At 38.7% G+C, this 72,089-nt stretch overlaps 1 protein-coding gene across 1 annotated transcript; it reads right to left on the bottom strand.

Moving 5' to 3' along the window:
• Window positions 1–31,000: 31,000 nt before the first annotated feature.
• ZXDB (zinc finger X-linked duplicated B) lies at window positions 31,001–41,677 on the bottom strand. Its single transcript, XM_004286688.4, has one exon. It carries the CDS (start codon window positions 41,624–41,626, stop codon window positions 39,173–39,175), a length of 2,454 nt encoding a protein of 817 aa, XP_004286736.2. The 5' UTR covers window positions 41,627–41,677; the 3' UTR covers window positions 31,001–39,172.
• Window positions 41,678–72,089: the final 30,412 nt, after the last annotated feature.

Genomic DNA, 72,089 nt, shown 5'->3' with positions numbered 1-72,089 from the left:
GCAACAGGAGGAGGAATTCCTAGAGAATCAGACTTTGAAAGCTAGCGGGATTTGATTGTAGGACTTCAACAGGACTTGGGGGAAAAGAGACTCCATTCCCGGAGGGCACACATAAAGTAGGGTGCACATTGGGACACAGGGAAAGGAGCAGTGACCCCATAGGAGACTGAACCAGACCTACTTGCTAGTGTTGGAGGATCTCCTGCAGACGTGGGGGGTGGCTGTTTCTCACTGTGAGGGCAAGGACACTGGCAGCAAAAGTTCTGGGAAGTACTCCTGGGCATGAGCCCTCCCAAGTCTGCCATTAGCCCCAACAAAGAGCCCAGGTAGGCTCCAGTGTTGGGTAATCTCAGGCCAAACAACCAACAAGAAGGGAACCCAGCCCCACCCATTAGCAGACAAGCAGATTAAAGTTTTACTGAGCTCTGCGCACCAGAGCAAAAGCCAGCTCTTCCCACCACCAGTCGCTCCCATCAGGAAACTGGCACAAGCCCATTAGATAGCCTCATCCACCAGAGGGCAGATGGAAGAAGTAAAAAGAACTACAATCCTGCACCTTGTGGAACAAAAACCACATTCACAGAAAGATAGGCAAGATGAAAAGGCAGAGGGCTATGTACCAGATGAAGGAACAAGATAAAACCACAGAAAAACAACTAAAAGAAGTGGAGATAGGCAACCTTCCAGAAAAAGAATCTAGAAGAGTGATAGTGAAGATGATCCAGGACCTCGAAAAAGTGGAGTCAAAGATCGAGAAGATGCAAGAAATGTTTAACAAAGAACTAGAAGAATTAAAGAACACACAAACAGAGATGAACAATACAATAACTGAAATGAAAAATACACTAGAATGAATCAATAGCAGAATAACTGAGGCAGAAGAACGGATAAGTGACCTGGAAGATAAAACAGTGGAAATAATTACTGCAGAGCAGAATAAAGAAAAAAGAATGAAAAGAAATGAAGACATGGATGCTAAACAATACGTTACTAAATAACCAAAAGATCACTGAAAAACTCAAAGAGGAAATAAAAAAATACCTAGAGACAAATGACAATGAAAACACAATGATCCAAAACCTATGGGATGCAGCAAAATCAGTTCTAAGAAGGAAGTTTGTAGCAATACAATCCTACCTCAAGAAACAACAAACATCTCAAATAAACAATCAAACCTCACACCTAAAAGAACTAGAGAAAGAACAAACAAAACCCAAACTTAGTAGAAGGAAAGAAATCATAAAGAGCAAAGAAGAAATAAATGAAATAGAAACTAAGAAAACAGTAGCAAAGATTGATAAAACTAAAAGGTGGTTCTTTGAGAAGATAAACAAAATTGATAAACCATTAGCCAGACTCATCAAGAAAAAGAGGGAGAGGACTCAAATCAATAAAATTAGAAATGAAAAAGGAGAAGTTACAGCAGACACTGCAGAAATACAAAGCATCCTAAGAGACGACTACAAGCAACTCTCTGCCAATAAAATAGATAACTTGGAAGAAATGGATTAATTCTTAGAAAGGCAAAAATTTCGAGGACCAGGAAGAAATAGAAAATATGAACAGATGAATCACAAGTAATGAAATTGAAACTGTGATTAAAACTCTTCCAACAAACAAAAGTCCAGGACCAGATGGCTTCACAGGTGAATTCTATTAGGCATTTAGAGAAGAGCTAACACCAATCCTTCTGAAACTCTTCCAAAACACTGCCAAGGAAGGAACACTCCCAAACTCGTTCTATGAGGCCATCATCACCCTGATACCAAAACAAGACAAAGCTACTACAAAAAAAGAAAATTGCAGACCAATATCACTCATGAATATAGACGGAAAAATCCTCAACAAAATACTACCAAACAGAATCCAACAGCACATTTAAAGGATCATACACCATGATCAAGTGGGATTTATCCCAGGTATGCAAGGATTCTTCAATATATGCAAATCAATCAATGTGATACACCATATTAACAAATTGAAGAAGAAAAAACATATGATCATCTCAGTAGATGCAGAAGAAGCTTTTGACAATGTTCAGCACCCATTTATGATAAACAGTCTCCAGAAAGTAGGCATAGAGGGAACCTACCTCAACATAATAAAGGCCATATAAGACAAACCCACAGGACACATCATTCTCAATGGTGAAAAACTGAAAGTATTTCCTCTAAGATCAGGAACAAGGTAAGGACGTCAACTCTCACCAGTATTATTCAACATAGTTTTGGAAGTCCTAGTCATGGCAATCAGAGAAGAAAAAGAAATAAAAGGAATCCAATTTGGAAAAGAAGAAGTAAAACTGTCACTGTTTGCAGGTGACATTATACTATATATAGAGAATCCTAAACATGCCACCAGAAAACTACTAGAGCTAATCAATGAATTTTGTAAAGTTGCAGGGTACAAAATTAATGCAGAGAAATCTCTAACATTCCTATATATTAATGACGAAAAATCTGAAAGAGAAATTAAGGAAACACTCCCATTTACCACTGCAGCAAAAAGAATAAAATACTTAGGATTAAACCTACCAAGGTAGACAAAGGACCAATATGCAGAAAACTATAAGATATTGCTGAAAGAAATTAAAGATGAAACAAACAGATGGAGAGATATACCATGTTCTTGGATTGGAAGAATCAATATTGTGCAAATGACTCTACTACCCAAAGCAATCTACAGAATCAATACAACATCTATCAAATTATCAATGGCATTTTTTACCAGAACTAGAACAAAATATATTAAAATTTGTATACAGAAACAAAAGACCCAAAATAGCCAAAGCAGTCGTGAGGGAAAAATATAGAGCTGGAGAAATCAGGCTCCCGGACGTCAGACTATACTACAAAGCTCCAGTAATCAAGACAATATGGTACTAACACAAAAACATAAATATAGATAAATGGAACAGGATAGAAAGCCCAGAGATAAGCCCACACACCTGTGGTCAACTAATCTATGACAAAGGAGGCAAGGATATACAATGGAGAAAAGACAGCCTCTTCAATAAGTGGCACTGGGAAAACTGGACTGCTACAAGTAAAAGAACGAAATTAGAACACTCCCTAACACCATACACAAAAATAAACTCATAATGGATTAGAGACCTAAATGTAAGACTAGACACTATAAATCTCTTAGAGGAAAACATAGGAAGAACACTCTTTGACATAAATCACAACAAGATCTTTTTTGATCCACCTCCTAGAGTAATGGAAATAAAGACAAAAGTAAACAAATGGGACCTAATGAAACTTAAAAGTTTTTGCACAGCAAAGAAAACTACAAACAAGATGAAAAGTCAATCCTCAGAATGGGAGAAAATATTTGCAAACAAATCAACAGACAAAGGATTAATCTCCAAAATATATAAACAGCTCATGCAGTTCAATATTAAAAAAACAAAAACCCCAATCCAAAACTGGAAAGAAGACCTAAATAGACATTTCTCCAAAGAAGACATACAGATGGCCAAGAAGCACATGAAAAGCTGCTCAACATCACTAATTATTAGAGAAATGCAAATCAAAATTACAATGTGGTATCACCTCACACCAGTTAGAATGGGCATCATCAGAAAATCTACAAACAACAAATGCTGGAGAGGGTGTGGAGAAAAGGGAACTCTTTGCACTGTTGGTGGGAATGTAAATTGATACAGCCACTATGGAGAACAGTATGGAGGTTCCTTAAAACACTAAAAATAGAATTACCATATGACCCAGCAATCCCACTACTGGGCATATATCCTGAGAAAACCATAATTCAAAAAGACACATGCACCCCAATGTTCATTGCAGCACTAATTACAATCGCCAGGACATGGAAGCAACCTAAATGCCCATCAACAGATTAATGGATAAAGAAGATGTGGTTCATATATACAATGGAATATTACTCAGCCATTAAAAGGAACGAAATTGGGTCATTTTTAGAGACGTGGATGGATCTAGAGACTGTCATACAGCGTGAAGTAAGTCAGAAAGGGAAAAACAAATATCATATGTTAATGCATATATGTGGAGCTTAGAAAAATTGTACATATGAACCAGTGCAGAGCAGAAATTGAGACACTGATGCAGAGAACAAACATATGGACACCAAGGGGGGAAAGTGGCGGGGGTGGTGGTGGTGGTGGTGGTGTGATGAATTGGGAGATTGGGATTGACATATATACACTAATATGTATAAAATTGATAACTAGCAAGAACCTGTTGTATAAAAATATAAACAAAATAAAATTCAAAAAAATATATGCACCCAGTATAAGATTACATAAATATATAAAACAAATACAAACAGATATAAAGGGAGAAATTAACAATAATAGTAGTATACTTTAACAACCCACTGACATCAATGGACAGATCAGGAAGTCAGGAAAAATAATAAGGCAAAAGAGGTCCTACATGACACAATAGAATGGTTGAAGTTAATTGATATCTGCAGAACGCTACATATATATATATATATATATATATATATATATATATATACCTTCTTTTCAAGTGCATATGGAATACTCTGTAGGATAAACCATATACTAGGTCAAAAAACAAGCCTCAACAAATTGAAGGGGACGGAAGTTATTTTAAGCATCTTCTCATTCCACAATGGTGTGAAACTAGAAATCACCCAGACAGAAAAATGTGAAAACAATAATCGTACAGAGGGACTTCCCTGGTGACACAGTGGTTAAGAATCTGCCTGACAATGCAGGGGAAGTGGGTTTGATCCCTGGTCTGGGAAGATCCCACATGCCACAAAACAACTAAGCTCATGCACCACAATTACTGAGCCTCCACTCTAGAGCCCATGAGCCACAACTACTGAGCCTGTGTACAACAACTACTGAAGCCCACATGCCTAGAGCCTGTGCTCCAGAACAAGAGAAGCCACTGCAATGAGAAGCTCGTGCACCACAATGAAGAGTAGCCCCCGCTCAACCCTACTAGAGAAAGCCAACAAAGAAATGAAGGAACGAAGACCCAACACAGCCAAAATTTAAAAAAAATTAAAAATAATTGTATAGAGACCAAGCTACATGCTACAAAAAAAAAAAACAAAAAACAAAAACCATTGCGTCAATGATGAAATCAAAGAAAATATCAGAAAATACCTCAAGACAAAGAAAAATGAAAATACAACCTTGCAAAACTTATGGGATGTGGCAAAAGTAGTTCTATGATGGAATTTCATAATGATATATGTATTCCTCATGAGAAAAAACAAACAAATAAAAAACTCAAATAAACATCCTAAACTATCACCTAAAAGAATTAGAAAAAAGAACAAACAAAACTCAAAGTCAGCAGAAGGAAGGAAATAATAAAGATCAGAGAGTAAATAAGCTAGAGATAAAAATATCAAATAAAATAAAGAGCTGCTGTTTTGAGGGCTTCCCTGGTGGCACAGTGGTTGAGAGTCCACCTGCCGATACAGGGGACATGGGTTTATGCCCCAGTCCAGGAAGATCCAACATGCCGCTGAGTGGCTGGACCCATGAGCCATGGCCACTGTGCCTGTGCATCTGGAGCCTGTGCTCCGCAACGGGAGAGGCCACAACACGAGAGGCCTGCATAAAGCAAAAAAACAAAAAACAAAAACAAAAACAAAAACCCAAAGAGCTGCTGTTTTGTAAAGATATAAAAAATGGAAAAACTTATAGCCAGGCTCACCAAGAAGAATAAAGAGAGGACCCAAATAAACAAAATAAGAATAAAAGAGGAGAAATAACAATTGATACCACAGAAATACAAAAAAAAAATAAGAGAATACTATGAACATTTATATGCCAACTAATTGGATAATGTGGAAGAAATGGATAAGATTCTAGAAACAAAAAGCCTGCTAAAACTGAGCCAAGAAGAAAGAGATAATTTGAACAGACCAATCATGAGAAGATAAATAGAACCTGTAATTTAAAGAAAAAAAAAAAACTCCCTGCAAACAAAATTCTACCTAAAGGTAAAGGTAGAACTACCATATGATCCAGCAATTCCACTCCTGGGCCTATATCCAGAAAAAACCCAAACACTAATTCTTAAAGATACATGAACCCCAATGTTCATAGCAGCACTATTTACCATAAACAAGACATAGAAACAGCCCAAGTGCCCATCAACTGGGCACAACTACTGAGCCCATGTGCCACAACTACTGAAGCCTGTGCACCTAGAACCTGCACCCCACAAGAGAAGCCACCACAAGGAGGAGCTGCACACCACAACAAAGAGTAGCCCCAACTTGCCACAACTAGAGAAAGCCTATGCACAGCAAAAAAGACCCAATGCAGACAAAAATAAATAAATAAAATTAAGTCTTTAAAAAAATATCGAATCAATATGTTGCAAGCCTTAAACTAATATAACATTGTAATTTAACTATACTTCAATTAAAAAGCCATTTTGATGGCAATAATGCTTTTTTTTTTTCTTTCAGTACGCAGGCCTTTCACTGTTGTGGCCTCTCTCGTCGCGGAGCACAGGCTCTGGACATGCAGGCTCAGTGACCATGGCTCACGGGCCTAGCCGCTCCATGACATGTGGGATCTTCCTGGATCGGGGCACGAGCCCATGTCCCCTGTATCGGCAGGCGGACTCTCAACCACTGCGCCACCAGGGAAGCCCCAGCAATAATGCATTTTTAAATAGAAATAACATCAAGTCAACAGTAACAGAGAAAGGTAGAAAAGCTACTTTTTTAAGTGGTCAGTCTGTAAAAATTACCTGAGTCATATGTTGCATAAATGCATACTGTTAATATTTGGGTATATGTTAGTATGTATACACAATATTATCTCAAATGTAATATAATTATCAATTTAAATAGGAAAAAACATCCTGGGCACTAGTGAATGGCAGCATGTTTTTTTGGTGTTGTGGTTTTTCTTTCAGTTTCATGAGATAATTTTTCAGTATTGAAGTTACTGATATGTATACAAATTACTTCATGGAATTAGAGTCATGTTATTTTTTGCTTGAACCTAAATATAGCATGAGAAATTGGGAAGGAATTAATATCTGTACTAAATTAAGAAAAAACTTTTTGTACTCTGTGATGAGTTTAAAAGGGACAAAGGTCAATTCAAAAACTGAAATTTCTTATGGGATAGAATAAATTTTTGAAGTGGGGTATGGAATATATATTCCTGGAAATAATGCAGTATTCTGAATTTTTCTTAAGAAGAGAGAAAATTTCCTTATGATTTGGATTTTCTAAAAGATAATGCAGGCCCCATGTATTGGCTGATAAGTGTAGAAGAAAAACAAATTTAATCTTGTGTTGGTTCTGTCCATGCACTACAGTGGGCTTTTGAGATGTTGGACACTACTAATGATTGATCACTATAAGTTAATTTGCACATTCAAGAATTTTGTATAAATAAAATTATATTGAATATATTCTTTTTTCCTGGCTTCTTTCGTTGTAATGATTTTGAGATTCATCCATGTTACTGCATGTTTATTTCTTAACATGATGGAAAAAATTATAATGAAATAAACTCAAGTCAGAGGAAATAATAAAAATGAGTAAAATTTAAAGCATAAAAAATATAATTTAAAAATTATCTTATTAAATGAGTTTATTATGAAATGTAAACATAATTCAATAATAGGGAATCCATTAGTGTAATCCAACATGTAGTAGAGGTAAGAATTTAAAAAAAAATTCTTAAAACTCAAGATCTCTACATATAAGCCTATAAGACAGACAGATCACTCCTTGCTTGAGGATGGGGATGGAGGAAGGAAGAGATTACAAAGAGGTACAAGAAAACACTTGACTGTGGTAGAAATGTTTGTTATACTAAATTTAGTGATGGTTTCATAGGTATATACATATGTCAAAACAGATCAAATTGTGCACATTAATATGTAAAGCTCAGTGTCCTTCAATTATCCTCTAATAATGTCAAAACAAATAAATGCAAATATATATGTGTGTATGTGTGTGTGTGTGTCTGTGTGTGTGTGTGTGTGTGTGTATGACTCTCCACTAGTCCTTAAGGTGATGTTTTGTCAGTCAGTAACATTATAAAGCTCATTCCCTGGTAACTTTTTCAATAAGTGATCATAGGAACAAAATTTTGATATCTTTAAATTTTGTAATTGTTAATACCATTATACTTGAAGATAAATTTAGGTAGATATAAAACCCGTGGATTACATTTTTTTCTAAGTATCCATGATTTTACCTCACTGTTTTCTGACATAAAGTATTGCTATCATAAAGATAACACTATCCTGAGTTTTTTTTCCTTTATTAGTGACTTGGTCTTTTGGATTATATGCCCAAAGTAATTTTTTTCTTTTCTTTTTTAAAAAGATAGGTGACATGTAATATTATGTTAGTTTCAGGTGGACTACATAGTGATTTGACATATGCATATATTATGGAATGATTACCATAAGTCTAATAACCATCTGCCCCCTTGTAATGTTATTACAATCTTAGTGATCATATTTCTTATGCTGTATACTAACACCCAGTGGCTTACTTTTTTTTTTTTATATATAATTGGAGGTTTGTACCTCTTAATCCCCTTCACCTATTTTGCTCCCTCACCCCATGCACTTCTAGCAACCATAGCTTTCTCTCTGTATCATAGTCTGTTTTTGTTTTTGTTTTTTTAGATTCCATATGTAAGGGAGATAATACAGTATATGTCTTCCTCTGACTTAATTCCCTTAGCATAATACCCTCTAGATCCATCCATGTTCCTCAAATGGTAAGATTTCATTTTGGACACTGAGACTGCTTCCATATTTGGCTATTGTAAATAATGCTGCAATGAACATTGGAGTGCCTATGTCTTTTTGAATTCTTGTTTTGTTTTCTTTGTGTAAATATCCAGAATTGAAACCGCTGGATAATATTGCAGTTCTATCTTAATTTTTTGAGAAACCTCCATACTGCACCAATTTACATTCCCACTAATACTGTAAAAGTGTTCCCTTTTCTCCGCATCCCTGCCAACACTTGCTATTTCTTATCTTTTTAATAAAAGCCATGGTGATAAGTGAGATCTCATAATGGTTTTTATTTGCATTTCCCTGTGATTAGTGATAATGAGCATCTTTTCATATGTCTGTTGGCCATCTGCATGTCTTCTTTGGAAAAATGATTATTCATGTCTTCTGCCCATTTTTTAAAACATCTTTATTGAAGTATAATTGCTTTACATTGTTGTGTTAGTTGCTGCTGCATAACAAAGTGAATCAGCTATACATATATCCCCATATCCCCTCCCTCTTTTTGTTCCCTTCCACTCTCCCTATCCCACCCCTCTACATGGTCACAAAGCAGCAAGCTGATCTCCCTGTGCTATGCCCATTTTTAAATCAGGTTGTTTGGTTTTAGATGTTGAGTTGCATGAGTTGTTTGTGTATTTTGGATATTAACTCCTTGTCAGATATATTGTTTGCAAATATCTTCTCATATTCAGTAGGCTGCATTTTCTTTTTTTGGATAGTGTCACTGGCTGGGCAAAAGATTTTAGTTTGATATAGTCCCATTTGCTTGTTTTTGCTTTTGTTTCCCTTGTCTGAGGAGACTGATCTAAAAATATTTGCTGAGAATAATGTAAAAGAGTGTATTCTCTATGTTTTCTTCTAGGAGTTTTGTGGTTTTAGGTCTTATATTTAGGTCCTCAATTCCTTAATTTTTAATATATGTTGTGTGAGAAAGTAGTCTGCTATGATTCCTTTGCAAGTAGCTGTCCAGTTTTCCCCCACAGAATTTATTGAAGTGGCTTTTTCCCCATTGAATATTCTTGACTCCTATGTCATAGATTAATTAACCATTAATTAATTATTTCTGGGCACTCTATTCTGTTCCACTGACCTGTGTGTCTGCTTCTGTGCAAGTACATACTATTTTGAGTACTCTAGCTTTGTAGTATAGTTTGAAATCAGAGAGCCTGATACCTCCAGCTTTGTTCTTTCTTTAGATTGCTTTGGATAGTTGCATTATTTTGTGACACCATACAAATTTTAGAATTATTTGTCCTAGCTCTGTGAAAAATGTCTTTGATAATTTGATAAGGATTGCACCAAATCTGTAGATTGCTTTGGGTAGTATTGTCATTTTTAACAATATTATTTATCCCAATCCATGAACACAATTTACCTTTCCTCTTACTTTTGTTGTCTTTAATTTCTTTCATCAACATATTATAGTTTTCAGAGTACAATTCTTTTATATCTTCAATTAAAGTTATTCCTAGGTATTTTATTCTTTTTGATGCAGTTGGAGATGGGATTGTTTTCTTAATTTCTCTTTCTGATAATTAGTTATAGTGTATAGCTACACGACAGATATTGTATATCAATTTTGTATCCTACAACTTTATCAAATTCATTTATTAGTTTTCAGATTTTGTTGGTAGTGTCTTTTAGAATTTTCTGTGTACAGTATCGTGTCATCTGAAAATAGTGACAATTTTACTTCTTCCTTTCCAACTTGGATTTCTTTTATTTATGTATCTTACCTGATTGCTGTGTCTAGGACTTCCAATACAATGTTGAAAAAAGTGGGGGCTAGGACTTCCAAATATGTTGAAGAAAAGTGGAGAGTGTGGACATTCTTGTCTTGTTCCTGATCTGAGAGGAAATGCTCTCAGCTTTTTACCATTGAGTATGATGTTAGCTGTTGATTTGTCATATATTGCCTGCATTATGTTGAGTTACATGTTTTCTATACCCACTCTGTTGAGAATTTTTATCATAAATGATGTTGAATTTTGTCCAAAGCAGTTTCTACATCTATTAAGATAATCATATGGTTTTTATTCTTAATTTTTTAATTTGGTATATCACATTGATTGATTTGTGGACATGAACCATTCTTCCACCACTGAAATAAATCCCACTTGATCATGCTGTATGAGCTTTTTACTGTATTGTTATTTTAGTGTGCTAATGTTTTGTGAGGGTTTTGCATCTATGTGCATCAGAGGTATTGGTCTTCAGTTTTTTATTGTGTCTGTTTATGGGTTTGGTATCAGGGTAATGCTAGCCTCATAGAATGAGTTTAAAAGTGTTCTTTCCGTCTTCAAATTTTTGTAATAATTTGGGAAGGATAGGTGTTAAAAAATGTTTGGTAGAATTCACCTGTGAAATCATCTGTTCCTGGACTTTTTGTTGGGAGTTTTGTCATAACTGATTTAATTTTATTAGTAGTAATAAATGTGTTCATATTTTCTATTTCTTTCTGATTCCGTTTTTGGAGATTGAACTTTTCTAGTAATGTATCTATTTCCTCTAGGTTGTCTATTTTAATAGCACAAATTGTTCATAATAATCTCACATGATCCATTATATTTCTGTAGTTTGGTTGCAACGTCTCCTCTTCAATTTCTGATTTTATTTAATTAGACCCCTCTTTATTTTCTTGATGAGTCTGTCTAAAACTTTGTCAACTTTATCCATATTTTCAAAGAATCAACTGTTATTTCCATTGAACTTTTCTATTGTCTTTCTTTAGTCTCTAGTTATTTCCACTCTGATTTTTATAATTTCTTTCTTTCTACTAATTTTGTGTTTTGTCTGTCCTTTCTCTAAATACAAAACTAAGATAAACATACAATCAGAAACAAATTGATTCAGAAAGCAAACCCTAATTCTACAGCTGCGCCCAAAGTCCACTGCTTCAATTTTGGGATTATTCATTGTCTATTCAGGTATTCCACAGATGCAGGGTACATCAAGTTGATTGTGGAGATTTAACTCTCTGTTCCTGAGGGTGCACAGAGAAATTTCTCTTTCTCTTCTTTTTCGCACAACTCCTGGGGTTCAGCTTTCGGTTTGGTCCCACATCTGCATGTAGGTCGCCCGCTGGTGTCTGTTGTTCACCCCGACCTGAGGGGGTTAAAGGAGCAGCTGATTAGGGGGATCTGTCTCCCTCAGGCCAGGTGGAGGGAGGGTTATGGAATGTGGGGCTAGCCTGAGGTGGCAGAGGCCGGCGTGATGTTGCAACAGCCTGAGGTGTGCTGTGTGTTCCTCTGGGGAACTTGTCCCTGGATCACGGGACCCTGGTAGTGGTGGGCTGCACAGGCTCCCAGGAGGGGTGGTGTGGGTAGTGACCTGTGCTTGCACACAGGCTTCTTGGTAGCTGTAGCAGCAGCCTTTACATTTCATGCCTGTCTCTGATATCCGTGCTGATAGCTGTGGCTTGCACCCATCTCTGGAGCTGGTTTAGGCAGTGTTCTAAATCCCCTCTCCTCGTGCACCCTGAAACAATGGTCTCTTGCTTCTTAGGCAGTTCCAGACATTTTCCCGGACTCCCACCTGGCTAGTTGTGGTGCACTAGCCCCCTTCAGACTGTGTTCATGCAGCCAACCCCAGTCCTCTCTCTGGGATCTGACCTCCGAAGCCTAAGCCTCAGCTCTCAGCCCCCAACTCCACAGCGTGTGAGTAGACAAGCGTCTCAGGCTGGTGAATGCTGGTTGGCAGGGATCCTCTGTGCGGGACTCTCTCGGCTTTGCCCTCTGCACCCCTGTTGCTGCTCTCTCCTCCATGGCTCTGAAGCTTCCCCCCACCCACCCCCTGTTTCCACAAGTGAAGGGGCTTCTTAGTGTGTGGAAACTTTTCTTCCTTCACAGCTACCTCCCAGAGGTGCAGATCCCGTCCCTATTCTTTTGTCTCTGTTTTTTCTTTTTTCTTTTGCCCTACCCAAGTACGTGGGGAATTTCTTGCCTTTTGGGAAGTCTGAGGTCTTCTGCCAGTGTTTAGTTGGTGTTCTGTAGGAGTTGTTCTACATGTAGATGTATTTTTTTGATGTATTTGTGGGGAGGAAGGTGATCTCCACATCTTACTCCTCTGCCATCTTGAAGGTCTGCTGTAGATATATTCTTGATGTACTTGTGGGGACAGGTGAACTCCAGGTCCTCTTATTCCACCATCTTAACCCTATTCATTCATCTGTTGATGGACATTTAGGTTGCTTCCATTTCTTCCCAATTGCTTTGAACATTGGCGTGCATGTATATTTTCACATTATTGTGGGCTTTTTTTTCACATATATACCCAGGATGGAATTCCTGGGTCATATGTTAGGTTTATTTTTAGTTTTTCAAGAAAACTCCATAATGTTTCCACAATGGCTGCACCAATTTAATTCACACCAACAGTGTGAGTGAGGGTTCCCTTTTCTCCGCATCCTAGCCAACAGCTGTTGTTTGTGTTATTGTTGATGTTAGCCATTCTGACTGGTGTGAGGTGATATCTCATTGTGTTTTTTATTTGCATTTCCTTCATAATTACTGATGTTGAGCATCTTTTCATGTGATTGTTAACCATCTGCATTTCCTCTTTGGAGAAATGTCTATTCAGTTCTTCTGCCCATTTTTCAATCAGGTTTTTCCTTTGTTTATTTTTTTTGACACTGAGCTGTATGAGTTCTTTATATATATTTGATATTAACCCCTTATCAGTCATATCATTTGTAAATATTTTCTCCCATTCATTAAGTTGTCTTTTCATTTTATTGATTGTTTCCTTTGCTGTGCAAAAGCTTTTAAGTTTAATTAGGTCCCATTTGCTAATTTTTCTTTTATTGACTTGATTATAGCAGATAACTCCAAAGAAATATTGCCATGATTTATGTCAAAGAATGTTCTGCCTAGTTTTCCTGTAGGAGTATTATGTTATCTGAGCTTACATTTATGTCTTTAATGCTTTTTGAGTTTATTTTTGTTTATGGTGTTAGAGAACAATATAATTTCATTCTTTTACACTTAACTGTCCAGTTTTCCCAGCACCACTTCTTGAAACACTGTCTTTTCTCCATTGTATACACTTGCCTTATTTATCATAGATGAATTTACCATAAAAGTGTGGTTTGGGCTTCCCTGGTGGCACAGTGGTTGAGAGTCTGCCGCTGATGGACTCGTGCCCCGGTCTGGGAGGATCCCATATGCTGCGTAGCAGCTGGGCCCGTGAGTCACGGCCACTGAGCCTACGCGTCCGGAGCCTGTGCTCCTCAATGCGAGAGACCACAACAGTGAGAGGTCCATGTACGGCGAAAAAAAAAAAAAAAAAGTGTGGTTTATTTCTGGGATGTCTATTCTCTTCTATTAATCTATGTGTCCATTTTAGTGCGAGTGCTATATGTTTTGATTACTATGTGTTTTAGTATAGTCTCAGGTCAGGGAGTGTGACTCCTCCAGCTCTTCTTTTTTCTCAAGGTTGCTTTGGCCATTCTGTTTTTTGTTGTTTTGATGCCATACAAATTTAAAATTTATTTTTTCTTATTCTGTGAAAAATATCATTGGTATTTTGAAAAGGATTGCACTGAATCTGTAGATTCCCTTATTTAGTATGGTAGTATGGTCATTTTAACAATATTAATTCTTCCAATCAAGAGCACAGTATATCATTCCATATGTTTGTATCATCTTCAATTTCTTTCAACAGTATCTTATATTTTTCTGAGTACAGATTTTTTAACTCCTTCAGAAAGTTTATTCGTAGGTATCTTATTCTCCTTGATGTGATGGTAAAATGATATTATTTCCTTAATTTCCCTTTCTGATCTTCTGTTGTTAGGGTATAGAAATGCAACAGGTTATTGTGTATTAATTTTGTATCCTGCAACTTTACTGAATTCAATGATGAGCTCTAGTAGTTTTCTTGTAACATCTTTAAGATTTTCTATGTAGAGTGTCATGTCATCTGCGAACAGTGACAATTTTACTTATTCTTTTCCAATTTGGATTCTTATTATTTCTTTTTCTTTTCTAATTGTTATGGCTAGCACTTCCAAAACTATGTTGAATAAAAGTGGCAAGAGTGGGCATCCTTGTTTTGCTCCTGATATTAGGAAAAATTGTTTCAGCTTTTCACTGCTGAATTAACTGTGGACATGTCATATATGACTTTTATTATGTTGAGTTTTGGTCCTTGCATGCCCACTCTGGAGAGTTTTTATCATAAATTGATGTTGAACTTTATGAAAGGCTTTTCCTGCATCTATTAATATGATTGTATGATTTTTATTCTTCAATTTTTTAATGTGGTGTATCACACTGATTGATTTGTGGATATTGAAGAATCCTTGCATCCCTGGGATAAATCCCAGTTCATCTTGGTGTATGATCCTTTTAATATATTATTGGATTCTGTTTACTAGTTATTTTGTTGAGGATTTTTGCATCTATGTTCATCAGTGATATTGGCCTGTAATTTTCTTTTTTTGTGATATGCTCATCTGGTTTTGATATCAGGGTGATCCTGCCCCATAGAATGAGTTTGGACATGTTCCTTCCTCTGAAATATTTTGGAGTAGTTTTTGAAACATAGATATTACCTCTTCTCTAAGGGCTTGGTAGAATTCACCTGTGAAGCCATGTGGTCCTGAACTTTTGATTGTTGGGAGTTTTTAAATTGCTGATTCAATCTAAGTACTGGTAATTGGTCTGTTCATATTTTCTATTTCTTCCTTGTTCAGTCTTGAGAGATTGTACCTTTCTAAGAATTTGTCCATTCCTTCTAGGTTGACCCTTTCATTGGCATATATTTGTTCATAGTACTCTGTTATGAGCCTTTGTATTTCTGTCTTATCAGTTGTAACTTTTTCTTTTCCATTTCTTGTTTTATTGATGTGTGGCCTCTCCCTTTTTTTCTTGGTGAGTTTAGGTATAGGTTTATCAATTACGTTTATCTTTTCAAAGAACCATGTTGTAGTTTCATTGATATTTTCTATTGTTTTCTTTGTCTCTATTTCATTTATTTCTGCAAGATATTTATTATTTCTTTCCTTGTACTCACTTTGGGTTTTGTTTGTTCTTCTTTCTCTAGTTGCTTTATGTATAAGGTTAAGTTGTTTATTTGAGATTTTTCTTGTTTTCTGAGTTAAGTTTGTATTGCTATAAACTTCCCTCTTTGAACTGCTTTTCCTGTGTTCCATAGGTTTTGGATAATCATATTTTCAATGTCATCTGTCTCTAGGTAATTTTTGATTTCCTCTTTTATTTCTTTGGTAATCCATTTGTTGTTTAGTAGCCTATTATTTAGCCTCCACATGTTGTGTTTTTTGCAATTTTTTTCATGTAGTCTATTTCTAGTCTTATAGTGTTGTGGCCAGAAAAGACATTTGATATGATTTCAAATTTCATGAATTTACCAAGGCTTGTTTTGTGGCCCATTGTGTGATCCATCCTGGTAACCATTCCATGTGCACTGGAAAACAATGTGTTTTCTGCTGCCCCTTTGAGACGCTCGAGCATGTCACAAGCTCTGCATTCACTGTCCTCAGAGAGAACTGGCTTCAGCTGCTGCTACAAGACTTATGAGCTCCATCCCAGGAGCACACAAGGACCGCCACACCTGCACAGCCTGTATCAAGGGAATACGGTCAATCCCATGCTGAGAAAAGAGGCAGCAAGCATCCCAACTAAAAGCAGGCCCCTGATTCTGGACAAGATGGAAGAGTACAAGGACTTGAGCTCCCCTCTGCACTTGAAAACAGCAATATCACAACTAACAGCTGAACAAATATTGACAGAAAAGACTGGAACCTACTGAAAAAGAATTATATTCAAAGATAAAGAAGACATCACAACGAGATTATAGGAGGAATATTTTCAAGACATAATCAAGCCCTATACCGTCCATGTGGGCAACCCACACACTGGAAAATGATTATATCAGAGAGGTTATCTCACAAGGGTGAGAGTTCTGAGTTCCACGCCAGGCTTCCCAGCCTGAGGGTCTGGCCTTTAGAAGAGGAACCCCATAGAGAGTTTGGCTTTGAAGGTCAGCAAGGCTTGAGTATAAATTTTACAAACAGCTCATGTGGCTCAAAATTTAAAAAATAAACCCAATCAAAAACTGGACAAAAGATCTAATAGACATTTCTCCAAAGAAGACATACAGATGACCAAAGAGCTCATGAAAATATGCTCAACATCACTAATTATTAGAGAAATGCAAATCAAACTACAATGAGGTATCACCTCACACTAGTCAGAATGGCCAACATCCAAAAGTCTACAAAAAATAATTGCTGGAGATGGTGTGGAGAAAAGTGAACCCTCCTACACTCTTGTTGGGAATGTAAATTGGTACAACCACTATGGAGAACAGTATGGAGCTTCCTTAAAAAAACTAAAAATAGAATTAATATATGATCCAGCAATCCCACTCCTGGGAATATATCTGAAGAAAACCATAATTCAAACAGCTTATATGCATTGCTCATTGCAGCACTATTTACAACAGCCAGGTCATGGAAGCAACTTGAATGTCCATCGACAGATGAATTGATAAAGAAGATGTGGTACATATATACAATGAAATATTACTCAGCCTTTAAAAAAATGAAATAATGCCTTTTGCAGCAACATGGATGAACTTAGAGATTGTCATACTAAGTGAAGTCAGAGAAAGACAAATATATGATATCACTCATATGTGGAATCTAATTTTCAAAAATGGTATAAGTGTACTAGTTTACAAAACAGAAACAGATGCACAGATTTTGAAACAAACTTATGGTTACCATGGGGAAAAGTGGGGGGGGAGGGATACATTAGGAGCTTAGGATTAACATACACTACTATATATAAAATAAACAAGGATCTACTCTATAGCACAGAGAATTTGATTCAATATTCTGTGATAACCTATATTAGAAAAGAATCAATATATGTATATGTGTAACTGAATCACTGCGGTGTACACCAGAAACTAACACAAGATTGTAAATAAACTATACTCCAATAAAATTTTAAAAATAAAATAAAATAAAAAGGAAACAATGTGTTTCCTGCTGCTTTTGGATGGAATGCTCTAGATGTATCAATTTAGTACATCTGGTCTAATGTTACATTTAAGGCCAGTGTTTTCTTATTGAATTTTTGTGTGGATTATATATCCATTGATGTAAGTGGGCTGTTAAAGTCCCCTGGTATTATTGTGTTACTGTTGATTTCTTCTGTTATGTCCATTCATATTTGCCTTATATGCTTAGGTGTGCCTACATTGGGTACATATATATTTATAACTGTTATATCTTTTTCTTGGATTAATCCCCTGGTCATTACGTAGTGCCCTTCTTTATCATTTGTAAGAGTCTTTATTTTAAAGTCTATTTTGTCTGATATAAATATTGCTACTTCAGCTTTCTTTTGATTTCTATTTGCATGGAGCACTTTTTTCCCATTCCTTCACTTTCATGAGTGGGTGTGGAGAAAAAGGAACTCTCCTACACCTCTGATCTATTTAGATCTTCTGCCCATTTTGTGTTGTTTTGGTTGGAGTATTTAGTCCATTTGCATTTAAAGTAATTATCAATATGTATGTTCTTTTTGCCATTTTGTTAATTTGTTTTTTGTTGTTTTTGTAGGACTTTTTTGCTCTCTTCTTCTTTTGTTCTCTTCTCTTTGGATTTGATGACTATCATTAGTGTTATGTTTGGATTGATTTTTCTTTTTTCTGCATATATTTTTGGTTTGTGGTTCCATGAGGTTTATACATAGCTGTCTATATATATATATATGTGTGTGTGTGTGTGTGTGTGTGTGTGTATATATATATATATATATATATATGTCACTTAATAGCTAATGCATTCTAAAAATCCTGCATTTGTGAATAGCCATCATTAAAAAGTCTATAAATAGACTTTTTATAGGGAGAAAAGTGTGGAGAAAAGGGAACCCTCCTACACTGTTCGTGGGAATGTAAGTTGGTACAGCCACTATGGAAAACAGTATGGAAGTTCCTCAGTAAATGAAAAATAGAATTACCACATGATCCAGCAATCCCACTCCTGGGCATATACCCAGGCAAAACTATAATTCCAAAAGATACATACACCCCTATGTTCATAGCAGCACTATTCACAATAGCCAAAACATGGAAACAAGTTAAATGTTCATTGACAGATGAATGGATAAAGAAGACATGGTACATATATACAATGGAATACTACTCAGCCATAAAAAAGAACAAAATAATGCCGTTTGCAGCAACATGGATGCAACAAGAGATTATCATACTAAGTGAAGTAAGTCAGACAAAGACATACACCATATGATATCACTTATTTGTGTAATCTAAAATATGGCACAAATGAACCTATCTACAAAAGAGAAATAGACTCACAGACATAGAATTGTGGCTGCCAAGTGGGGGTGGATGGAGGGATGGAATGGGAGTTTGGGATTGGTAGATGCAAAGTATTACCTTTAAAATTGATTAAAAAAGGTCCTACTGTGTAGCACAAGGAACTATATCCAATTTCCAGGGATAAACCATAATGGGAAGAATACTAAAAAGAGAATGTATATATGTGTATAACTGAGTCACTTTGCTGTACAGTAGAGATTGGCACAACATTGTAAATCAACTCTACTTCAAAAAAATTTTTTCTAAATCCTGCATTTTGTATTCTTCTCTCCTCATGATTAATGTTTTTCATATTTTATTTTACATCTAATTTTTCTGTGTATCACTTAATTGTCTATTGTAGATACAGATGATTTTACTACCTCTGTCTTTAAACTTCCTATTAGCTTTGTGTGTGTATTATTTCCTACCTTTATTTTTTGTTTGCCTTTACCAGGGAGATTTTCATATCCTAATTCTCTTATTTCTACTTGCATCCTTTTATTTTTTGCCTGGAGAAATTCCTTTAACATTTGCTCTTATGCTGGTTTGATGGTGCTGAACTCTTTTAGATTTTGCTTGTCTGTAAAGCTTTTGATCTCCCATCAAATCTGAACAAGAGGCTTGTTTGGCAAAGTATTCTTGGTTGTATGTTTTTCCTTTTCATCACTTTAAGTATATCATGCAATTCCCTTCTGTCCTGCAGAGTTTCTGTTGAAGTATCAACTGATAATTTTATGGGACTTCCCTTGTATGTTGTTTATTACTTTTCCCTTGATGCTTTTAATATTCTTTCTTTATTTTTAATTTTTGTCATTTTAATTATTATGTGTCTCGGTGTGTCCTTCTTTGCATTAATACTTCATGGGACTCTCTGTGCTTCCTGGACTTGAATGTCTGTTTCTTTTCCCAGGTTAGGAAACTTTTCAACTATTATGTTCTCAAATATGTTCTCAACTTCTTTCTCTCTCTCCTCTCCTTCTCCAACTACTATAATATGAGTATTAGTGTGCTTGATATTGCCCCAGAGGTCTCTTAAACTGTCCTCATTTCTTTTCATTCTTCTTTTCTTTTTTCCATTCAAGGGAAGTGATTTCCACTACTCTGTCTTCAGCTCAGTGATCTATCCCTCTGTATTATTTAGCTTATTGTTGATTCCTTCCTATGTTCTTTTTTTTTTTTTTCCAATTTCAAGTATAGTATTCTATCTCTGTTTGGTTGTTTTTTATATTTTCTAACTCTGTTAAAAACTTCTAACTTCTCGCTGTGTACATACATTCTTCTCCCAAGTTCTTTTGTCATTTTTACAATCATTACTCTGTACTCTTTATTGTGTAGATTGCCTATCTCCACTTGCTGTGGTTCTTTTTCTGGAGTTTTATTTGTTTCTTCATCTAGAACATGGTACTCTGCTCCCTCATATTATATAAGTTGCTAATTGTATTTTAATGTATGTAGTAGGTTAGTTACATTTCTTAACCTTGGAAAAGTGGTCTTCTGTAGATGTCCTATGTGTCCCAGCAGTGCACTCCCCTCTTATCACCCAAGCTATATGCTCTAGGAATTCCCCTTAAGAGGGCTGCAAGGATACTTCAGTTGTGGTGGGCTGAGTATGTGGGTTGTCTGGTAGGCTTCTTTGGTCCCTAACCCAATTGGTTGCCAGGTCCTTCTTTGTGCAGATGCTGCTGGCTTTTGGTTGGCATGGCCTAGTCATGAGTTGGCTGGCTGCAGAACCCTAAGGGGCCCTGGGGCTAGCGCTGGTTCACTTGTGGGAGGAGTCAAGGTCCAGAAGACTCCAGGGCTCTTTCTTCCTCACTGTTGGGTGAAGCCAGGTTCTGGGGTTAGTGTGGGGCTACTGGTAGGCAGAGCCATATCCTGGGGTCTGGCCATAGGGCCCAGAGATCCCAGAACTTGTGTCAGATTGCTGGGGGGTGGCAGTTCTTGACAAAGTTGGGTATGGGTCCAGGGTAACCTGAAGTTGGTGTTGGCCAGCTAGTGGGTAGGCCCAGGCCCAGGTAGGGTCTGGCCTGATGTTGGTAGGCTGGATTGACAGGCTGCAGGATTGTGGTTTTCTTGCATCTGGTGTCTGGCCCCTGTTGTCTGTGGCTGGTCTAAGGGCTAGTGCACACTTCCTGGTGGGCAGGGCCAGTGCCTGCCCATTGATGGGTGGAAATGTGTCTTAGCCCTCTGTTGAGCAGGGCTCTGTCTAGAGGTGTGTCTAGAGATGGCTGTGGGCTCAGAAAGCTTTAGACAGCCTACCTGGTGATGGGTGGGGATGTGTTCCCACCCAGTTAGTTATTTGGCCTGAGGTGTCCCAGCATTTGTGTGTGAAGACTGTTGGGTGGGGTTAGGTTTTGGCACTAATGAGCTAGTGGGATGATCCCATGATTGCTGCTGCTAGCAGCAGTGTACACAAGGTAGAAAGCTCCCAAATATGGCTTCCACCAGTGTCTATGTCCTCAGGGTGAGCCCTAGCCAACACCCCCCACCTCTCTGGGGGTCTCTCCAAGATCAACAGGTAGGTCAGGCCCAGGATCCTATCAAAGTACTGCCTTTGCCCTGGGTGAGATTTTGTGTGTGCCCTTTAAGAGTGAAATCTCTATTTCCTCCAGTCCTTTGGGACTTCCAAAATTAAGCCCACTGTCCTTTAAGACCAAATTCTCTGGGAGCTCATTTTACTGGTGCAGGATCCCCAGGCTGGGGAGCCCCACATGTGCTTCAGAACTCTCACTGCTATGGGGGGAGCTCTACACTATAATTATTCTCTAGTTTGTGGGTCACTCACCCTGGGATATGGGAATTGATTGAGTCTTCCCCTCTTACCCATCTCTTTGTGCTTTCTTCCTTATGTCTTTAGTTGTAGAAGATTTTTTCTGGTAGGTTTTTGTCTTATTCATGGATGGTTGTTCTGCTGATAGTTGTGAATTTTGTGTTTGTGAGAGGAGGTAAGCTCAGAATCTTTTTACTCTACCAAGTTAGCCAATCTTGCATGTGCCCTTTTGTTGTGGTGAGGCCTGCTACTGTGGGTGCATTGGTAGGTGGTTCTATCCCCTGGCCTGGTTGACTGCAATGTCATGCCTCCTGCAGTTGCTGTGGGCCCACTGGAAGTTGGGTAGGCTTTCGGCATCATTGGCTGCATGGTGGGGAACAACTTTGTTGCCACCCTGCTGGTGGCCAGCCAGGTCCACACACGGCCAAGGGGGGCATGAGTCTGGTGCTGGCATGCTGGTGGAGAGGGCCAATTTCCTGCCTGGCTTTCTGTGTGGTCCTAGGTGACTCAGAGCTAGTGCTAGAAAGGCAGGGCCAGATCCTAACATAGTTGTTTGTGCAGCCCAGTGGCTCAGGTCCCTGCATGGTTGTCTGCATGGTTCAGGGTGGCCCAAGGATAGTAGCAGTCACTGGTAGGCAAGGCTGTGTTCCTACACTAGTAGGTGAGAGGGAAGATCCCAAAATGGTGCTTTCCAGCACCAGTGTTATTGTAGTTGAATGAGCTTCCCAAAATGGCTGCTGCCAATGTCTTTGCCACCAGGCATAGTCTCAGTTACCTTCTGCCTCTCTGGGAGGTTCTCCAAGATCAGCAAGTAGTCTGACCTAGGGTCTTTCCAAATTACTGCCTCAGCATTGGCACTCAGAGCATGTGAGATTTTGCATGCTCTCTTTAAGAGTTTAGTGTCTGTCTTCTATAGACCTCTAGCTATCTCAAATATAAGCCCTCTTGAGTTTCAAAGTCAGACATTCTGGGGGTTGTCTTCCTGGTGCAAGACCCCTAGGCTAAGGAGCACGATGTGGAACTTGGACTCCTTGCTCTTTGGGAAGGATGACTATGATTGTGATATTCCTCCCATTTGTAGGTCACCCAGGAGTGTGGGTCCTGACTATACCCCATCTCTGCTCTTCCCACCAGTTTCATTGTGGTTCCCTGTCTTTAGTTGAGGAAAATGTTTTCTACTAGGTCATTCTCATAGATAGTTGCTCTGTTTAAGTAGCTGTAATGTTGGTGTGTCCGTGGGAGGAGGTGATTTCAGGGTCTTCCTATTTCTCCATCTTGTCTTCTCTCCCTTTTTTATTTCTTATCTTTTAAAATCAAATAATTTTACTACAATATATCTCAATATTGGCCTTTCAGATTCATCTTCCCAGATATGTGGTGTGATTGTATAATATATGATTAAATTTGCTTTTATTATAGAAAATCTTCTCCAAAAATTAATTTTAGTGTTGAATTGAGAGAAGTGTCTTAACATTTATTATAACTGTTTCTGTCTAGTTGCTCCATTATGTTACCTTTCTTCTGAAGTACTGCCTGTAGTTCTGAATTTGAACAGAAGGTATCAGTATAAGATTAAGGTGCTCTGAGTTTCCCCAGTGGCCAAAGCTGTGTGATATTGGACCAAGCTATTAATATCTCTTGCCCTCAGTGTAAATAATCTTCTAGAGAGAGCAGTAATTCTCAACTGTACCTCTCATGAGAATCATGAGGGGGTGCCTGTTTAAAATACCAATTCTCAGGCTCTTAGACCTCCAGAAACTCCAAGTGTGAGACCTTGGAATAACTATTTTTAGTAAGTGGTCCTGGGTGATTTAGATAATCAGCAAAGTTTGGGAAAACACTGCCTTAGAGAAACAGAGCTACTGTTCAAAAGAATTTGCATTCAGGAGCATCAAATAAGCTAAGATGTTTACTTTGTTAAATAGATATTGTTTCTTCAGAGCAATTTTAGATTTACAGAATAATTGAGAAGTTAGTAAAAGATTTTCCATATATTCCTCACCTATTTTCCCAGTACCTTTTTATTAATATATTATTATGGTGCATTTGTTACAATTAATGAACCAATATTGACATATTATTATTAATTAAGTTCATAGTTTATTCAGATTCCCTTATTTTTTACCTAATGTGCTGATCCTATTTAAGGATACTTCCCTAGATACACTACATTTAGCAGTTATGTCTCCTTAGGCTGTTCTTGACCTGACAATTGCCCAAACTTTTCTTGTTTTTGATTACCTTGACAGTTTTGAGGAGTATTGATTAGGTATTGCGTAGAATGATCATCAATTAGGATTTGATGTTTTTTCTCATGATTATATTATGGGTTTGAGGGAGGAATATCACAGAGGTAATTCCACTTTCAACACATCGGATCATGGGTGAATACTATTAACATGATTTAGGACTGTTGGTATTAATCTTGATCAGCTAGATGAAGAAGGGTTTGCTAGGCTTCTTCATTATTAAGTCACTTTTTTCTTCCCCTTTTTATACTCTTTGGAAGGAAGTCACTCTGCACAGCCCACGCTAAAGAAGTGAGGAGTTGTGTTCCCCCACCTTGAGAGTAGAGTATCTGCTTGAATTATTTGGAATTTTGCCGTGTGACAGATATGTCTTTCCTCCACATTCATTCATTCATTTATTTAATCATTCATCAATTATTTGTTTATGTGTATGAGAATGAACTCATGGGTATTTGTTTTATACTCTAGGTTAAAATTAATTATTACTTTATTTTTTTTGTTGCTCAAATTGTTCCAGGTTTAGTCATTAGGAGCTCTTTCAGTTGGCTCCTTTGTCCCTCTGACATACATCAATCAATGTGGGATTTGTTTTTTTGATGATCACTCCCTTATTTTCTGGAATTATAAGATTCTCCAGGTTTGGCTTATATATTTCCTGTTTCAATCTTAGAATCAGATATTTCTTCAATGTTTCCTATCTCCCTTTATTGGAGAATGGTATTAGAAACCAAGATTTGGGCATTAGGTGTACTCATTGCTCTTGGAGTGTTGCTTGCTTTAGGCCCTCTCATTTCTCCTTTATACTTTTGGTTGAATTCTCTAGTGAAACCATCTGTCACTGGTGATTTTTTAAGGTTACTGATCCAGTTTCTTTAATAAACATAAGCCTATTCAGATTATCTATTTTTCTATTGTGAGTTTTGATACTTATCCATCTTTCAAAGATTTGTCCATTTTATCTGAGTTTTAAAATTTGTAGGCATAGAATTGTTGATAGTATTCCTTCTTATCCTTTTAATTTCTGTGGTAACAGTAGTGATGACCCCTCTTTCATTTCGGATAATGGTAATTTATGCCTTTTCTATTTTTCTTAGTTAGCCTGGCTAGTTGTTTATCAATTTTATTGATCTTCTCAAAGAATCAGCTTTTTGTTTTATTGATTTTAGCATATTGCTTTCCAGTTTTCAATTTTATTGGTTCCTGACCCAATTAGAATCCTTTCTTTTCTTCTACTTGTATTAGACTTAAATTGCTCTTCTTTCTCTAGCTTACTAAAGAAAGTTAGTAGACACTTATATTATTGATTTTAGATCGTTCTTTTCTAATATATGTACCTAATGCTATATAAATTTTTCTCAATGCATTGCTTTAATTGCATGCCACAGATTTTGATGTTGCATCTTTGTGTCCATTTTTAGGAAATTATAATTTATCTTGAGAATTTTTCTTTTACTCATGTGTTGCTTAATCTCCAAATATTTTGGGATTTTCTAGCTATCCTTTTTCTAAGGATCTCTAGTTTCATTCCATCATGGTCTGAGAACATAGGTTGTATGATTTTTCTTCTTTTCTATTTACTAAATTGTGTTTCATGGCTTATAATGCCATCTGTCTTGGTGAATATTCCATGTGAGCTTGAGAAAAATGTGTATTATGCTATTGATGGATGGAATAGTCTGTAAATGTCAATTAGACCAAGTGGATTTGGTAGTGCTGGCCAGGCCAACTTTATCCTTTTTGATTTTCTGTCTGTTTGACTGATTAATTACTGTTAGAAGGGTGTTGAATTCCGGCCTGTAATAGTGGGTTTATCCATTTATCCTTTCAGTTTTATCCATTTTTGCTTCATGTATTTTGATCATTTGTTGTTAGGTGCATACATATTTATGATTGTTTTGTCTTGTCATATAATTGATTCCTTTATCATTATGTAGTGCCCCTCATTATCCTGATGTTTCCTTGTTGTGAAGGTTGATTTGTCTAATACAGCTACTAGATTTTTAAAATAGTGTTAGTATGAAGTATCTTTCTCCATTGCTTTACTTTAAACCCATCTGAATCTTTGTATTTAAAGTGTGTTTCCTGTCAACAACTATTGTTGGGTGTGTTGTTTTATATTTTAAATATAAATCCACTAAGACAAACTAAGTCTTTTTTGCATTTAGAAGAATTATTGTTATGGTTTGATTAATATCTTCCTTGTTTCTATTTTCTACTCTTTGCAATTGCTCTTTGTTTTTTAATTTATCTCCCTACTTTTCTTCCTTTCCTAGTTTTAATTGAACATTTTATGATTCCATTTTATCACTTCTCTTAGCATATCAATTATACTTCTTTTTAAAATAAGTCTGCTTGTGATGCTTGATTTTTATCTTCAGACTGCTTTTTCTTGCCTTTTTGCATGCCTTGTAATTTTTTGTTGAATGCTAGACATGATTTATTGAGTAACTGAGGAAAAAGTCTTTATTGTGAGGTTTTATGTTAATTTGGCCAAGAGTTAGACTGTGTTTAATGTGTGCTGCTACTTTATGTGCCAGATTTTTCAAATTCCTCTAGTATCATTTTGTCTCTCCTGCTGACCTTGGTCATCTACAATAATTTCTCCTTAGATAGAATTTGCATCTTCAAGCTCTTTAAGCTGTAATTCTGTTTTTATACCATTGGTAAGGTGTGCATATTTCAAAATTGTTCTTATTCCCCTTTCTCTAGCATTTCCATAAGGGTAATTTTCATGATTCTTTACTGTGAGAACCTGGTGGGCTTCCTGAAGGTAAAACCCACAAAAATGTGGGAGCCCCACTAATACTGCAGTCCCCAGGGGTTTCTCACTCTCAAGCTAGTCCATACTCAGCCTCCAGCATTTGTTATTATAAATAATTAAGCCTTCCTACCAGTTTTTTGCTCTAACAGATGAACAGGTATTCTGTTGCAGGTAAACAGTTATGTGATTTTCTGTATTCACCTGCCTCTCCACATTTCAGGGAGGTAATTTTCCCTGTGAACTCAATTCTCTGATGGGTCCAAGAAAAGTAGCTGATATTCAGGTTGTTCAAATTTTTTTGTCATAAGGATGGTAGTGATGACTTCAAATCTCTTTACATGTTAGAGTTAAAACCAGAAGTCTAATACTTTCTTTAAAGGTAGTGGATTTATTAACTTCTGGTTTATGAGGGATGGGGAATAAACAATTATTAAACAAAAATCCTAGATACGTACATACATTAACCTTTGAAATAAATGAAACTGGAATATTTCAAATATTGGTATTTCTTGTCTTTTCCTCAATATTTCCTATGGAATATCCTCCAAATTATACTGTTTTGTTCTAAATATGGCCTGAATCATCACACACACACACACACACACACACACACACACACAGAATGCACACAGAATTTCCTACATATATTTCTCACTTAATCCTCTCATAAAAGTGCTAATTTTAAAAAAAATAATTACGTAGCATAGATGACAAAGGCCCACTAAAATGTGATACATTTCTACATTTTATTTTACAGGATTATATGAGAGACTTCAAAGTCTAACCTTCAAAGAGTTAGCTTTCTTTTGTGAAAATCTTCACATTTCTAGTTAATATTTTAATAAAATATTGCACATAATTTTTATGGAGGAAACTCCACTGTTTTACATAAAGGTAGTTTTAATTTAGGAGAATTAAATAGTGTCTTGTCTTTTAGAAAAATTAGTCTAGTTGCCAAGACAGTAGGTAGGGTGCTAATATGTAACCTATAGGTAATATTCACTCAATGCACAGCTTTCTGAGGCACTAGGATTATAGTTGTGAAGAAGATTAGCACAATCCTTCCTCTCAGGGAGCTTATGCTTTAGGAAGACAATTATATGATATAGTGTGATGAAAGCTATAGAATTATGGTTCAGTGATATATATATATATAATTACATATATATTACATATTACATAGATACACACACACACACACACACATATATATATCTCCAGAAATGAAAGAAGTTCATTCCAATTCCAAGAAATGAAAGAAGTTCGTTCAGTGTGGCAGGATTATATTCGAAGGGCAAGAAGTAGAAACTGGAGGGCTTCCCTGGTGGCATAGTGATTGAGAGTCTGCCTGCCGATGCAGGGAACACGGGTTTGTGCCCCGGTCTGGGAAGATCCCACATGCCACGGAGCGGCTGGGCCCGTGAGCCATGGCCGCTGAGCCTGCGCGTCCGGAGCCTGTGCTCCGCAACGGGAGAGGCCACAACAGTGAGAGGTCCGCGTACTGCAAAAAAAAAAAAAAAAAAAAAGAAGTAGAAACTGGAGACATAAGAAATTTGAACTTTATTCCAAGACTAACAGGAAGAAACTGAAGGAGGCTGGCTAATCAGGGCTAATCAGTGACCAAAGCAGATTTATGCTTCAGTAAGGTAATTCTAACTGCTTTGTGAAAATAAATGAATTGCAAGGAGAATTTGGAGTCAGTGACACAGTTAAGAATGTATAGTAGGAATCCAGCCTAAGGAAAATAGTACATTGACTCAAGAATATGGCATTAAGCATGAAGAATTATGGACACTTTCTAGAAATGGTTATGATGTTAAGTAACAGAACATGGTGATGATTGACTGTGTGGGTAGATGGAGAGGAAGTCAGGCAATGGTAATGTACAGATTTTTGGCTTGGTCAACTGGGAGACATAATTAATATACATTAAATAAAATAAAAATATTTGAGTAGGACACGTTCATTTTGCACATGCTAATTTGAGGTATCTGTGGAACATCTGGGCTTAGATAAATGACACTGGCAAGGCAAAACAAAAATGTATTAATTCGAAGAACTCATTATTTCAAAAAGTTAAGTTGGTAAAAATATTCAGAATTACAGAAAAATTGGGTAAACTTGTATACAGATATTCTCAATATATATATCATAGAATCATTCCATTATGTCAGTACTGGTATTTATTCAAGCTCATTTGATGGAGCCTAAAATCTTTTCAGCTAATCTAACAAATAAAGTTAAATGTATTTTGGCTCCAAATTTTTATTCTTTCACTCTTTATGTTTGTACACACGATCATATTTGTTTCTGAACATTCCAGGACAAAAAGTACAAACTATTGACTTCAGGTACTCGCTAAAATCTGCATTGTAACAGATGGTAGAAATGTGGCCTATTCTAAAGAATTAATGTATGTTAAAATGATAATGTTGAAAAGTAGAAAATATTAAAGAATTACATATTTTAACTGGTAAAAATAATATATGCAAAAGAATCTATTGGACATTAGTTGATAATAATTAAATGGGTAGAAGTTTAGTAAACACTGAGCTTTCATTTAAATGAAATTTGATTAATTCAGCAGTCATTTATCTTGGCTAAAATCTAAGATGCTAAATATGTCTACTTTATTCATCTTTAACCAGGAGCCTGGGAAAGCCCAGAATGCTACAATCTTCTAACAAAGGAAAGAGGTAACTATTAATCTGAATACTTAAAACAGGAAAACAGTTATGTTTCTTTGGTTTATTTATATAGCAAACATCCTGAGATATTCCCTAAGATTAGAATGTAGATTATAGAACAGCCAGGTGTCTTGGCCATACATTCCAAGGTTATACAGAGTAGGATGAAAATGGAGTTTTTCTGAACATGCTTTAGTTAATAATATTTTATGTAATAATTTTATTTCAATATACCACTTAGAACACACTTGTAAACAATTCTCTCTCATTACATTTAAACAAGAAGCACTGCTATTTCCAAAAATTAAAAAACATCACAATAAAAATCAGGTCTTGGGCTTCCCTGGTGGCGCAATGGTTGAGAGTCTGCCTGCCAGTGCAGGGGACACGGGTTCGTGCCCCGGTCCGGGAAAATCCCACATGCCGCGGAGCGGCTGGGCCCGTGAGCCATGGCCTCGGAGCCTGCGTGTCCGGAGCCTGTGCTCCGCAACGGGAGAGGCCACGACAGTGAGAGGCCCGCGTACCGCAAAAAAAAAAAAAAAAAATCAGGTCTTCCAGTTTAAGGAATCGTTGTATTGTTACACAAAGAGAATGATTTTGCCAGAATCTTTGCTCACATCTTCAAGACCACATTTTCCTTAAATGTAATGTAGCATATGAAAATTTCAAGTGAAAAGGAACTTACATACATCTTATTAATATCATCTACAGATTTAGGGAAGACTTACTTTGTCAAACACTATATTCCATAAAAAAAGGAAAAAAGGACTAGAAAGATGTGTAAAAAGTATCAATAGTTTATCAAAATTATTTCCACAAAATATGAATTGGATATTTAAATACATTAACAGATATATTCAGAAAAATAGGCAAAGTGTTCATTGTTATTCAGCATTTAACCAAAACTTTGGAAAAATTCTAATCAAAACACCAAATAAACACAATTTCACAAATGGTCTTGAAGATATGGATTTGAATCAAAGAATGTAAAAAAAGGTAAAAGAAATTGTGAAAAAAAGAGTTAATATTGACATGTGTCAAAACCAAATAATATACTGTAATAGGAGAAAAAGGGGCTTTAGAGTCATTCAGATTCATACAAATCTCTACACAGAAATATATATGTATATATATATGGAAACTTTAAAAACCTAAATGGAGGGAATATGCCATGTTTAAGGATTAGAAGACTTGATATTGAATCCCAAATAAAATCCAAGCACTTTTGTTGTGAAAATTGACAAGCTGATTCTAAGTGCATATGAAAAGGCAAAGGGCCCACAATGGTGAAGATAATCTTAAAGAAGAACAAAGGGGGAAATTTACACTACTGAATATTAAAGCTTATTATAAAACTAAACTATGTAAGACTATGTAGTACTGGTGCAAGGACAAACACAGATGGAACAAAATAGCACAGAAACAGACTCAAACATTTATAGACACAATATATGCGACAAAATGGGCACTGCAGAACAGTGATGACAGGGTAGTGTTTTTAATAAATGAGTCAGAGTAAACTGGATATCCAAATGGAGAAAAACTGAATATTGTTGCAGCTTACCTTAGGCCATTTGCAAAAATTAATTCCAGGTAGATTATGGATATAAATGTGATAAGAAAAAAAAGTTTCTAGAAAGTAGTAACATAGAATATCTTCATAATCTTGCGGTATGCAACAGTGTTATTAAGGACAAAAAGCACAAAGCAAAACACTGTAAAACTGGACTACATTAAAATTAAAACTTCTCTTCATCTAAAGACATTATTTACAAGACGGAAAAGAGAAGGATAATATCTTTGCCATATATTCAACCAATAAGTGCTTTTGTCTTGAACATATAAAGAACTCCTAAAAATCAGTAAGAAAAAAAGACAAAACACTCACTTAAATAAGCACAAGACTGGAACAGGTACTTTCAAAAGAAGATGTCCAAATATCCAATAAAATATTTCAAGCTCATTAGTCATCAGAGAGATGCAAATTTAAGAACAAAATGAAGTACTACTAGACAACCAATCAGAATGGCTAATGTTTTTTTTAAGTTGAAAATACCAGTGGTTGTCAAGGAATGAAGCAACTGGAACTCTTACACACTATGTTTATGAACTATTTTGGGAAACTAATGAATTTTAAACACATGCTATCATATGATCTTACCATTCTACTCCTACGTATTTAACTAACAGAAATCTATATGCAAGTGCACTGAAATATATACACAAGAATAGCATTATTTGAAGTAGCCAAAATTAGAAACAATCCAAATGCCCATCAACTTTTGGATGCATAGCATGTGATTCTATATAGAAAATAAAATGAACTGCTACACTGAATAACACGAATGAATCTCACAAACATAATGTTGAGCAAATGAATTCAGGCACAGAATAATATTTACTATATAGTTCAATTTATATAAATTTATAAAATAGGCAAATAATCTATAATATTAGAAGAATCTATAATATTAGAATATTAGAAGAATATTAGTAATCTATAATATCAGAACAACTATATGTATAATATAGTGGTTATCATTGGGGAAAAGTGGGAACTTTGAAAGGGAGAGGATCTAAGAGGCTTGGCTGAGGAGCTGGTAGGATTCTGTTTCTTGAGCATGGTGGTGTTTACATAGTTCTTTTTTTCATGTTTGTGAAAATTCATCAAGCTATACATTCATATTTGGGTGCTTTTCTGCACATGTTATACTTCAATAAACATATTTAAATATACATCCTATAAATGAAAAAATATATGAAATGCTATGTGGTTGCTTGAAATAAAATAGAACAAGAAATAATAAAAACATATAGTTTCAAAAATGTTTACATATAGGCAGTATACTGAAAAGAATAATCAACAAACTCCAAATAAGTAAAAGGATCTGGTTCAAATAGCCATTGTAAGGGGAAAAGAACTCCTTTACATAGTATTTCTTGTGGAAAGCACCATCTACTAAGAATGTCAAGTAAAATAATAAACATCTAATTTGACTATATTTTGGCATTTCATATGAGGGTCTAAATTAAGGAAACTGCTCTCTTCATTGGTTGCTTTGTATTCTGGATGATTCTTTATGCAACTAGTATTAAAGAGACAATCATTAAATTCTGTACTACTGTCTATTTTATGGCTTTATATTGTTATCTGTAACTGGAAAATACAGAAAATAGTATTGTACAAAAAGTGTGGCTGAGGGAGATCAGCTCGGTGTTTTGTGACCACCTGGAGGGGTGGGATAGGGAGGGTGGGAGGGAGGGAGACACAAGAGGGAAGAGATATGGGAACATATGTATATGTATAACTGATTCACTTTGTTATAAAGCAGAAACTAACACACCATTGTAAAGCAATTATACCCCAATAAAGATGTTAAAAAAAAAAAGTGTGGCTGAAATATCTATCCAGGCATTGTTGATCAAAGACTTTTAAGAAAGTAAAAAACACGTGACTCAATTGTAAAAATGTTCTTTCGTTTTTTTTCTAACCATAATGTATCATATTTTTCAACCTTTGCAAGTAAATTTCAATGCTCTTTATTACTACCATTATTATGGTATGGAAAGTTAGTTCAATGTTAGCTGCAAACCCATGTTATATTTCACCTTTATGAAATATTTTTGTTGTGGTTGCAACAGAATATATTATGAATCATAGTCAGAAACGTCTTCCAAATAAATATTATGAAGTATTATTATATTTAAGGACTGTGTATATTTTGTATTTGGATTCCTATGTTTTAAGTTCTATAAAATGCCCTTCATAAAAATAAAATACTAGTTAGTCAATTTTTTTAAGTCTAAATTAATGACAATGTTTTAGATGGAGTTTTAAAAAATAGGCTTCTATATGTTCATAAAACATGTAAGATTATATTCAGCAGAAAACTTGATAAATATAAATGGATAATTTTAAATGATAGACTCAAATAGCTTTTTTTCCCTATGATGTTGATCTTAGCTACAAGATTACTTACTGTCTTACTCCTCAACTTTTCCAAGAGCTCTATCACTGATCTATGAAAGCGAGGAAGCCAGCCTAACTTTTTCCATTTTCAAAGCAGCCATAATTCTAAATATTTATCCTAACAGATCTCTAAGTTTTATTGCTGCCAACATACAAAGATGGTTGAGACATACTCAAATAATGTTGGAAAACATGCCCTGTGTGAAAAAACTAATTTAGTCAAAACAATTTTTAAATGGAGATAAAATACTAAATATTGACACTTGCTTTTTAACAATTATGAGGCTTGTTAAAATTTAACATAATTTTAACAATTATGATTCTGATTGAATCATTGTTAAAGTTATAACTAAATAATTAATAACTAGTGCCAGGAAGCCACAAAATATGTGAATTTAAGGGGAAAATGCTAAATCTTGTTAGAAGTAGCAAGTGTTAAGGTTTGACTGTAGTACGTGTCACCTAACTGATGCAGGTACTTTTGACAGTAAAGGACTCGGTGTGGCATCACTAAAGTTGGAACCAGCCTGGGATGAACTGCTGCTGCTACATTCACTGGACTTTCCAGGGTTCCAGGGTTCTCTGTTCTGGCCAATTTCCAAGCAGACAGGTGGCCAGTTTCCTTCTGTCATGTGAACCAAATCTCACCCTGAAGGTAACTTCCCACTCCACATTGTTAACAGAAGAGGGAGGTTAATTCTGTTTAAAATAAATGGCATTCTTTTACAATTATGCTATAAGCAGAATATCTGAAACCTTGTTTTTTTTGTTAACTTTCCTGGTTTTTCTACGTCTTAGACACAAAATTGATTATCATAAGAAAGTTTTATTTTGCTATTCTGTAACAGAAAGTGTTAAGCTGCTGTCTCTTACCTAGAGATCAAACTGCATGCTTGCTTGTTTACTTGGACACTTCCACCCCCAATCCAGAGCATTGATGAACTTTTAGGTTCCTTCATGTTAAAGTCTAACTCTCAGCCTCATATGTTGCATGAAATTAATTACCATATCCTTCGTTCCAGCTAGTGTATCTATAGGAGAAAGTAAATTTTGCGATTATGTCGTATAATAGGAAAATAAATTTCACATACAAAAAGCGTAGGCTTTAATATTTTTTCTCATTGATAAAATGACAAAGTATAAAATCTCTAGAATCACTTCTACACATCTCAAATCAAAGACTGTAATCTAGAAATGAATCAAAATAAAGCCTACTTCATACTTGATTTTCATATTTTTTGCTATACTTTATCAAATCTAAGATACCTGTCAAAATTATAGTTTAGAATAATTTTGTTCTAATGTTCATACATTAAATGAAATATTATAATGAAATAAATATTTGATGATATTCTGTAAATTGATTTACCCTTATCAAAATTATGTCCACTCACAGAAAATAACTTTTACTCTAGAAAAATCTATAAAGTACCTCTTAGAATTCTGCAATACTTTGGTTTTAATAGTTTCCCATCTAGATGATGTCTTTGAACATAAGGACAATACCTGTCACATAAGTGGTACATAAGAGGTAAAACACCGGTTAATGGATTAATGAAGTATACCTAGGTGTAATACCTGAGACTGCTTCACAGATTACATGCTCAGTACATAACGGCTGATTGGTACCTTGGTAAATAAGTATAAAGGATGGTATTAAGGGACTCAGAGATTGTTGGTGCTATTAGATCACTGTATGCTTCCTTTTAAAATACTGTTAGGATGTTTTCTTTAGAAAAATTGACAATTAAGGGTTTTATATATTTTTAAATGTCAGCAATTAATAAGAATGAAAAATTATTTTAGTTGACAATGTAGGATTTCTATCAAATTTACCATTAAATACAGCATAATTCCTGGAGAGTTATTCATGCTCCTTCTTTAATTTTTCACTTTTTTTTCTTCCACTCCTTCTAGGGTTATCTCTTTTAGTGGACAGGGGAATTATAAAATGGAGAGACTATAATAGGGGTTCTCATGACTAGGTTTTTATGCCACCACTTGCCTCACAATTTTCTCTAGTGACAGAAGTGACTCTGGCTAAGGAGCCAAAAGCCAATTTCACACAGATCTCCAGGGATATTGGACTTTGACGATTCTATTCCTGCCTGCTCCTGCCTGCCTTCTCATATGTCTCCTGGATAAGAACATAAAGAGAAAAATAAACTTAATAATCTACCCATAATTAACTCCTGCTACTCAGTATTGATTTATATTAATTATACTACTTGGTAAAAATGCCAAGGCCAATATATTTTGAACTTATGATCAACATGGTCAACAGAGTATCCGGAAAGAAACTTCTTTTTAAGCCTTCGTGTTATTATGCTTCCAATTGGCAAGATTTTTAAATAAACCAACGACTGAGGAGAAGCAGAAAGGAAATAGGATTAAATTAAAACATGTACAATTATTCAAAAGGAGTGATGGCAATTTTAAACCACCATCAACAGAAGTTTAACTTCGTACCTTGAAAGTATAAAAAGTTTCACCATTTTTCTGGAAAATGGAGTTGAAAGAGGAATAATTTGAACAAATTTGTTCAATGAAATCCTGTGAATCCATGAGATAAGTAACATTTGTCCTTTGAAAATTCAAGCAATGAGTAGAAAAAAATATAGTTAATGATTTTTTATTGGACGGAAGCTGGTTTAAAGAATTCAAGAAAGAAGTCACAGTATAAATTCTCTTCATGTTTAAGTAATTTATTTGATGTTCGCTACTTGTGTGTTCATTTCAGTCCTCGACGCACGTTAACTGCCAGACATGAAAAACAGTGCTCAATCTAAGAGGCCTTAATGAGTGACAATATTTTTGAAATGTGCTTTATGAATACAAATATTTCCAAAGCAAAGACAGAAAACAATTGAATGTGTAGACACAATGAAATTCTGAGCATTTCTCTGATTTACAAAAGTATGCCTAGTTTTTATCACTAAATGAATAAAACCACTTTAAAAATATATGTGTGTGTATGTGTGTGTATACCCCCATACACACAGTACATAAACATTTCAAAGTGACAAGTTTTTAGTGCACTGCCAAAGAGCTACAATAACTGTCATCCATAGGCATTCACATGCAAACACTACTGGGCTAGTACACTACAGCAAACACGAGTTTTAGCTGAACTCCTTGGCAAAAACTCTTAAAAAATGGAAATAATAAAACAGAAATCTACTTCTCATCTGAACAATATAGAAAATAATGTCTTTTGCCATCTGAGTCATATATACACACAGTATTATCTAAGCTCAGAAAATAACTTCTTACTATACACACAACTGCAGTGTACACTCAGCAAATGTTATCATTGGAAGAAAATGGGCTATGAGGAGATCTGAGGAATAGTAGCAGGAAGAGATCTATCCATTAAAAAATAAAAAGTAAGGCATGGTAAGGGCTGGAATGCACATACATGGGAGTGGACTGGGGAGAAAGTAAACAGAAAGTAACAGAAACCAATTAAAGTGGAAAACAGCAGCTAGTTATGACACAGGGATAAATCATGAAAGTTGGATGGGTGGGAAGTGAGAGGTGAAAATAATTTATCTTCTTTGTTTTAAGTTATTGATATATATAGAACTGTCAGTCACTAGCCAAAGTCCATTTAGAATGTGCATTTGCTAAAATGCCATGAGCCACAGAACAAACTTTGCCAAAACTACCACATAGGGTTGCTCTGAACAACAGTTGTGAAGATGTTCCACAAAATTCAAAATGCTACACTCATATAAGACAGACATTTCACACAATATTCAGCTTCAATCTTTCCTTCCAACTCTGGGAAAATGCAAACAATGAGCTCTCCAGACCACAGAGAGTAGGAAACCTTCTCTACTCCATTATCAGTTTCTTGCAACAGCAGACTCTGCAGTTACAGCAAAGTCTAACTCTGGAATCAGAGCAAAGATGGTGACAAATTGGTCTAATGAACAGGGATGCAGATATACCTGTGAGCAATATTTCCACTCCTGGCATTAGCCACAGAAATTCCTGGGGGGAAATAATTCAGTGGAGGGAATAAAGAGATTCCCTATCTTGCTACACCCTAACTCTCACAAACCTTGTCTGGACATGAACAGGATTAAATTATCCCAATTTCTTCTTTACAGTAGGAAGGATTGAGATGGTAAAAGGATTACATAAATTCATCAAAATATGTCAAAGCACATAGTATTTTTCTTTACATATTAAAAACTGGAAAAGATTAAAAGTCTCAGGTGTGTTAGCTATGTGTGTGCATTGCTATGATCCTTTGACAGCTAAGAAACTGAGGCTTAGTGAAATTAATTTATTCAAGGCCACTTATCCAACATGAATTTGACCATGGGTCTGTTTCATGTCAAAGTCCTGGCTGACAATTTCTACAACAGCAAAGCCTCCCATCATTAAAAGAGGTGTGGAAGATAAATGGGGAGCAGAGTCAAAACATTTTTTGCTACTTTTTTCTTTTCTTGTTAGTTCTACCTTTAAGAAACTATTTTGGCATTGAATAATATTTCTAACAAACTTTTATACATGCCTTCAACAGCATTTCTTCCTCCATTAATAGTAACTCTACAAGAACAATTCATGATATCAGAAGCACAGGTAATCATGAATTAATGCACCAATCACCAGCAGCTGCAAATATCACAAGAGAGAAAACCAGACATTATGTGCCACCTGCTAAAAGAACACAACACGACATATGAAACATTCCTATCCCCAAAATCATATTTCCATTCTGATCAAGTCTCTAGATCCAACTACCAAATTAAGGAAACAGAGGGTAGGGGAACTTAACACCACAGGGATGTAATTATCAAAACTTAAGACTGTGGCAAATGCTACATGTGAAACAACTTCCTTTCTTCAATGAATAAAATTGCAAGAAAAAAGACAACAGGGTAACATACAGATTAAAAAGACAGTTAAGAGGCTTACTGGGATTCTAATTGTTAAAAATATTAAAACAAATAGCATTTATGAGACAATTAAAAGTTGGAACCCTGACAGTATCAAAGAACTACTGTTAACTTTAAGTATGATAATGGAACTGAAGATTTTTCCAAAAGAGCCCATGCTTTATAGAAACATATACTGCATATTTATGGTTGAAATGATGTGATATCTGGTATTTATTTCAAAATAATACTGGGAGAGGGTGAGAATGGAGATTATATAAACAAAAATGTACATGAATTGACAATAGCTGAAGTTGGGTGTCATATACATGAATGTTCATTCTACTATTATGTGTAGTTTATGCATGTTTGAAGAAAAGCACATGCAACATCACTGAAAAATGTCCTAATTTTTTTCAAGGAAAGAAGCATATTATCAAGGAATCATACAGTTGAAAAGACCTTAGAAACAATCTATTCAAACTACCTCATTTTATAAATAAGGAAATTAAGGCTCAGATAGGATAAGTGACTTGCTCAGGGTCACACAACCTGTCAGTTCCAGACTCAAGATCAGAATTTAAACCTCCAAACTTGTAGCCCAGGGCTCTGTTCTTTTTCAAACCTATAAGAAATGACTGCATTTAAACATTTAGTCCAGAATACTCTTAAAATTGAGTGTCATCAATAAAAGTAAGCCATGTGGCAAGGAATGAATAGAGTTTAGTTCATACCAAAAATGAGCTGCCAGTCACTGTGATAAGATCTGTTTCTTTCTGAGACCCATGGTTTCCTGCAGGATTGGAGAATGCAAACTGGGTTTCTTCCTCCTGTCCAAAGAAGTCAGAGTCAGGATGTACGTTCCATTCCGTTTTGGTTGGCGGCAGTAGTTCCGAGACATTGTTTTCACAAAGGGTGCTTGAAGGAGTCAGAGCATCTGTGTCTACTGTTAGCTTACTGCTGGGGGTCAAAGCTTGGGGCTCTTGACTCGAGGTTTTCACAGCCAAAGAGCTCAGAGATCCCAACGGCCCCGCACTTACACTTGAGACATCATCTGTATCTAAGGGACTCTGCTGAAAACCAGCGGCTGTCGTTCCAAAGAAGAGTGAGGTATCCAGACTTTGAGGAAGGTCACTGGTGGCCATCAAGGTCTGAGGGTCCACCGCCTGCCCTAAGGAATTATTATTAACAGGGAGGTTCCCTGCCAGAGTTGAGTTCACAGAAGCCACATCAATAGTCAAGATCCCAGAGTTCACCAATGCGGTGTCCAATACTGCAGCAGAACTATTACTGGGCACATCAGAGAAGAGAGACACAAGCTCTGCATCACTGAGGTCATTCTGCCCCTGGCTGGTAAGTTCACTGCTGGGCGTAAGAGAATTTGCAGCTCCTAGCTGAGCTAAGAGATCCTGGCGCAGGTTGTGCCTTTTGGCCATGTGGGTCTTCATGCTGTGCTTGGATGTGAAGAGTTTATTACAAGTGGAGACTGGGCATCGGCTTTTCCAAGTGTCCACATCCTGCAAGTGTTTCTTGGAGTGAATGTAGAGACTACTGCGAGCAGAGAACCTGGCACAGCAGCCTTCCACGGGGCACACAAAAGGCTTTGTGCCCAGGTGGGTTATGCTGTGGCCTTTCAGATGTTCGGCCCTCGTGAAAGATTTCCCACAGCCTTCTACAGGACACATGAACCTCCGGTCATCGTCGTGCTTCCTTTTGTGCCTAAGGAGTTTGGACATGCTGGTGAAGTTCCAGCCACAGCCCTCAAAGTCACAAAGGAAAGGTCTCTCACCAGTGTGGCTCCGAAGGTGAATTTTCAACCTACAAGCCTTGTCGTACTGTTTGCTGCAGCCAGGAAAGGAGCAGGAAAAGAGTTCCTGTTCCCTGAAGTGGGCGCGGTTATGGGAAAACAGGGCACTCACTGTGATAAACGTCTTCTTGCAGCCCGAAAATGCGCACTGGTAGGGTCTCTCAGGCTCGAAGTGGCTGCGCTGGTGGGCGCTGAGTTTGGCCTGCGTGGGGAAGGTCTCCTCACACACCTCGCATTTGAATGAGTTCTCCTGCTCATGGCCCTTCATGTGTGCTTTGAGGTTATACACCGTGGTGAAGCTCTTGCCACAGCCCTCTGCCGGGCAGCCAAAGGGCCTCAGTTTGTCGTGTGACTGCAGGTGCCTCTTGAGCTTGTACGAGGTGGTGAAGGTCCAGCCGCAACCGCCCAGGGGGCACTTGAAGGGCCGCTGGCCCTGGCTGCTGCTGTGCGTCAGCAGGTGCACCTTCAGTTGGTGCTTCTTGGCAAAGGTTTGTCCGCACTGCGCCTCAGGACACAGGTACAGCACCACGCCCTGGCCCGGGCCTAGCGGCCCGCGGGGACTCTCAGCAGCAACCGGGCCCTCCGCCTCCTCCTCGGGCGCTGGGGCGGGCGCGGGTTCGGCCCGCTCGGCCAGCAGGAGGTCGGGCAGCAGCTCGGGACAGTCCCCAGGCTGCGCGGCGTGCGGGATCCCCGCTTGCGGGGCGATCAGACCCCCGGGCTGCGGGGCAGGGGCGACCCCAGGCGCCCAGGCTGGCGGCGGGGGCGTGGCCAGGGTGAGGAAGCCGTTCTCGAAGTGCAACAGCAGGTTTTGTTTGTGAATGGTGACGGTGCCCGCGAAGGCCGCGGCGGGGCCCAGGACTGGGGCGGGAATCGGGGCCAGGGCCGGGACTGGGGCGCGGATAGCGGACAGGGAGCTGGGGCCCAGCGCAGGGCGGCCCTCGGGGTTCGCGCCGCTTTCGTGCCCATGGAACCGTGGGCCCAGCCCAGCCTCCTCCCTCCATAGGGGCCCTGCGGCCTGGCTGGCGCCCGTGGAATCTACGTCTCCACCCACCGGGTCCAGCAGCACCAGGAAGAAGTCATCGCCATCGTCGCCGCCGCCGCCGCCGCCGCCGCCGCCGCCGCCAGCGTGATCGGGCCTCGGCACCAACGGGCTAGGGCCCGGGCCCGGGGAGGCCGCGCGGGCCACCTCACGCTGCCGCCCGGGCCCGCCATCTTGGGGGCCCCGGAGCAGCAGGAGGCGGCGCGCGGGGGCCTGGCCGGCCCGCGGGTCAGGACCTCCGTGGATCCGGCCGCCGCCCCCGGGGCTGCCAGCGCCGCCGCCCTGTCGCGACCCGCGAGCCGGGAGCAGCCTCGGGATTTCCATCTCCGCGTCCATGAGGCTCCGCTGGAACCAGAATCGCGGAGGAGGCGCGACCCCGCCCCCTGCCGCGGGCCCGAACACGTTCCTGAAAGGAAAAAAAAAAAAAATGTGCAATGCGCAGAAACTGGCCCTATCAGATATTAAAACGTGTTTAACGCCACCGTGATTTAAATATTCTGGTACTGGGTGTCTAGAACAGAATAGAAAGCCCAGGGGCAGAGCCTCGTATACATAAATAAGTTCCACAGTTAATATTAGTAGGAAATCAAGGAGGTCTTCCCAGATACAGGGGAAATGGTGCTGGAATGAATACCTTAGCTATCTATCTGCTAAATGCAACATAAATCGGTACCTCACTACCGATTTATGTACCAAAATAAACACACCCCCAGCCCCTCCCAGTGCTAAACATGGTGGTTAGCACTTATCCTGTATTAAACATTGTTTACTGGATGGATGGCTGGATTAATGGATGACAGAAAATTCCTGAGAGAATACGCTATGTGTCAAGATTAAACAACCATAGTGCCACCAATTCCTACTGAAAAGGTTGTCTTTTAAAAAAATTTCCTGGAAAGCTTCCATATCCAGAACTGTCTTGAGCAATGTCTTTAGGAAAATTTGTCGCATAGTTAAATTTTTTGTCCTGCTGGTGCAGAGACTAGATTGAGTAAGAGGTGGGGCCGAAGCAGATTAGCACTGTTCAGCCTAGAAATGCAAAGCCTGGAGGATGAAACAATTTATATTGAAATCTGGAGAACCCAACCCACTCCTGGGTTCTCCCTATAAGGTACACAACCTAAACCAACTCTGCTCTTCCACCATTGGTTGCACCATGGTAAATTTTATGTCCAATCTCACAGCATGATGAGGACATTCTTCAGCTTACTCTAGATTCTCCAGCACACGGAGGTCTCTGGACAAGAGTACTAGTTAAATGTGATAAGGTTAAACCCTAAGTTACTGCAGTGGACTCTCCTGAGAACAAGGCACAGATGCCTTTTGCATGCCCAATAGCCCCAATGTGCCTGCTTGCATTTAAGTGTGGTGGCCTAGTCTCACTGTAATGTATTTGGCCTATGATGCCTAATGATCTTATTAATGTTGATGATGATCCTTCAATTTGTCTGTCATCAGTGAGTTGGGAATTGATATAAATACAGGGTGAATTAATCTGGCAAGAGAAAGGTTTAGAGTGATGACTAGATTATGGGATACCTATAGTTTAAGTAATCCCTTCTTTCCCCTCTTTTAATGATAATGGACACTTGCTGATCTCTTGATTAAAAGATCAAGTTTTTCATCCATAACAATTCAAGCCTCATCAAAATTTCTACATCACATATTTTTCTTTCTATTACATTTTTTGGAGGAAACATTTTTTTCAAATCTGAGGTATAGAGGAATGCATAAAATATATCTGCCAGGTTTAGATAATTTATAAAAGCAAACACCCGTGTAACCAGGACGAAGGTCAAGAAATAGACCATTGCCAGCCTTCCAGAATACATCCACCGTATTCCTCTCAATCACAAACCATACCCTCCCCTATAGATATAGTCGTTATCTTGACTTTGTGATAATCATTTCAGTGCTTTTTTTTTAATATGACTTTACAACTTTTGTATGCATCCCTAAACAATACAGTTTATATGAAGTTATATCAGCAGAATCATGCTGCATGCTCCCTTTTATGGCCTGCCTCTTTCACTGTGTATCATATTTATTTGAGAGACTCATCATGTTGTTCCTAGTAGCTGTAGATCTTTTGTCTCCATTGTTGACTAGCATTCCAGTGCATGATTTTAGCAAAGTGATTATGATATGATTATTTCATTCTACACTGGATGAACACTGGGTTCATCCAGGGTTGTTTTTAGCTTTTTATTATGAACAATGGTACAATGAACATTCTTGGACATTTTTCATGGGACTCATGTTTAAAAGTCTCTTGGGTATACATGCAAGAACAGAATCACTGGCCCACAGAGTATGCGTATCTTCAGCTTTTCTACACGATGCCAAATTGTTTTCTATAGTGGTTGTACCAATTTACAATCCCACCAGTAACACAGAGAGTTCCTGCTCCTGCACATCTTCATCTACACCAAGTATTGCCAGAATTTAATTTACTGTTTTTTACCACTACTAAGTTTGGGCACATTCTCATGTTTATGAACCTCTTGGATTTTCTCTTCTGTGAAAAGCCTGTTCATGTTCAACTCTTTCACCATTTTTCTATTCTATTTTCCATCTTGTCTTTACTGATCCAATGAGTTTTTTATGTGTTTTAAATACCAGTCCATTGGTGGTTATATGTGTGGCCAAAATAGTCCTTTGCTTTGTTGTTTGTATTTTCTCTTGCTTTATGCCGTGCTTTGTGAACAAATCTTAGTTATAACATACTTAATTATAACATAGTCAAATTTATCATTCTTTTCCTTGTGGTTAGTGCTTTTCTGTTTCAAGAAATCTGTCCCTGCCCTGGGGCAATGAAAATATTCTCTATATTTCCTTCTGAAATATTTGTGGTTTTGCCTTTCACAGTTAGGTCATAATCCACCTACAAGTGATGTTTGTGTATAGTGTTGAGTAGGGTTTCATTTTTTTTCTTCATGTGGATATCTGATTGTCTCAGTGAACCACTTATTGAAAAGTCTGCCCTTTTACTCTTGATTTGCAGTGCCACATGTGTCATAAATCACGCATCTACCTATGTATGGGCTAGTTTGTGTACTCTCTATTAAGTACCATGGCTCTATTTATCTGTCCATTTTAAATACCACATATCAATATTAATTACTACAGATCTATAAACAATTCTGATCTTTGGATAAGGCCACTCAATTCTGCCTTGTTCTTCAAGAATGTCTAGGTTATTTTTGGCCTGTCTCAACTCCACTTATATTATCAATTCATCAGAAAAGTTTCAACCAAAATCTTGTTTGAGGTTCTAATTAAGATTGCGTTGAACTTTTAGATTTGACTCCTTGTCAATAATATGGAATGTTATTGAATAGATATGGTCTATCTCTCCTTTTAATAAGAACTTCCTTAATGTGTCCCAATAATACTTCATATTTTTCCTATAAGAGGACATTTTATCCTAGGTACTTCATATTTTGCAAATACTGCCTTTGAAATGTTCATTTTGTAAATTTGTTGCTGGTAAATAGAATACAATTGGCTTCTGTATATTGATATTTTATCCTACAAACAGCTATCTAAACTCTTTTATTGATTCTACCAATTTGAAAATACCTGTAGAATATAGTGTACACAATCATGTCATCTGCAAACAATGCCAGTCTTACTTCTTCCTTTCCGAGCATTTTATTCCTTCTTTTTCCCCTTACTACTCTTTCTGGGTGTTAGTGGACATTCTTACTTGATGCAGCTCTCAAAAGAAGGCTTTCAGTAATTCCAGGAATGATATTTGCTGTAGGTGTTGTGTTCTGTAGCAATCTGGATCCAATCAGGATATGGAAAGTACACAGTGGACAGGGGAATTTTAACATAAAGTGAAGCATAATGTTTAACATAAAGAATTATTAAACTATGACAAATGTAGAATATATAAGATATAGGAAAACTCTATATGGTATCCTGGGCCTGAGGGAGCATACCCAAGGAAAGACAAACTTGGAATGCGGGTCCTTCCCCAAGACTGGAGGTCACACCTCATTGGAGAAGGTGTAGGAGAACCTACTGGATGGCAGAGAAGTTTTCTGGTTTGCCAGCGCCAGAGCAGGTCTGCAAAACCACAGCTGGTCTACAGTTGCAAGGTAAGCAGGAAGGTACCCTCTGGAGCACATCAGTGTGGACAAGCCACTGCTGGTGGCCAGCATGTAGACGTGTAGTAGGAGCAAGGGTCCTGGTGGGGTTGGAGGCCTGGAGCTAACAATGTCCTATACATAGGATCCGGAGGGCCTTGGTGTTGTAAGGGCTGCAGCCTTGGGAGAAGTGCAGGAGGTAACGTTAGTGGTGAGGTGGGGTGGGTCGGGAGAGCAATCAATTAGAGGAAATCGGCGGGTAGGTGGCTGGCTTGGAGCACAGAATGTCCCTATGAAGAGGGCCACAGAAAGCCAATGACCAGGCTACACTCGATAGGACAGTTGTTCTGGGTACATGCTTGGGGCCGAGCACCTAGGATATCCTTACACCCACACTTCTGACAGCCAGAAGTCACAGGAGAGCCACTTTCTCCTTCAGTAACATTTTGATCACTTTGAAGGAGAGATGCTTAAGGTAATTCATCCATTATCAGAGAGAATATATTAAAGGGTGAATTTAGAACAGGGAGAACATTAACAACTGGCTTCATATCCTTTATCAGTTTAGGGGGGTCCCTTCTATTGTTACCTTGCATGAATGGTAGGTACCCTATCTATCATCATATTGTTTCTCTGGTGAATTAATGATTAAAGCAGCAGGACTGGCCACTTCCAGAGTTTTAATAGACTGCTTACAATTCTTGTTGGACCCACGGTTCCCTGGCCTGAAATGAGTTTTGCTGCAAAACCCAGGCTCTGGCACAAAAGGGTGTCATGGGGGTAGGGCAGAGAGCCTGTGAACTCCGCATTCTGGTCCTACCCAGGGCTTGTCTGCTCTACCTGCAAGGAGAGCCTTGGTGTGTGGTGAGATTGCCTCTTCCACCATGAGTGTGCATATCACATGTTCTCCTCAGGAATCTTCCACCATGAGTGTGAATATCACATGATCTCCTCAGGAATAGACTAGTTTATACCTGAAATGTTGCTCTACTCTCTTGGTAGCTGTACCTACCAAGATGAAGATGCTTGGATTCCATTTAAAGCCATGCTCATCAGAGCCCTGTCCATGGAGGAGCAGGGCAAAAGATTCCTGTGTTAGTCTTACAAAGTGTACGTGTTTACCAGTGGTGGCAATTTGAGTGCTTTAATTGCACTTTTCTCGATGGCCTTTAGGCTCCAAAATGGACAAAAATTGATGGGGGAAAATGGCACATAATTTTGCCATTCCTAAGTGACAAATGATCTATTCTTTAGTGGTTGGACTGGCATCTTATACTGGGAAGGAGAGACAATTTAATTTTTTTTTAAACTTTTTCCTTCAGTGTGTCCATATTCAATAGATAGAATAAGATACCACTAAATCCAGAGGAAAAATACTTTTTTTAATAATTATTATTTTTTCTAATAATAGTTGCTCATCCTTGGAATCTTGTACTCTCTTCCTAGTACTTCCAATGTATAAAGCATATTCACTTCTGTTCAGAAGCCACACAAGACAAATTAACCCACAGCCTTCTGTTCTCACGCAGGACTGGGCTGGCCTCCTATCCCGGCACCCTGAGATCTTGAACAGGAGGACCTGAATATGAACAGCAAGTTTATCCTTTAAATGCTGGTTGGACCTGCTGCCCGGGCTCTCTTAACTGCCACCCTGACAATGATGAGACACAAATGTGAAATCTGAAACCTGCTCACTAACAAGAGGAGCAGCTCTCTAGGCCTGCCACTTGGGAAGCTGTCACCACCAGGCATCCAAGCAGGCAGTCTCACTTCGTAGAAATCACTGAGAACCAGGTTTTGTGGAGATAACACACCTCTAGTCTGTCGTTTCTGAAGGTGGGCTGTGTAGCTGCAGCTGCTGTGTCTCTCCCTGCAGGAGGAAGTTGAACTTGGGAGCTCCCCACGAGGCATAGGCTGGGAGGGACCCATCAAGGCTCACATCTTCCCACTGACAACCAGAATGACCCCACTCCTGAACCCCAGCAAAAGAGTAAGAGTCCCCCTGCTGTGTAACCGCTCAAGGATACATTCTTATTCGCTTTGTCCCTCGCTTCAACCTGCTGTGCTCTGGCTGAGGATGCAGAGCAAGAGCTGAGTTTTAGTAGTTCCTGAAAATTCACATAGTTGTTTCTCCCTGGTTCAACTGAGAGAAGAGAGGACGGTGCCAGGGTACACCCTGTCTTTACTCCTGGGGGCCAGCTCTGCTTTGGGCGAACTTGACAACTACTTAACCACAGAAACCTTCCCCATGCCCTGCATCTGTTCTCAGAATATAATACAGTTTCTGAGGATGCCCAGGCTTCCTTACATTAAGCTCCAGTTTCCCCTCAAGAATTGTATGGGTGAGAGAGTTTTCATTCACTCTCCCTTTCTTCTTACTACAAACACCCCAAACCACACTCAGGGATTGCATGGCCACTCCAAGACTTCACCCAGGTCCCGATTCTCTGCCATCTGCAAGCTTGGCGCATTCTGACTGGCTCAGAGGAATTTAATCTCAAGAAAAGTACTCATGGGGGCAATCCTCTCCCTAGAGAGGATCTCTCTGGGACCAGAAAATGAACCAGGGACTGATGGCCTGAGTGCTCCTCTGGAAAAATTTTCACTGTCTGCCAACAGAGGACATCGCTGAGAGGGACTGTCCTAGTTATCTGCTCAGCAGGGAACATTGAGGACCTGACCCTCTGTCTTCCTTATCTGTTGGAAGTTTAACCCTCTTCATATCCTGACGATGGTTTAGCTTCTCAGAACGATACATGCTATATTTCACTCGTGAACTGGTGACGATGGGAAGAAAAAAAAATGAAATCGCCATCTATCCACATTTATTTTCAACTTCTGTTCATTTCACTGTTGTCCTCACCTCCCTCATCCCTCTTTTAGGAGTTTGCTCCCCAGGGCCCCACACCACAGTTAGACAGCCTCACATGGGTCTGGGCTTTGGATTTGAATTCTCTGTGAGGTAAAGTTTGGACTCAGGCTCAGCACAGAGGGCACGGCCTAGAGTGAAAAGAGGTTCACAAGCCAGATTGCTACTTTGGTCAAAAGAAATCTTTTCCTTGTAGCCTGCTCAGCAGGAGGGTCACTGGTTTTCATGTCATTTATCCTGCACATGCAGACATAACATGCTTGCTTCAAGGCCCAGTGGACTCATATAGTGAATCTCCAGAGTAATGTATGACAATTTTACTGAGACTAGAGCTGCCACTGACCATCTTTGACACAACAGGGAGCAAACCTGTCTTACCATATACAGGTGTACCTTGGAGTTATTGCAGGTTCTGTTCCAGACTACCACAATAAAGCAAATATTAATAAAGTGAGTCACACGAATTTGTTGGTTTCCCAGTGCTTATAAAAGTTATGTTTACGCTATACTGTAGTCTATTACGTGTGCAATAGCATTATGCCTTCAAAAATATACATACCTTAAATAAAAAATACTTTATTGCTAAAAAATGCTAAAATAAATGTTTTCTTCCTCCTCAGCATCTCCCAGGCTCTCCATGCCCAGGCCGAGGATTGTTCCTAACCACTGGCTGCATTTTGCCTCAGCAACTCTTGCACATGACTTACCTTTCCAAGAAAGAAGCACTTCCCCAAGTCTACTCTGGGCTGGTATGCAACCTTAGAGTGGGATATCAAGGGTTGAAGAGGTATTGGGAAAAAGAGCTGAGGACAGAAATTGGTTGAAATTTTCTGGTAACAGAACCCAGTTAGTGTGTTTGAGTAGTTGACTTATCAAGTGATATTTGCAATAACTGCTCATCGCTTTTACATTTTCCCAAAAGCAGGTTCCTAGTCCAGAGTGTTCCTTAAATATCAGACTTCTGACCCATAATTGTGCCTAGAAGTGGTTCACATCAGAATCGGACAGGCTCCTGGACCATCAAACTGAAAATCAAGACCGTACTTGAGATGCACATTACTAATACTGAAGAAAAAAAGTGTATTTATAGTGTATTTATTTATTTATATTTCTAAAATATGACTGAGAATGCAAAAAAACATCACATTAATACAAATAGGAAAAAAATCTTGACTATTTTGATTTTTTATTCACTTTAGAGGAAAGCTAATTGGCTAATAAGTTGACAAGCGCTTTGCAGGCCTTAAATTATTTGAAGGTTCTTTGACTCCAAACATGCTTTTACATTCCTTAAATTTAAAAATAATCCCTAAGGGATTTGAGGAAATATGGCAGAGTAAAAGGACCTTGAGCTCACCTCGTCTCATTAGAACACCAAAATCACAACTAACTGCTGACCAACCATCAATAAAAAGACTGGAACCTACCAAAAATTATCTTCTACAGCCAAAGACATAAAGAAGATACCCAATGAGATGGTAGGAGGGGTGCACTGGCAATATAATCAAATACCATACACCCCGGGTAGGTGACCCACAAACAGGAAAATGATTATATCACAGAAATTCTCTCAGTCTCCCCAGCCTGGGGGTCTGGCATCAAGAAGAGGAGCTCCCAGAGCATTTGACTTTGAAGGCCAGTATTGCTTCATTGCAGGACCTCCTTAGGAATGGGAGAAACAGAGACTCCACTCTTGGAGGGTGCACACAAGGTCTCATGTGCACTGGGACTCAGGGCAAATGCAGTGACTTCATAGGGTCCTGGCCCAGACCTACCTACTGGTCTTGAGGGGCTCCTGGGGAGGCAGTGGGTGGCTGTGGTTCTCTCTAGGGTCGTAAAAGCTGGTGGTGGAAGTATTAGGGAGTGTTCATCTACTTGAACTCTTGCTGGAGGCAGACATCTTGTTTGGGTAATTAGCACCTAGACCTGGCCCCACCCAATAGCCTGAAAGTGCCACTGCTGGGACTCCTCAGGCCAAACAACTGACAGGACAGGAACACGACACAACCCATCAGAAGACAGGCTGCCGAAGGACTTCCTGAGCCTACAGCCACCTTTAGACACACCCCTTAACAAAGCCCTGCACACCAGAAGGCCAAGAACCAACTCCACCCACCTGTGTGCAGGCACTGGACCCTTCCACCAAGAAACCTGCACAAGCCACCAGACACACTTCACCCACCAGGGGGCAGACACCAGAAGCATGAAAACTATGTTCCAGCAGCCTGAAGATCCAAGGACACAAATGCAGGTCAGAACCTAACCTCAGGCCATCTGGTCCCTGGCCCTTGGGTGACGAGGGGGCAGTGTACTGCTGGGACACATAGGACATCCCCTATATAGGACCACTTCACCAATGTCAAGAAACATAACTAATCTTCCACTTACATAAAAATACAAATAGAAATTTAGACAAAATGAGACAGCAAATGAAGATGTTCAAGATGGAGGAGCAAGATAAAAGCCCAGAAGAACAGCCAAGTGACATGGAGATAGGCAATCTACTGGAGAAACAGTCCAGAGTAATGATCATAATGATGATCCAAGAACTTGGGAAAAGAATGGATGCACAGAGAGAGAAGTTACAAGAAGTTTTCAACAAAGAGTTACAAAATATAAAGAATAAGCAAACAAAATTGATGAACACAATAAGTAAAATGAAAAATACACCAGAAGGAATCAATAGCAGTATAAACGAGGCAGAAGAACAGATAAGTGAGCTGGAAGACAGAGTGGTGGAAATCACTGCTGCAACACAGAATAAATGAAAAAAGGATGATGAGAAATGAGAACAGTTTAAGAGACCTCTGGAACAATGTCAAATCCTCCACCATTTGCATTATAGGGGTCCCAGGAAGAGAAGAGATAGAGAAAGGTCCTGAGAAAACGTATTTGAAATGATCATAGATGAAAACTTCCATAACATGGGAAAGGAAATAGTCACTCAAGTCCAGGAAGCACAGAGAGTCCCAGGCAGCATTAACCCAAGGAGTAAAACACCGAGACATAAAGTAATCAAATTGAAAAAATTAAAGACAAAGAGAAAATATTAAAAGCAGCAAGGGAAAAGCAACGAATAATATACAATGGAATCCCCATAACGTTATCAGCTGATTTTTCAGCAGTAAGTCTGCAGGCCAGAAGAGGGTGGCACAATATATTTAAAGTGATAAAAAGAAAAAACCTACAACCAAGAAATATAGATAAAAGGAACAGGATAGAAAGCCCAGAAATACACCCACACACCTGTGGTCAATTAATCTATGACAAAGGAGGCAAGGATATACAGTGGAGAAGACAGTCTCTTCAATAAGTGGTACTGGGAAAACTGGACTGCTACAAGTAAAAGAATGAAATTAGAACATCTTCTAACACCACACACAAAAATAAAGTCAAAATGGATTAATGACCTAAATGTAAGACCAGATACTATAAAACTCCTGGAGGAAAACATAGTCAGAACACTCTTTGACATAAATCACAGTGATATCTTTTTGGATCCATCTCCTTGAGTAATGGAAATAAAAGTAAACAAATGGGACCTAATTAAACTTAAAAGCTTCTTGCACAGCAAAGGAAACCATAAACAAAATGAAAAGACAACCTACAGAATGAGAAAAATATTTGCAAATGATATGACTGGCAAGGGATTAATCTCCAAAATATAAAAACAGCGCATGCAGATCAATACCAAAAAATAATAATAATAACAAAAAATGGGCAGAAGACCTAAATCGGCATTCCTCCAAAGAAGACATACAGATGGCCAAGAGACAAAAAACAGGTACTCAATATCACTAATTATTAGATAAATGCAAATCAAAACTACAATGAGGTATCACCTCACACTGGTTAAAATGGCCATCATGAAAAATTCTACAAAGAATAAATGCTGTAGAGGGTGTTCAGAAAAAGGAACCTTACTGCACTGTTGGTGGGAATGTAAATTGATACAGCCACTATGGAGAACAGTATGTAAGTGCCTTAAAAATTCTAAAAATAGAGTTACCATATGATCCTGCAATCCCACTCCTGGGCATATATCCAGAGAAAACCATAATTCGAAAAGTATCATGTGCCCCAATGTTCATTGCAGCATTATTTACCATAGCCAAGACATGGAAGCAACCCAAATGTCCATCAACAGATGAATGGATAAAGAAGATGTGGTACATATATATGATGGAATATTACTCAGCCATATAAAAGAACGAAATAATGCCATTTGCAGCAACATGGATGACCCAGAGATAATGATACTGAGTGAAGTAAGCCAGACAAAGACAAATATCATTTGATATCACTTATATGTTGAATCTACAAAAAAAAATGATACAAATGTACTTATGTACAAAACAGAAATAGACCCACAGACACAGAAAACAAACTTATGGTTACCAAAGAGGAAAGGGGCGAGGGACAAATTAGGGGTTTGGCATTAACATATTCTATATGTAACACTGCTATATATGAAATAACCAACAAGATCCTACTGTGTTGAGGAACTATACTCAATATTTTGTAATAACCTATAAGGGAAAATAATCTGAATAATATATATACATATATACATATATATATATAACTGAATCACTTTTCTATACACCTGAAACTAACACAACTTTGTAAATCAACTATGCTTCAATTTTAAAAATTAAATAAATGAATACATATATAAATAAATAAAATAAAGACAATCCATATGTAAATTTTCATGAAGCCCTAACCACAATCATAAGAGTGACCATGTCGATCACCTCCAAAAGTTTTTTTATACCCCTTTTTATTGCTTTCCTCTCTACACCTCCCCATCCCTACACCTAGGCAACCACTGATCTGCTTTCTCTCACTATAAAGTAGTTTGAATTTTATTGAACTTTATATAAATAGAATCATACACAATACACTCGTTTTGTCTTTTTTAACTCAGCATAATTATATTGAGATTTTTTTCATGCTGTTATTTAAAGCAATGAACGTTTATTTTCTTGTTGTGTAGTGTTTCTTTGTATGGCTATTTGGGATGTTTTCAGTTCTTAACTATTACACATAAAACTGCTATTAATATTGATGTACAAGCCTTTGTGTCAAACTATGCTTTCATGTCTCTTAGTTAAAATCTTAAGAGTAGCAATATGGTAAGTATATGTTTAACGTTAAAAGAAACTGCCCAACTGTTTCCAAATGTCTGTAACCAAATGTACTCCCATCACATGTTCAGGAAGCCTTCATATGGTCAGTCTTTAAATATGTTTTAACGTTTATTTTTATTTATTTATTTTTTTGTGGTACGCGGGCCTCTCACTCTTGTGGCCTCTCCCACTGCAGAGCACAGGCTCCAGACGCACAGGCTCAGCAGCCATAGCTCATGGGCCCAGCGGCTCCACGGCATGTGGCATCTTCCAGACCGGGGCACGAACCCGTGTCCCCTGCATCGGCAGGTGGACTCTCAATCACTGTGCCACCAGGGAAGCCCAACGTTTATTTTTAATTGAAGTATAGCAGATTTAAATATTATATTAGTTTCAGGTATACAGCACAGTAATTCAGTATTTTGCAGATTATACTCCGTTATAGGTAATTAGAAGATAATGGCTATAATTCCTTGTGCTATATAGTGTATCCTTCTTGCTTATCAATTTTATATTATACATTTTAGTTTATATCTGTAATCCCGTGCTTGTGATTTGTCCCTCCCACCTCCACTCGCCCCTTGGATGACCACAAGTTTGTTTTCTATATCTGTGAGTCTGTTTCTGTTTTGCATATACATTCACTTGTGTTATTTTTTAGATTCCACATGTAAGTGATACATACAGTTTTTGCTTTACTTTGACTTATTTCAGTAAGCGTAATCTCTAATTCCATCCAGGTTGATGCAAATCACAGAATTTCATTCTATTTTTATGGTTGAATAATATTCCATTGTGTGTATGTGTGTGTGTGTATATATCAACAGATGTTTGGATTAAGAAATGTAGTATATATATATATATATATATATATATATATATATATCACATTATATACTTTTTTTTTCGGTACACGGGTCTCTCACTGCTGTGGCCTCTCCCGTTGCAGAGCACAGGCTCTGGATGCACAGGCTCAGCGGCCATGGCTCACGGGCCTAGCTGCTCCGTGGTATGTGGGATCTTCCCAGACTGGAGCACAAACCTGTGTCCCCTGCATCGGCAGGCAGACTCTCAACCACTGTGCCACCGTGGAAGCCCACATATATATTTAATATATATATGCCACATCATATGTATATATAATATATCTACCACATTATATATATATATATATATATATATATATATATATATATACCACATTTCTTAATCCCAACGTCTGTTAATAGGCACTTGGGCTGTTTCCAGTCTTGGCTATTTTAAATAGTGCTGTTATGAACACTGGGGGTCATGTAACTTTTCAAAGTAGTGTTTTCATTTTTTCAAAGTATGTACACAGCAGTGGAATTGTTGGATCATATGGTAGTTCTATTTTTAGCTTTTTGAGGAACCTCCATACTGTTTTCCATAGTGTCTGCATCAGTTTACATTACCACCAACAGTGTGCAAGTATGTTTTTTTCTCCACATCCTCTCCAACATTTGCTATTTGTAGACATTTTGATGATAGCCATTCTGAAAGGTGTGAGATGATATCTTATTTGTTGTTTTGATTTGCATTTATCTAATCATTAGTGATACTGAGCATCTTTTCATGTGCCTCCTAACCATCTGTACAACTTACTGGAAAAATGTCTACTCAGGTCTTTTCCCCATTGTTTTATCATTTTTGTTTTGTTTTGTTTTTTGTTTTTTACATTTAGTTGTAGGAGCTATTTGTATATTTTGGATATTAACCACTTTTTGGTCACATCATTTGCAAACATTTTCTCCCAGTCTGTAGGTTTTCTTTTTGTTTTGTCAATGGGTTCTTTTGATGTACAAAAGTTTTTAATTTTAATTAGATCTGGCATGTTTAGTTTTGCTTTTGTTTCTTGGTTGGCAGTGTTTTTTTTTCTTTCTTTCAGCACTTTGAATATATCACCACACTCTTGGCTTGCAAGATTTCTGCTGAGAAGTATACTTATAGCTTATGGGGTTATCTATATGCAAACATTTTTTTCTTGCTGCTTTTACAATTCTTTTTATGTTATGCAGTTTTAGTATAGTTTGTCCTGGAAAATATTGTTTTGGGTTGAAATTTTCAGAGGACCTATTAGCTGCATGAACTTGGATGTCCACATCTTTCCCTAGATTTAGGAAGGTCTTAGCCATTTTATTTTTAAATAAGCTTTCTGTCCCTTTCCCCCTCTCTTCTCCTTCTGGGACTCCAATAATGAGCAGATTGTTCCTTTTTATGGTATCCCATAATTCACATAAGTTTTCTTTACTCTTTTCATTCTTTTTTTTTTCTTTTTGCTCCTAAGACTGGGTAATTCCAGTGACCCATCTGCTACTGCACTAATTCTTTTCCCTCATTGATTGAGTCTGCTCTTGAAGTTCTCTATTGAATTCTTCAGTCATTTTATTCTTCAACTTTAGTATTTAACTATTTTTAATGTTTTACTATTTCTTTGTTGAACACTCATTTTGTTCATGCATTGTTTTTCTAATTTTATTTAATCGCCAGTGCTTTCTGGTAATTAACTGAATTTTTAAAAGATGATTATTATGAATTCTTTTTCTTACAGTTCATAGATCTCCATTTCTTTAAGACTTAGTCATTGGAGTTTTACTATTTTCATTTGGTGTTGTCATGTTTCATTGATTATCCATGATCTGTTTGGCCCTTTGTAGATATCTGCACACTTGAGTAAGTAGGCACCTCTTCCAGTCTTTACACACTGGTTTGGCAGGCAAAGCCCTTCACCAGTCAGCCTGTCCAGAAATCCTGAGACGGCCATCTAATGGTGTCTTCAAGCAAAAATACTGCCAGTCTTTTGATGGGGAAGCCTGGTGCTTGGGCACATGAAGATCAACCTGCTGTTTGTGTCCACAGGGTTGGGCCTGTAGCCTTGGTTCACTGGAGGTGAGCCTGGCACTTGGTCTGCATTAATGAGCCTAGGACTTGGTTCTGCATGGGCAGACCTGGATCCTGAGTCTACAGAGGCCAACCCAGTGCCAGGGACCACTGGAGTGGGCCTGGCATCTGGTTCTTAAATCTTAAAGGGCCAGTCTGTTTGTGGGATGGGACAGGAGCCTGTTTTGGCAGGAGCAGGCCTGGAGGCTGGGCCTATAGGAGTTGGTGGTAAGGTGAGCCTGGAGGCTGGAGCTACAGAAGTTAACTTGTAACCTGGGGCCTCAGGGGACAGCCTAGAGGTTGGATCTGTTGAGACTGGTCTGATGCCATGGCAGGTTGAGAACCTGGTTATTTGGGATCTAGACTCAAGTCTGGGGCCTTGGAAGCTAGCTTAATGCTGGGGCATGATGGGAGCCTGGTTCCATGGGAGCTAGTCTGGAGTCTAGGTCCTCAGGGGCCAGCTTCAAACTGGAGTGTACTAGGGTCCCAGGGTTGCCTGGTACTGAGATAGGTCAAAAGATTGGGTCTGTGGTAGACATCCTATTGCTGGACTCAGCTAGGAGCCTGGATTCAAGGGTTTCCACCTGGAGTCTACTGCCATAAGAGTACCTAATGGCCATGGGAGTGGACTGGAAATAGGTTGAACCAAAATCCTAGGTTCTTGAGGGCCTTCTTTGAGCCTGGTACCATGGAAACTGCCCAGGGCTGTAAGAGCCAGCAAGCATCATGGTGGTTCCAGAGCCTGGGGCTGTGGGAATCCACTGAGAGACTGGTCCCACAGGAGTTTCCTGGCACCATGAGAGCCACCTGGAGCTGTACGAGATGTCTGGGACTGCCAGTGTCAGCAGGTACCAAACTAAGATGAGAGGCTGCGTTCATAGAGCCTACCCGGAGCTAGGTGCTGCAGTAGCCAGGTAGGGCCATGGAACTGCTTAGAGCTGCTGAAGCCAGAGGGTGCTGAGGTGAGCTAGGAACCTTGTTTAACAGGAACCCACAGGGAGCTACCTAGGATTGCAGGAGTTAACAAAGTGTTGTGGCAGATGGGCTCTGTCATCCATGGTGAAGCTGTGTGCTCACTTCCCTCTCCTCCCATAGAGAAGGTGTCTCTGCACTGGATTGCCTGGGCTTGAGGGAGAGGTAAAGGGGGACAGTGGATCTATATTTCTTACTCTCTTCTATGCATCTTTTATTTTCTTATTTCTGTGCCTCACCCAGGTACTGTAACCTGTCGAGTCCTTTAAAGGTATTGTTATGCATGGATAGTTGTTCAAATTGATGTTTCTTGGAAGGGGGAAAAGAGAGCTAGAAATTCCTATGTCACCATTTTGCTCTAATGTGCAAATTTAAAATATCAGCCATGTTTTGCTAACATGATGCTTCTATCCTGGTTGCCCCTCCCCAGGAGTATCCATTTTCTTATTATTTGAATGGACTTCCTCAATAAGTAAGTAAGTTCATGGAGCAAAATTAAGGCTTTTATACTACTGATGAGCACTTCCTTGGGAACCAGTTAACCTTCCTCTACTAATACTGGTGATGAATACACCACAGTACCAGCTAAGGCAAGGCACTAAAAATGTACAGTCTGTCATAGGAGACTTAGATAGAGAATGAGTACTGATTCCCACCATCTCACCTTTCAATTACCCTATACGGCCTGTGCTAAAAGTCACCAATAATAAGTGAAACCTAACTACAGACTATAGAGACTCCAGTAATGCTCTTTCCTTTGTTAGAGCAACTTTATCAGATATTGTTGCCTTAATGGATGCCATTAAAAACAACAAAAAAATTATTAAATGCAGGGCATCTATGGCCTCTTGAATTTGGAGTTATAAACTTAGTTAGCATATGCTATTCTGTAAAATGTGTAGGTTATTCAACCACACATTGTCTTCACCTTTGAGCATCAATAATACTCCTTTACCAAATTGCTTTTTAGATACTTCAATAGCCCTCCGATTGCACATGGGCTTTGTGGACAGACAAAGACAGATGCCCTGCAGTTTCATCAGAAACTAGGTTTTGGAATTATGTCAGTGACCTCCTCCTTATTAGACCTGACCAAGAATATTTCAGAGGCTATCACTAATGTGTTGGAGAGCCCTGAGATGGTATCTTAAGAATATGTAGATTACATAAAGCTGTTCAAAATTTTGATATAGGAAGATTTTGAACTCACTGCCTTCCATGTACATACCAAATCTACAGATACACATGGAACAATTCCTTCTGAGAAAGAGCTGAAAAGTAACTGAGCGGCTCCTTCACATGAGCAAATGAGAAAAGGGCCACATTGAGATGGGTAGGGGAGGCTGGGTGTCTTCTTGCCATAAACCTCATCCCCAGTGTAGCAATTCCCAATTAGGAGGGAATTCACAAACCCTAAGCATCTCCGAAGAATGAAGGGTTGTGTCCCACATCCGACACCCCAAATGTTAAGATCTGCACCTGAAGGACAAGCACCCAAAACATTTGACTTTGAAAAGCAATGAGGTTCCTGTCCAAGAGACCCAGAGAGTTGTAAGGAACTGGAAAACAGCTCTTAAAAAACTTGCATGTAGACTAAATTACCCCAGACCCCAAAACTGAAGCAAACTTTTGAAAAGATCCCTGACTTTATGTGAAGATATTTATTCGCTAGTATTAAATCATCACCTGGAAGGGTAGGGGCTGTAGGGATACTCTCTGAGGATGGAGGTGATGGCAGACACAATTTTTTCTGCCCTCCCTATGCCTTCCAACAACTTTCTTTAACTCTAGATTTTTCCACCCTGGGTGGGTGACATCTTCACACTCTCCTTCTGCCGTGCTTCACGTTGCCAGTATCTCCCAGAAGAAAGGTTTTACACACATCTGCTGCTTTGGTTTTTAATGACTGGTGCCCTGGTTTTTGTGACTGCTACCCAAGGGACACCCCTTTAATGTCTGGCTTGTGTTCCTGTGTCCCACAGTACTGTAACAATTGAAGAGACCGTTCTTGTCATGTTACCACACCCAGGGTGCTACACAGACAAAAGACTGAAACACACCCCACAGTTTTTCTGTGACAGAGGTCTGTTTGCTTGTCCTGATGTTTTGGCCTGAGGGGCAGGCTTCAGAATTAGTGCAAATCTAGAGGCCTACAGATATGTTCTTTGGAAATGTTAGAGGACACTCTCTCTGCACTATACATATGCCTAGCTATAACTCATTGGTACCTCCCAGAAAGGAGCTTATACACTCATCTGCAGCCACAGATGACACGTCCCAATCACATGGTCTGATGGCCAGCAGGACTTGTGCATGTGGTCCCAGAGTACTATATATAGTTTCATACTTTAAAAGTTGCTTCATGAGAGTCTAGCTTCCATAAAGCCTGAAACTAAGTTCTGACAGAAATCCCTCCCTTTGGGACTCTGACAGTCTTGGAACACCCTCAACAACTGAGATATATTAAAAACAAAATAGGCTACTTGGACAATCACCAAGGTTTGAAAGATAAAAAATAGTTGGGCAAGGTTGAATGATATATTTTATATCCTATACAAGGCCACCCTTCCAATACTGGGAGAAGTAGCTCTTTTATCTAACACATAGAAACAAACACAGAGAGTCAAGAAAAATGAGAAAACCTATGGATATTTCCCCAAAAAAAGGATAAAACCTCAGAAAAAAACTTAATGCCATAGAGGAAAGTAATTGTCTGATAAAGAGTTTAAAGTAATGGTCATAAAAATGTTAATAGAACTTGAGAGAAGAATGGATGAACACAGGGAGAACTTCAAGAACAAGAAAGAAAATATAAGAAAGTACCAAATAGAAGTCATAGAGCTGGAGAATATAGTAACTGAACTGAAAAATATACAATACGGAGAAGACCTTCAAGATGGCGAAGAGTAAGAAGTGGAGATCACCTTCCTCCCCACAAATACATCAGAAATACATCTTCATGTGGAACAATTCCTACAGAACACCTACTGAACACTGGCAGAAGACCTCAGACTTCCCAAAAGGCAAGAAACTCCCCACATACCTGGGTAGGGCAAAAGAAGAAAGAAAAAACAAAGACAAAAGAATAGGAATGGGACTTGCACATCGGGGAGGGAGCTGTGAAGGAGGAAAAGTTTCCACACTCTAGGAAGCCCCTTCACTGGAGGAGGGGTTGCGGTGGTGGGGGAAGCTTTGGTGCCACGCAGGAGAGGACAGCAACAGGGATGCAGAGGGCAAAGTGGAGAGATTCCCGCACAAGAGGATCATGCCGACCAGCACTCACCAGCCCAAGAGGCTTGTCTGCTCATCCGCTGGGGCGGGTGTGGACTGTGGGCTGAGGCTCGGGCTTCAGAGTTCAGACCCCAGGGAGAGGACCAGGGTTGGTTGTGTGAACACAGCCTAAAGGGAGCTAGTGCGCCAAAGCTAGGTGGGAGGGAATCTGGGAAAATGTATGGAACTGCCAAAGAGGAAAGAGAACATTGTTTCAGGGTGCACGAGGTGAGGGGATTCAGAGCAACACCTAAAAGAGCTCCAGAGATGTGCGCGAGCTTCAGCAATCAGCGCAGACACCAGAGACAGCCATGAAAAGCTAAGGCTGCTGATGCAGACACCAAGAAGCCTGTTTGCAAGCAAAGGTCACCGTCCACACCTCCATGCCCGAGAGCCTGTGCAGCCCACCACTGCCAGGGTCCTGTGATCCAGGGACAACTTCCACAGGAGAACACAGGGCATGCCTTCGGCTGGTGCAATGTCATGCCATCCTTTGCTGCCGCAGACAAACCCTTGCATTCCGTACCCCTCCCTCCCCTGACCTGATTGAGCCAGAGCCCCCTAATCAGCTGTTACTTTAACCCCGTCATGTCTGAATGAAGAACAGATGCCCTCAGACAACCTACACACAGAGGAGGGCCAAATCCAAAGCTGAACCCCAGGAACTGTGCAAACAAGGAAGGGAAAGGGAAATTTCTCCCAGCAGCCTCAGGAGTAGAAGATTAAATCTCCACAATCAACTTGATGTACCCCGTATCTGTGTAATACCTGAATAGGCAACGAATAATCCCAAAACCGAGGCAGTGGACTTTGGGAACAAATATATATATATATTTTCCTTTTTCTCTTTTTGTGAGTGTGTATGTGTATACTTCTTTGTGTGATTTTGCCTCTAGAGCTTGGCTTTTACCATTTGTCTTAGAGTTCTGTCTGTCCTTTTTGTTTTTGTTTTTGTTTTTTAGTGTAGATTTTAGTGCCTGTTATCATTGCTGGATTTGGTGTTTGGTTTGGTAGCTCTCTTTTTTCTTTCTTTCTTTTTCTTTTTTTTTTCTTTATTACTTTTGAGTTTTTTATATTTAATATATACTTTATTTTAATAACTTTATTTTATTTATCTATCTTTCTTTCTTTTTTTCCTCCCTTTTCTTCTGAGCCATGTGTTGACCAGGTTTTGGTCTTCCTGTCAGGTGTCAGGCCTGTGCTTCTGAGGTGGGACAGCCGAGATCAGGACATTGGTCCACAAGAGAGTTCCTGGCTACACCTAATATCAAATGGCAAAAGCTTCCCAGAGACCTCCATCTGAATGCTAAGACCAGGCTCCACTCAATGATGAGCAAGCTCCAGGGCTGGACACCCTATGCCAAACAACAAGCAAGACAGGAGCACAACCCTACCCATTAGCAGAAAGGCTGCCTAAAGTCACAATAAGGCCCCAGACACCCAAAACACACCACTGGACATAGACCTGCCCACCAGGAAGAAAAAATCCAGCCTCAATCCACCAGAACACAGGCACTAGTCCCCTTCACCAGAAAGCCTACACAACCCACTGAACCAACCTGAGCCACTGGGGGCAGACAACAGTAACAACAGGAAATACAAACCTGCAGCCTGTGAAAAAGAGACTCCAAACACAGTAAATTCAGCAAAATGATAAGACAGTGAAATGCACATCACATGAAGGAGCAAGTTAGAAAAATACCAGACTAAATAAATGAAGAGGAAATAGGCAGTCTACCTAAAAAATATTTCAGAGAAATGATAGTAGAGATGATCCAAAATCATGGAAATAGAATAGAGAAAATACAAGAAACGTTTAACAAGGATCTAGAAGAACTAAAGAGCAAACAATGATGAACAACACAATAAATGAAATTTAAAATTATCTAGAAGGAATCAATAGCAGAATAACTGAGGCAGAAGAACGGATAAACGACCTGTAAGATAAAATAGTGGAAATAACGACTGCAGAACAGAATAAGGAAAAAGGAATGAAAAGAATTGAGGACAGTCTCAGAGACTTCTGAGACAACAATAAATGCACGAACATTCGAAATACAGGGGCCCAGAAGAAGAAGAGAAAAAGAAAGGAACAGAGAAAGTATTCGAAGAGATTATAGTTGAAAATGTCCCAGGGGGTCCTTGAAGATGGCGGAAGAGTAACACACGGAGATCACCTTCCTCCCCACAGATACACGAGAAATACATCTACATGTGGAACAACTCCTACAGAACACCTACTGAAGGTTGGCAGAAGACCTCAGACCTCCCAAAAGGCAAGAAACTCCCCATGTACCTGGGTAGGGCAAAAGAAAAAACAGAGACAAAAGTATAGGGACGGCACCTGCACCAGTGGGAGGGAGCTGTGAAGGAGGAAAAGTTTCCACACACTAGGAAGCCCCTTCGCGGGCAGAGACTGCGGGAGGCGGAGGGGGGAGCTTCGGAGCTGCGGAGGAGTGTACAGCAACAGGGGTTGCGGAGGGCAAAATGGGGAGATTCCCGCACAGAGGATTGGTGCCGACCGGCACTCACCAGCCCGAGAAGCTTGTCCGCTCACCCGCCAGGGTGGGCGGGGCTGCGAGCTGAGGCTCGGGTTTCGGTATGAGCGGAGGGAGAGGACTGGGGATGGCGGCTTGAACATAGCCTGAAGGGGTTAGTTCACCACGGCTAGCCGGGAGGGAGTCCAGGGAAAAGTCTGCACCTGCCGAAGAGGCAAGAGACTTTTTCTTCCCTCTTTGTTTCCTGGAGCGTGAGGAGAGGGGTTTAAGAGCGCTGCTTAAAGGAACTCCAAAGACAGGTGCAGGCCGCGGCTAAAAGAGCAAACCCCAGAGAGGGGCGCGAGCTGCGGCTAAAAGCGCGGACCCCAGAGACGGGCAGGAGACGCTAAGGCTGCTGCTGCCACCACCAAGGGGCCTGTGTGCAAGCACAGGTCACTATCCACACCCCTCTTCCGCGGAGCCTGTGCAGCCCACCACTGCCAGGTTCCCGGGATCCAGGGACAACTTCCAGGGGAGAATGCATGGCGGGCCTCAGGCTGGTGCAACATCACGCCAGCCTCTGCCACCGCAGGCCCGCCCCGCACACAGTGCCCCTTCCTCCCCCCGGCCTGAGTGCGCCAGAGCCCCCAAATCAGCGGCTCCTTTAACCCCGTCCTGTCTGAGCAAAAAACAGACGTCCTCCAGCGACCTACATGCAGAGGCGGGGCCAAATCCAAAGCTGAGCCCCTGTGAGCTGTGAGAACAAATAAGAGAAAGGGAAATCTCTCCCAGTAGCCTCAGAAACAGCGGATTAAAGCTCCACAATCAACTTGATGTACCCTGCATCTATGGAATATATGAATAGACAATGAATCATCCCAAATTGAGGAGCCGTGTGGATGAAAGGCTCTTGGTGCTCCAGCCAGGAGTCAGGGCTCGGCCTCTGAGGTGGGAGAGCCAACTTTAGGACACTGGTCAACAAGAGACCTCCCAGCTCCACATAATATCAAACGGTGAAAATCTCCCAGAGACCTCCATCTTAACACCAGCACCCAGCTTCACTCAACGACCAGCAAGCCACAGTGCTGGACAACCTATGCCAAACAACTAGCAAAACAGAAACACAGCCCAACCCATTAGCAGAGAGGTTGCCTAAAATCATAATAAGGCCACAGACACCCCAAAACACACCACCAGACGTGAACCTGCCCACTAGAGAGACAAGATCCAGCCTCACCCACCACAACACAGGCACTAGTCCCCTCCAGCAGGAAGCCTACACAACCCACTGAACCAACCTTAGCCACTGGAGACAGACATCAAAAACAGCAGGAACTACAAACCTGCACTCTGCAAAAAGGAGACCCCAAACACAGTAAGATAAGCAAAATGAGAAGACAGAAAAACACACAGCAGATAAAGGAGCAAGATAAAAATGCAGCAGACCTAACAAATGAAGAGGAAATAGGCAGTCTACCTGAAAAAGAATTCAGAATAATGATAGTAAGGTTGATCCGAAATCTTGGAAATAGAATGGACAAATTGCAAGAAACAGTTAACAAGGACCTAGAAGAAATAAAGATGAAACAAGCAACGATGAACAACACAATAAATGAAATTAAAAGTACTCTAGATGGGATCAATAGCAGAATAACTGAGGCAGAAAAATGGATAAGTAATCTGGAAGATAAAATAGTGGAAATAACTACTGCAGTGCAGAATAAAGAAAAAAGAATGAAAAGAACTGAGGACAGTCTCAGAGACCTCTGGGACAACATTAAACACACCAACATTCAAATTATAGGGGTTCTAGATGAAGAAGAGAAAAAAAAGGGACTGAAAAAATATTTGAAGAGATTATAGTTGAAAACTTCCCTAATATAGGAAAGGAAATAGTTAATCAAGTCCAGGAAGCACAGAGAGTCCCATACAGGATAAATCCAAGAAGAAATATGCCAAGACACATATTAATCAAACTATCAAATATTAAATACAAAGAAAACATATTAAAAGTAGCAAGGGAAAAACAACGAATAACACACAAGGGAATCCCCATAAGGTTAACAGCTGATCTCTCAGCAGAAACCCTACAAGCCAGAAGGGAGTGGCAGGAAACACTGAAAGTGATGAAGGAGAAAAACATGCAGCCAAGACTACTCTACCCAGCAAGGATCTCATTCAGAATTGATGGAGAAATTAAAACATTTATAGACAAGCAAAAGCTGAGAGAGTTCAGCACCACCAAACCAGCTTTACAACAAATGCTAAAGGAACTTCTCTAGGCAAGAAACACAATAGAAGGAAAAGACCTACAATAACGAACCCAAAACAATTTAGAAAATGGGAATAGGAACATACATATCGATAATTACCTTAAATGTAAGTGCACTAAATGCTCCCACCAAAATACACAGATTGGCTGAATGGATACAAAAACAATACCTTTATATATGCTGTCGACAGGAGACACACTTCAGACCTAGAGAGACATACAGCCTGAAAGTAAGGGTATGGAAAAAGATATTCCATGCAAATGGAAACCAAAAGAAAACTGGAGTAGCAATTCTCATATCAGACAAAATAGACTTTAAAACAAGGACTATTAGAAAAGAAGAACACTACATAATGATCAAGGGACCGATCCAAGAAGAAGATATAACAATTCTAAATATTTTTCACCCAACATAGGAGCACCACAATACATAACGCAAATACTAACAGCCATAAAAGGGGAAATCGACAGTAACACATTCATAGTAGGGGACTTTAACACCCCACTTTCACCCATGGACAGATCATCCAAAATGAAAATAAATAAGGAAACACAAACTTTAACTGATACATTAAACAAGATGGACTTAATTGATGTTTATAGGACATTCCATCCAAAAACAACAGAATACACATTTTCTCAAGTGCTCATGGAACATTCTCCAGGATAGATCATATTTGGGCCACAAATCAAGCCTTGGTAAATTTAAGAAAATTGAAATTGTATCAAGTATCTTTTCCGACCACAACGCCATGAGACTAGATATCAATTACAGGACAAGATCTGTAAAAAATACAAACACATGGAGGCTAAACAATACACTACTTAATAATGAAGAGATCACTGAAGAAATCAAAGAGGAATTTAAAAAATACCTAGAGACAAATGCCAATGGAGACACAACGACCCAAAACGTATGGGATGCAGCAAAAGCAGTTCTCAGGGGGAAGTTTATAGCAGTACAAGCCCACCTTAAGAAGCAGGAAACATCTCGAATATGCAACCTAATCTTGCATCTCAAGCAATTAGAGAAAGAAGAAAAAAAAACCCCAAAGCTAGCAGAGGAAAGAAATCATGAAAATCAGATCAGAAATAAATAAAAAAGAAATGAAGGAAACAATAGCAAAGATCAATAAAACTAAAAGCTGGTTCTTTGAGAAGATAAACAAAATAGATAAACCGCTAGCCACACTCATCAAGAAAGAAAGGGAGAAGACTCAAATTAATAGAATTAGAAATGAAAAAAAGGAGAACTAACAACTGACACTGCAGAAATAAAAAAGATCATGAGAGATTACTACAAGCAACTCTATGCCAAAAAAATGGACAACCTGGAAGAAATGGACAAATTCTTAGAAATGCACAACCTGCCAAGACTCAACCAGGAAGAAATAGAAAATATGAACAGACCAATCACAAGCACTGAAATTGAGACTGTGATTAAAACTCTTCCAACAAACAAAAGCCCAGGACCAGATGGCTTCACAGGCGAATTCTATCAAACATTTAGAGAAGAGCTAACACCTATCCTTCTCCAACTCTTCCAGAATATAGCAGAGGGAGGAACACTCCCAAATTCCTGCTACAAGGCCACCATCACCTTGATACCAAAACCAGGCAAGGATGTCACAAAGAAAGAAAACTACAAGCCAATATCACTGATGAACATAGATGCAAAAATCCTGAACAAAATACTAGGAAACCGAATCCAATAGCACATTAAAAGGGTCATACACCATGATCAAGTGGGGTTTATTCCAGGAATGCAAGGATTCTTCAATATATGCATATCTATCAATGTCATAAACCATATTAACAAATTGAAGGAGAAAAACCATATGATCATGTCAATAGATGCAGAGAAAGCTTTTGACAAAATTCAACACCCATTTATGATAAAAACCCTGCAGAAAGTAGGCATAGCAGGAACTTTCCTCAACATTATAAAGGCCATATATGAGAAGCCCACATCCAACATCATCCTCAATGGTGAAAAACTGAAAGCATTTCCACTAAGATCAAGAACAAGACAAGGTTGCCCACTCTCACCACTCTTATTCAACATAATTTTGGAAGTTTTAGCCACAGCAATCAGAGAAGAAAAGGAAATAAAAGGAATCCAAATCAGAAAAGAAGAAGTAAAGCTGTCACTGTTTGCAGATGACATGATACTATACATAGAGAATCCTAAAGATGCTACCAGAAAACTACTAGAGCTAATCAATGAATTTGGTAAAGTAGCAGGATACAAAATTAATGCACAGAAATCTCTGGCATTCCTATATACTAATGATGAAAAATCTGAAAGTGAAATCAAGAAAACACTCCCATTTACCACTGCAACAAAAAGAATAAAATATCTATGAATAATCCTACCTAAGGAGACAAAAGACCTGTATGCAGAAAATTATGACACTGATGAAAAAAATTAAAGATGATACAAATAGATGGAGAGATATACCATGTTCTTGGATTGGAAGAATCAACATTGTGAAAATGACTCTACTACCCAAAGCAATCTATAGATTCAATGCAATCCCTATCAAACTACCACTGGCATTTTTCACAGAACTAGAACAAAAAATTTCACAATTTGTATGGAAACACAAAAGACCCCGAATAGCCAAAGCAATCTTGAGAATGAAAGAAGGAACTGGAGGAATCAGGCTCCCTGACTTCAGACTATACTACAAAGCTACAGTAATCAAGACAGTATGATACTGGCACAAAAACAGAAAGATAGATCAATGGAACAGGATAGAAAGCCCAGAGATAAACCCACGCACATATGGACACCTTATCTTTGATAAAGGAGGCAGGAATGTACAGTGGAGAAAGGACAGCCTCTTCAATAAGTGGTGCTGGGAAAACTGGACAGGTACATGTTAAAGTATGAGATTAGATCACTCCCTAACACTATACACAAAAATAAGCTCAAAATGGATTAAAGACCTTAATGTAAGGCCAGAAACTATCAAACTATTACAGGAAAACATAGGCAAAACACTCTATGACATAAATCACAGCAAGATCCTTTCTGACCCACCTCCTAGAATAATGGAAATAAAAACAAAAATAAACAGATGGGACCTAATGAAACTTCAAAGCTTTTGCACAGCAAAGGAAACCATAAACAAGACCACAAGACAACCCTCAGAATGGGAGAAAATATTTGTAAATGAAGCAACCGACAAATGATTCATCTCCAATATTTACAAGCAGCTCATGCAGCTCAATAACAAAAAAACAAACAACCCAATCCAAAAATGGCAGAAGACCTAAATAGACATTTCTCCAAAGAAGATATACAGACTGCCAACAAACACATGAAAGAATGCTCAACATCATTAATCATTAGAGAAATGCAAATCAAAACTACCATGAGATATCATCTCACACCAGTCAGAATAGCCATCATCAAAAAATCTAGAAACAATAAATGCTGGAGAGGGTGTGGAGAAAAGGGGGCACTCTTGCACTGCTGGTGGGAATGTGAATTGGTTCAACCACTATGGAGAACAGTATGGAGTTTCCTTAAAAAACTACAAATAGAACTACTATATGACCCATCAATCCCACTACTGGGCATATACCCTGAGAAAACCAAAATTCAAAAAGAGTCATGTACCAAAATGTTCATTGCAGCTCTGTTTACGATAGCCCAGAGATGGAAAAAACCTAAGTGCCCATCATCGGATGAATGGATAAAGAAGATGTGGCACATATATACAATGGAATATTACTCAGCCATAAAAAGAAACAAAATTGAGCTATTTGTAATGAGGTGGATAGACCTAGAGTCCGTCATACAGAGTGAAGTAAGTCAGAAAGAAAAAGACAAATACCATATGCTAACACATATATATGGAATTTAAGAAAAAAATGTCATGAAGAACCTAGGGGTAAGACAGGAATAAAGACAGAGACCTACTGGAGGATATGGGGATAGCCTTGAGGATATGGGCATAGCCTTGAGGATATGGGGAGGGGTAAGGGTGAGCTGTGACAGGGCGAGAGGGAGTCATGAACATATACACACTAACAAATGTAAGGTAGATAGCTAGTGGGAAGCAGCTGCATGGCACAGGGATATCGGCTCGGTGCTTTGTGACTGCCTGGAGGGGTGGGATAGGGAGGGTGAGAGGGAGGGAGACGCATGAGGAAAGAGTTATGGGAACATATGTATATGTATAACTGATTCACTTTGTTATAAAGCAGAAACTAACACACCATTGTAAAGCAATTATACCTCAATAAAGATGTTAAAAAAAAAAAAAAAGAAAATGTCCCTAATATGGAAAAGGAAATAGTCAAGTCCAGGAAGCACAATGAACCCCATACAGTATAAATCTAAGGAGAAACATGCCAAGACACATATTAATCAAACTGTCAAAAATTAAATAGAAAAATTATTAAAAGCAGCAAGGGAAAAACAACAAATAACATACAAGGGCATCCCCATAATGTTAACAGCTGATCATTCAGCAGAAACTCTGCAAGCCAGAGGGAGTGGCAGGACATACTTAAGGTGGTGAAAAGAAAACCTACAACCAAGATTATGCAGCAAGGAAATCATTCATATTCGATGGAGAAAATAAAATCTTTACATACAAGTAAAAGCTGAGAAAATTCAGCACCACCAAACCAGCTTTTCAGTAAATGCTAAGGGAACTTCCCTAGGCAGGAAACATAAGAGAAGGAGAAGACCTACATTAACAAACCCAAAACAATTAAGAAGATGATACTAGGAACATACATAGTGATAATTACCTTAAATATAAATGGATTAAATGCTCCAACCAAAAACATAGACGGGCTGAATGGATACAAAAAAATATCTGTATATATGCTATATACAAGAGACCTGCTTCAGACCTAAGGACACAGACAGACTGAAAGTGAGGGGATGGAAAAAGATATTCCATGCAAATGGAAATCAAAAGAAAACTGGACTAGCAATTCTCATATCAGAAAAAATAGACTTTAAAAAAAGACTATTACAAAAGACAGAAAAGGACACTACATAATGATCAAGGGATCCATCGAAGGAGAAGACAAAACAATTGTAAATATTTCTGCACCCAAAATAGGAGCACCACAATATATAAGGCAAATGCTAACAGCCATAAAAGGGAAAATCGACCATAGCACAATAATAGTAGGGAACTTTAACACCCAACTTTCACCAATGGACAGCTATTCCAAAATTAAAATAAATAAAGAAACACAAGTTTTAAATAATACATTAAACAACATGGACTTAATTGATATTTATCAGACATTCCATCCAAAAACAACACAATACACCTCTTCTTAAGGGCTTATGGAACATTTTCCAGGGTAAGTCATATCTTGGGTCAAAAATCAAGCCTTGGTAAATTTAAGAAATTGAAAATGTATCAAGTACCTTTTCTGATCTCATTGCTGTCAGACTTGCTATCAATTACAGGAAAAAAATCTGTAAAAAGTACAAACACATGGAGGCTAAACAATACACTATTAAATAACCAACAAATCATTGAGGAAATCAAAGAGGAAATCAAAAAATACCTGGAAACAAATGACAATGAAAACATGGTGACCCAAAACCTATGGGGTGCAGCAGTAGAAGTTCCAAGAGGGAAGTGTATAGCAATACAAGCCTACCTTAAGAAACAGGAAACATCTCAAATAAACAACCTAACCTTGCACCTAAAGCAATTAGAGAAAGAAGAACAAAAGCCCCCCAAAGTTAGCAGAACAAAAGAAATCATAAATATCAGCTCAGAAATAAATGAAAAGAAATGAAGGAAACAATAGTAAAGATCAATAAAATGAGAAGCTGGTTCTTTCAGAAGAAGAACAAAATTGATAAATCATTAGCCAGACTCATCAAGAAAACATGGGGGAAGACTCAAATCAATAGAATTAGAAATGAAAAAGGAGAAGTAATAACTGACATATCAGGAATACAAAGGATCATGAGAGATTTCTAAAAGCAACTATATGCCAAAAAAAAATGGGCAACCTGGAAGAACTGGAAAAATTCTTAGTAAAGCACAACCTTCCAAGACTGAACCAGGAGGAAATAGAAAATCTAAACAGACCAATCACAAGCACTGAAATTGAGACTGTGATTAAAACTCTTCCAACACACAAAAGCCCAGGACCAGATGGCTTCACAGGCGAATTCTATCAAACATTTAGGAAGAGCTAACACCTATCCTTCTCAAACTCTACCAAAATACACAAGAGAAACAGTTCCAAACTCATTCTACAAGGCCACTATCACCCTCATACCAAAAACAAAGTTGTCACAAAAAAAGAAAACTACAGACCAATAACACTGTTGAATATATATGCAAAAATCCTCTGCAAAATACTAGCAAACACAGTCCATAGTCCACACGGCACATTAAAAGCATCATACACCATGATCAAATGGTGTTTATCTCAGAAATGTAAGGTTTCTTCAGTATACACAAATCAATGAATATGATACACCATATTAACAAATTGAAGGATAAAAGTCATATGATTAACTCAATACATGGGAAAAAAAACTTTTGACAAAATTCAACATCCAATTATGATAAAAACCTGCCAGAAAGTAGGCATAGAGAGAACTTAACTCAACATAATAAAGTTGATATATGACAAACCCACAGCCAACAGCATTCTCAATGGTGAAAAACTGAAACCATGTCCAATGAGATCAGGAACAAGGCAAAGTTGCCTACACTCACCACTATTATTCAACATAGATTTGGAAGTTTTAGCCTCAGCAATCAGAGAAGAAAAGGAAATAAAAGCAATCCAAACCAGAAAAGAAGAAA

Source organism: Orcinus orca, chromosome X (genome assembly GCF_937001465.1).
Source record: "Orcinus orca chromosome X, mOrcOrc1.1, whole genome shotgun sequence".
Classification (NCBI taxonomy): domain Eukaryota; kingdom Metazoa; phylum Chordata; class Mammalia; order Artiodactyla; family Delphinidae; genus Orcinus; species Orcinus orca.
Note: the sequence above shows the minus strand (reverse complement) of the source record. Positions and strands in the feature narration are given on the sequence as shown.

What these genes read in the sequence shown, in the direction of transcription:
- ZXDB (XM_004286688.4), bottom strand. Translation starts at nt 41,626, where the DNA reads ATGGACGCGGAGATGGAAATCCCGAGGCTGCTCCCGGCTCGCGGGTCG.